Raw genomic sequence first — 72,089 nt, forward strand, 5'->3', positions numbered from 1 at the left:
CCTTTGAGTCACCCACTCTTCCACAACCGAGTTGGGATGGCTGGCTGATTGAGACTCGGCAAATTTGACTTTCCTTAGCTCACGCTCGGCCTTCTCCGCGCGAGCTTCTAACTTCCGAATGCATTCATCTCTCTGCTCTATATCGCGCCGAGCGGCGCGAAGACGCACGCCGATTTCATAAGCAGTGTACAGCCCCTTCACCGCCCCGTGAACGCCTTCATGAAACACTTCGAAATCCTGCCGACCTATTATCGACTGTTGGACTTTGGGTAGAAAAATCTGTCGAGCGAACTCGACTACCACATTTGGATCTCGAACGATCGAATCCGCCTCTGTCATTGGTCTATTCTCCACGAAGACCGCAAAACTCAATGGGCGCGGAATCACGTCGGATTCCCTTCCAGAACGAGGTTGAGGAGATATGCCTTGTGGCTGCTTGTCCCTCCTAGGCGACCTACTTCGATGACGAGGAGATTGGTGTCTCTCCCGATCCCTCGAAGTCCTACTTCCCGTGCGCGAAGGTTTACCACTTCGACTCATATCTCCTCCCAGCTCAGCTAGCGTCCTCGCTTCCCCTCTACTGTTGAAGAAATTCTAGTTGACATTCACACTTGTTTAACCTTCCTCAAAGAGCTGGATTGAGTAGCTGACTGAGCATATAAATAGGACCTTCGCTCACGAAGTACACGCCTATTTATTCCCTACGAGGGTAGCACCTCCGAGGCAATCTCATTAATATTGAAGCCTCAACAGTCCGGTGCCGATTGAGTCATATGCCCCAATCGCCCCATCAACCTCTGTTATTCGGCGTTCTATGTTCATGAACCAGCTGGGGCAAGGGTAGATTCATCAATCTAGTCGGCTTGAGTGCCCCAGCTGCTCCGTGAATCGATTTATCAGTACAGTACCCATGAACTAGTCCTATTCGGCTTTCAGAGTTCATACATTGGCTGGGGCAGGGGTAGATTTATTAATCTGATCGGCCAAATACCTAAGCGCAATGCTGATCGAGTTGTGCCGCAGCCACTCCATGAACTAGTCCTATTCGGCTTTCAGAGTTCATACATTGGCTGGGGCAGGGACATATTTATTAATTTAATTGGCCAAATACCTAAGCGCAATGCCGATCGAGTTGTGCCGCAGCCATTCCATGAACTAGTCCTATTCGGCTTTTGGAGTTCATACATTGGCTGGGGCAAGAGCATATGACGGGTCCTGAGTCGATTTACTTGTTCGGTTAAATTAAGGTTAAATTAATTGCCAAGTTACACTGTTATTTAATTGGCAGCTATGCAGTGGGATATTTAATCTACTCATCTCATGATCCTACTTTCTATCGGATCGATAGTTAGCATGCACAACAGACAGTAATCATTTTATCCAAAGTAGTGAGAAGCAAAACTCTTCATTAATATCAAAAATTGCGTACAACTAATAGTGAAATGAAAAGAAATTTTTCATTAATAAATTGAGCGCAGATAGTAACTAATTTATACATGAAAATTACCTTGAACTAACAGAAACTTACTAAACAAAAACATACATTGAAATTGAAAATACCTAACAAAACTAAAATGTCTCCCAAATCAAGCCTCGGGATCAGACTTAAGCGGCTCAACGTCCACTTGCTCGTATGGAATTGGCATGGCCAATGTAACTCTAACGACAACAAGGGTTTTGAGCTACCCGTGTTTGAATCCCCAATTCTCGAATTTGGGGACTTCTTCTACGTAGTTTTCAAGGGAGAAGCCTTAGAGTTGGCTTTTTCCTTGGCCTTCTTCAACTTTTCTAACTCGGCCTCCACCTTGGCAAGTGCCTCCTTGGCTAACTTGAGTGATTCCTCGCTCGCGTTTGCCCTCTTCTCGTCGTCGAATTTGAGTTGGTCAGCAGTCCGAGCCTCTCTTTCTCAGCTTCGGCTCGAGCACTTTCCATTGTGGTTCTCACCGCCTCGAACTCGGCCCTGCTCTTCTCACCTTTGGCTTCCGACTTCAAGCGGCCAATTCTTTCAATGGCATCGTGCTGGCAGTGGCCTAGTTCGGCTATCCTTCCAACCATCTGCAAAACAAGGAGTTGGGATTGTCACATACCAAGAAATATCGTATGCAAACCAAACCAAACAAGGAATTAAGATAGTCACATACCAAAAGGGCCGACTGGGCAGCTAATGCTATTGCTACCAAATCCGGCTCGGCACGAAAGGTTGCCTTGTCAGCCGGCAAGGAGACCGAGGCAGCCAAGCTCAGTGCCACAGCTAGATCTTTCAAAGCCGACGCTTCAGAGGAGATCGACATGTTTTTTATCTTTGGCTTAACAACAAAAGGAGCAACCACACCCGACTCCTCTAAGCGTGGCCGTTTATCAATAGGGCCCTCCTCGGACCCGGCCTCGCCCTCAGGGGTACGTTTTTCTCCTCGATCTTCTGTAATTGGACACTCGGCATCCTTCTCTGTCTCGGCCGCATGAACTTGAGCCGTTTCTTCTACAATAATGGGTTCAGAAGATTCAGTCGGGGCAGGTCCAGAACGGGTGGCCTCGGCTTTCCGTCGGGCGGCCATGCGTTCGGCATTTCTCTTTCACGCCAACTGCGTGAGACTTTCCCCAACCATACCCTCAGAATAATCGCCAGGAAGGTCTACTAAATTTGTAAAAATATCTTCGAAGGCTTCCCCTCAGCCTGATGTGGACGGAGGATCAGACGAGTTCAGTCCGACTTCCTCAAAGGCCGAGTTAGTAGCTTCGTCAACCTCCGCTGCCAACTGATCCGGGTCCTCGGCGATTGGTTCGGCCGCTTGTTTTTCTAAATGTTCAAAATCGGATGTTTCTAAACCGGTCTGTCTCAAGTTTTTGAAGCTAGGAAAGATGAGGGCTGTAAGATGGTTGTCGCCTCACGAGATCGGAATGTTGTCTACCGCCGAGATTGTCGTATAAGTCGGTTCGTATCGCAGGAGAATGTAGGCCGCCCTCCCTTATTATTGAAGGTTTAGACGGCTGACGAACTGTAGCGCGGTCTTAATTTCTGCAAGCACAATGTCGTCGTCCGAAACTGACACTCTCTTCAAGTCCCTGTCTGCATAAACAAAACGATTAGATGTGTATAGTGCTGAACATAGATATGGAGATAACAGAAACAAGTGATCTAATCGGCCACCTGGTTCGCCTTTTCACCTTGGCACAGAGTCTAAATGATCTTCACCTTCGCCGAATTCCCAATTGCCGCGGACGACAACCATCACGTCATCAACTCGCTTGCCAGAGCTGGCAAGCATCGTCACTAAGTGATGATCAATATCCTTGGCTCTAAGAAAGTAGCGTCCTAGCCGGCCAGTAGATTTGGCTAGGACATAACAGTGCCGAATGGCGGGTATACCTAAATTAATCCTAAGACGTCGATTTAGCTCTACAATTCCCATTACGATATGAAAGAAATTCACGTTTGGCTGGGAAGGGATTAGACCCCAGTATTGTAGAACAGCCCTAAAAAATGGATGAAGGGGAAAGCGGACTCCGCCCTCAACAATTGACATGAGAGGAAAAACGATTGTACTCTCGTCATCCCTCACCATATCAGTGGTGCTGTTTGCCAAGAGTGACAGATGGACGTCATCGGGGATGGAAAAATGGCGACGAAAGCCGGAGATTCAGTCTGCTGAAAGAAGCTCCTTTAGATGTTTTGCCCTCTTGGCCAGTCCAAGGATTATGGAAAACTAAAAGCAAACAAGGAAGCGAGATCGAAAGTGAAGGAGAAGAAAACTTACAAGGGGCTAAGGGAAAAACGAGAAACAAGGAGTTGCAGAAGCCGCAAAATGAAAGAGTTGCACTAGAAGGCGAACCAGATATCTTTGAGTATTCAGAACATACATTCAAAGAGACAATTTCAAATCACATTAAATGGAGACAGTGTACGAAGGGGCGGGAAAGCGTTTCAATGACCAAAAAGTGTGTATGCGTTCTGACACGCATTGAGAAGAGGGTTAACCGCCGAATTTTTGACTTCCCAGGCTAGAAGCCAAACACGCCGACTAACTGATGCTAGTAGGGTGTTTGGGGGGCAATTGTGGGAGTCGAATTTATCTGGATTTATAGGGACGAATGGACCCGTCCAGTCCGGAACGTAACCTCTATTCAGCTTTGATCCTAGTCAATCGAAGAGTCGAATAAAATAACCGGCACTCCAACCAGTAGAACAAAGGCCGAGTAGAAGTACATGTAAAGGATCAAGGATGGGCTTGGCCCTAAGGCCTAAAGAGAACACTATAAATACGGGATCATCAGTCAGAGAAAGGTATGTGAGAACCATTATACTTAGCTTAGAATACAAGTAATCTAGAGTGTAGAGACTGACTTGCTCGTCGGAGTGCTAATTCCGGCATCCCGGACCAGAGTGCTAATTCTGGCACCCCGGACCAGAGTGTTTATTCCTTTTCAGGTGACTAGCTGAGGATTACGAGCATCTTCCAGGATCAGAAGAGTATTTCCAAACCACTTCCCCACACATTGAAACATAAAAAATGAATGGAATAGACCATTAAAATTGAATCTTTGGTGAGTTTCACATCTCATACTGAACTGTTCTATCCACCTAGAGAGAAATGATTCTTCTTCTCAGGTTACATTTGGCAAAAACAATTCTTTTTCTGTTTGTTTGAATTTTTTTTTTTTTTTTTTTTTTTTTTTTGTGGAAATTTTATAAAGTCACTTAAAAATTAGGGCAAATTACATATACCCCCTCGAGGTATGGTTAAATTACAGATACCTCCCTGAGGTTTCGGAAATTACATCCCGCCCCCTGAGGTTTGTATTTTCATAACAATTTGCCCCCTGAGGTTTATATTTCATAACAAATTACCTCCTAATTTCTTATGCAAATATAGCATTCAGGGGGGAATTCGTAATTTCTCAAACCTCAGGGGGGTATCTGTAATTTAGCCAAACCTCGAGGGGTGTATATGTAATTTGCCCTAAAAATTAAAGTAAAATTGAACGAAATTTTTTTATAAAAAAATGATTAAACAAAGTTGCCACTTGGTTTTCAAAAAAAATTGATGTGTAAACCCAATCAATCATACTATAGAATTAAGCACCAAAATTGCAAAAGATTGGCACATTGTGGTACTACTTCACTTCTCAAATTTTTTTTTTCTTTTCTTTTCATTTTTAACAAAACACAAATACTAATAAATAAAAGTTCATTTTGGAAAATCAATAAAAAAATCACTTAGGCCTCGTTTGGGATAGCCCCGTTTAGTCAAAAAGCCAATAACCTATACCAAAAAGTAAAAAATTCTCTTTTCTCTCTACTTTTTGCACATCTTTCTATAAAAAGTCAAAAAGTTATCCTGAACATACTAATTTTTTTTAACTCATATTTTAATCAAATAACTAAAAAATTACTAAATTAACATGTTTCCAATCGAGGCCTTAATGTCTAGTTCTAGTGACAAGTCATTGGTTCAAATTATCTGAGCTCACGTATTATGAATTATCGTATGGAATTATAGATTAATGTAGTTCAGGATAGGGAAACTAGATGATAAGCAAATAAAAAGGTGAAAAATTATAAACAATTAATCCAATTAAAGTTTGTTGACCAAGTAGGCCAACTGACCTAGAAATATATAGGAAGACATACCTAAGTGCATAAACCATTAAAGAAGGGGATTTGGTCATAACCCCCTCACTATCTAATTTCTCTTTCAAAAGGATAAGAATTATATAAGTACTTTTAAAACTCCTTGATATTTTAAAACTTGTTTCTTTTACTATATTACCCTCATATCTATCAGCTCTCATATTAAGACATTTTCACTATGTATTTCAGAGTAAAATTTTACTCTGTATAAAAGTAAAATTTTATTATGAATGAGAGTAAAATTTTACACTCTGAAACTAAAAGTAAAATTTTAATATGAATGAGAGTAAAATTTTACACTCTGAAACTAAAAGTAAAATTTTACTCTGTATAAAAGTAAAATTTTACTCTGAAAAATAAGTAAACTGTAAGACTCTGAACCTAAAAGTAAAATTTTACTCTGTATAAAAGTAAAATTTTACTCTGGTTCTGTCAAATGAAAAAAACAGAGCAATAGAACCAGAGTAAAATTTTACTCTGGTTCTATCAAATGAAATTTGATGTTTACTTTAAAAAATCGATGGAACTTTGAGTTTTGAGTTTTGAATCAGGCCTATAATCCTTGAATCAATCGATGTTTACTTTGAAAAATATTGAATCATGCCTATAATCCTTGAATCATGCCTATAATCTGAAAATTTAGAGAAATCTCAATTTTTCATACCCCGGTTCTTCAGATTTTTCAGATTTTTAAAATTTTGAGCTTTCAAAAATCTATATATTCGAATTCAAATCTCAAAACACACAAACACACACATATATATAGATATATATATATATATTCGAATTCAAATATCAAAACACACAAACACACACATATATATAGATATATATATATTTATATATATGTATCAGCGCGATTTGCAAGTTCTCCACAGCTCCGGCCATGGAAGAAGCTAGGATTATAAGAGAGAGACAAGATAGAAGATGAACAGTTGAAGGAGAGTTGAAGGAGGAGAGTTGAGAAGATGCAGAGAGAGATCGTCGGAGCTTAGGAATGACACAGCTCCGGCCATGGAGGAAGCTAGGGTTAGAAGTGTGAGACGAGAGAGAAGATACATTTTGTATCTGAATTGTGTATATGTGATGGTATAATAGTCTGATAAAATATTTAAATAATAAATTTTATCCTTTATGCAAGATTTTATAATTATGAGGGGGTTTAGAAAGTATAATTTTTTTCTTAGTCCTTCTAATAATGAAAAGAAGATAAAGAGAGTTTATAGCCAAATTTCTCATTAAAGAATAGAGTATAAGGAAACGAATTAGGTTTGGGCAATAAGTTTTCGGATGATGGTCTGAGAAATCATCATGGAAAGTGATTTTTTAGTGACTGATTTTTCATACCGTTGCCAAAAATTGTCATTAAAAGTATATCTTCTTGTAAGGAATGAGGATCAATAAAGAATAACGATGATTAGATCATTTATAAATTATAGATATGACAGATCAAGGAATAAAAGAAAAAGAAAAGAAAAACAAATGACAATGTGACATTACGATTCGAAAACAAGAGATGAAAATAAATATCCTTCCAAGTGCCCCAACCAGTGGCGTAACTCGGGCAGATTTGATCAAGTTGAGAGGTTATTCAAACCTAGTTTAAATTGTACTGGGATCTGTTTAGACCCGTCTAAGTCCGAATTATAACCCGAGGTTGTCTGTCCATGTCTGACCCGAGTTAAACCCGAGTTAAATCCGAATTGTAAAATTTGATTCTATTTATATTTTTTATATATATAGAAAATCATTAATACCATCAAAACAAATAATTTATATAATATAAGAGAGATGCCGCTATAGTAGTCTTTACAATTTATGAGTGGAAAAAAAAAAGTAAGATTTTATATTATTTGTGTATATAATATATATTCAATATGATTTAATAATCTAAATTGCTTTAATATCATGTAATGACTAATAATTTATATATATATATATATATTTAATATTTTTATATATCTATATACGTATAATTCGGGTTTCGGATTACTCGGGTTGTTTGATGTCTTTGTCCAAGCCCGTCCAAATTTAATTCGGGATTCTAAATTTTTGTCCAAACCTATACCGAATTTAAAAATATTTTACCTAAATCCTAAAAAATTCAGACTAAGTTCGGATTGTTAGGTTGAGTCCGCCCACATTACACCCCTAGGCCTAACTACAAAATTAACCATATAAAGTAATTGTGGTTATACACATTGGACTATAAAGCTGACAACTAAGGAGGTTATTATTTCATTTACGTTACACCAACTGTTTTTTTTTTTTATTGATTATTTTATATCTTTAGAATTATTGAACCACAAATCTTTAGTTGATAGTTTTGAAGTGTTAGAAATGGCTTTGAAGTTTTGAAAAAATTTGATTTTTTCTTAATTTTGGTCTATTTTTTAGGTGGGATCCTTGCGTTGAATTTTACAGGTCAAGGTGGTAACGCGTTCTATGCCGCGTTGTGATTCACGTGGTATATTTGGTTGCTCAAAACAATTATCGGATGATTGGAAAATTGAAACCAAAGTGTGCTCCATGAAAATAGAGTTTTAGTAGAAAATGTTGAATACAAGCTTGTCCCACATTGGTTTGGTGAGAAAAATTTTATGGGTTTATAAAGCTTGGAATTATAACTTGGGGAGGGCCCCAAGGGACACCTCAAGTTTGTAGAAGGGAGATGTTATAGGCAAATTGGGCTAGACCCATTAGACTCAAAAATAATCACGCGCACCGTCGTCCATCCGAGCTAGGCTTGGGCGCGAGTGCGTGATGTGAAGTTGGGCTTGTCCAGCCCAATTCCTATCTTTTTGGGCAAAAAATATTTGAATTTAATTTTATTTTTTGGTAAAATAAAATTTCTACTTCTGTCCAGAATTCAAATTAATTTCGGAAAAAATCTGTCCGTTTTTTCCCTCTACCAAAATTCTGCCCGGTTTTTATCTGCTTGAATTTAAACCGGAACAGTTTCAGTATCTGTTCAAATTCAAACCTAAATAGTGTCATATATGTTCAATTCAAACTGAACAGGTTTTCACCTGTTTAATTCAAACCAAACAGCCTATTTTCTCCTATAAATAGACAGACCCTCTATTGATTTTTCATTCACAATTTTCGTACTTCTCCTTTGCAATAATTCTTTGCATTTTGTTGTATTAAATTTTTGTAAGAAAGAGTGTAAACACTTAGTATGTTCGTTGTGCAAACAATTTGTAGTATAGCTATTGTTTGCTATTGATCATTTTATCCTGAGAGATAGACGTCTACATTCTGAAAGCACCATAGAGATGACGAATCTGTCTTAAAGATACAATGTTAAACACTGGACTTGATCAGAAAATTTGTTCAAGAAATTAATTTGGTAAGTAATTAATTTATTTTCTATTTTATTATTCTTCTATTTCATATTTTCATTTTGTTTTAGTAACAAAATAAAAATCTGTTTTATTTATTTTATTTTATTTTTTGGTTTGATTTTTGTAATCAAACAAATTCTTTCATTTTTTTTATTTATTCTGTATTTCATTTATTGTTAAGTATATAAATAAAATTTATTTTTCAAATACAATGAAAATTGTCCAACAAATAGTCCCTAGACAAATTGGAACATAGAACATGTTGGTAAGTTTTTTTTTTTTTTTTAAAGATAGGAATCATGTTGGTAAGTTAAAATTTCAAAACCATAAAAATTGTCCTTCGACGTTGATCCATATGAATTATAAGCCAAAGCAATCAGCTTTTTTTTTAAAAAAAATGTGACCAAAGCTAACCAACTTGGGAGAAGAGGAAGGGGTCCAGATTGCATAATGACAAAATGAGTTGGGGGAGGAAAAACAGAAAAAATAAAAAAAATAAGGAAAAGTAGAAGTAGAAAGCGACAAAAAGAGAGGAAAAGAGAGATATGTGAAATCGTCCTTTCAATGCTTTTGTAACCGTTGCAGTGACAGCTGTATTGCACGGACCACTTCTGTCTATCCCTCATCAAATTCAAATTAAAAGAAAATAAAAATTAAATTGATTTTTTTTAAAAAAAAAATTAAAATAGGGGGGTTTTATCTTGAACCGTTAAGACATGTGGTGATGATGGGTGGGATTGTCACGTGCTTTGGCTACGGGTGAAAGGAGACACACGTGCGCCTTGCATCCTCTGTAGCGGCAGCGGAATCAATCAATCCATCATATCCCACGGAAATTAACAAATTTTATGAGGGACTTGCACTACGCGGCTTATCCGTATCCGTATGGATAGTTTTGAAATCTGAGGGTATTAAAGTAATTTAATATCTGCACACTGTCGGGGAATAACTTCCAACTCACGTGACAGTGATTGCTCCACAAGGTTTCTTCTTTCTACACCCTATAGAAAAAGAGAAATGTTTGGAAATTTCTAGAGGCAGGATTCTGAAGACAGTTTTAGGAGTGGGTATTGATTTTTTATTTTGTGTTTTTTTTTTTTCTCTTTGTCATATATGATTAATTTGAGAAGATGATTATAATTAATTTTTTAATTAAAAACAAATTATAAACCGATTATAATTAATTTTTTATAATAAAAAGAAGTGGATTATAATCTTATAAACCACCTCTCAAAAGACCCATAATTAGAATTGGTTTCAGAGGTCTAACTCTAACTCTATCACTATTGACGAAAAATTTTTTAATTGGTACAAAGCATTACCTAATAGTATTTCTCATCAATCATACATTATTATATTTTTTAATATTTTCTACTCACCTATTTTAAAATTGTACATCACACCTCTTTTATTAATTACAATATTAATACTGTTGGATATCACCCAATAGCCAGGACCAACTAATAATTTCTCTTGCATATATATAGGTGTGGTTAATCTTATTATTGTCGACCTAAAAATTTGTTTGAGACCTCCTAAATAAATATAATTATTTAAATCACACTATCTTTCTATTTTTTTAAATATTTTTTTAAAATATATATATATATATATTTAAATCATTTTAAACAATTATTATATTACGTGATAATATTAAAAAATATACATATTTGAAATCCCTAACATAACTCATAGAAAAATTATTAATTGGTCCAAAATATTACATGATAATATTTTTCATCAATCATCAATTATTATATATTTTTATATTTTTTAATCACTTATTTTAAAATTATAAATGCCATCTCTTTTATTAATTATAACACTGTTAGCCACAAAAAGATAAAATAAGTTTTTTAGCCTAATAAGACAAAACATCACATTCAATCTATAATTATTATATTCTTTCTCTCACAAAAAGTCAAAAAAGTTAAAAAATTCTTCCCAAACGAGGCTTTTTAACCCCAGGCTAAAATAACAAAAAAAATTAAAAAGTCAAAAAGCTAACCCACGTCCCAAACGAATCCTTAAGAGTTTGTTTGGTACCTCCTAAATAAATATACCTATTTGAATTACGTTGTCCTTTTATTTTTTTTAAATATCTTTTAAAAAAATTAAAAAAATATACATATTTAAATCATTCTAAACAATTTCTCATAGGGTTTATTTGGAAATTGAGTTGGTTTTTTGACTTTTTAACTATTAGCCTGGGGTGGGCAGAGTTTTTTGATTTTTTTGACCTTTTGTGAGAAAAAAAATATAAGAATTATGCGTTAAATGTGATATTTTATTTTATTAGACTAAAAAATTTATTATTATTATTATTATTATTTTTGACTATTTTAATTAAAAAAGCCCCAACCTCTAACTTCCTAAACAAGGCATAGTGACTGTTGTCTGGCTGGAGAACTATTGAGACAGCCACTATTGCTCTAGCAACAATAAATTCGCACTATTTTACCAGCATATTTTTGACATATTATGATTGCGGTGAATTGTTTTTTATTAAAATAGTAAAAAAATAAAATATTTAATTATATTATTTTTTTTTATTTTTTACACATTTTTTTATAAAAATTTAAAAAATTAATTAAAATATTGATTTTTTTTTATTTTAAAAGGACAATCACATGTCAGTGGTAAGACACAAAAAAATTACAAAAGTATAAAAAAATATTAATTTCAATTATTAAAATTGATAAGTTTTATTATTAATTTGAAATTTGTTTTGAAAACAGATACTGAAGTGTAATTTCTCCTACTTAAAAAAAGTGTTTTATCTCTCTTTTTTTTTTTTTACAAGTATTTTATCCAAAAATATGGCAGCGCTACAATTATACGCTAGAGGGGCTCCATGCCAATGCCTTTTGTATAACTGATTTCTTTCTAATGCACCTTATTTATTATAAAAAATAAAAAAATAAAAGATAGAGAATTGTTGGATCATTGCTTGTGGAGAGTATTGTAGTAATTTACTGTGTTTTTTTATGGTAATACAGCTCCATTCATTACAAATACATAATAATATTTATATTTTTTTATTATATAGCGCTATCATCTCAAGTGTCAATATTGCATTAATAATTATCACCACTCATGCTTATTCAATATAATATTAATACATAGATAATCAAATAATACACTGACCACTCATTACAATTACAGGTTTACTATATCTACTCCAAATTTCAAAAAATGTTGATGTAATTTATCCTCGTATAATCCTGTTGACCAAGTCCACGTTCCTCCGTACGACGTCGCTTTGTCACCTGAAAACACAAACGTGAGCTAGCCGGCGGGTGTGTGCCGGAAACCTCTCCGATGCCTAAGTCAGAAAACTTGACAAATAGACAAAGCTCTAAGTTCTCAGAAAGGTTGTGTTCAATTACCTCCTCCAAGGTGATGCTTGTGAGCTTTTATAAGTTTCCCGTGGCACAATCCTAGTAGGACTTGTATTTCTCCATACAGAGTCCTCCTAGGATTCAATCTCTTAAGGATAATGCTTATCCTTTTACACCCTCCCCCACTGCTTAAACCAAGTGGGATGGTTTTCTTTACGGCCGAACTTCCTTTTGACCGAAGTAAACTTGGCTATACCGAACCACAGAAGGCCGAACTATCCTTAGTTCGGTCTTCTCCTCCAACTCTTTACTTCGGCTGCCCTGTTCGACCTTGATGCGCTTAGATCAAACTTCCAAGTAACAAGTTCTGACCGACCTAACCATTGTAAGTCACGATCGGACTAACTCTTAGATCGGCCTAACTGTGAGTTGCCTCCAGACCGGAGTAGTTTTACTCTTTCTTGGGCCGAAGTAACTTTGTCTTCCCAAGGCCGGAGTAGCTTTACATCCATGAGCCGAAGTAACATTTACTTCTCCCAGCCGGAGTAACATTGCTCTCTGGGCCGGAGTATCCTTTACGGCCTTCTTACTTAGTCCTTCGCGTTTTGGGCCTCAAAGCCCAACTTGCAGCTCGGCCCAATTTTTCCCAAAAATTACCCTCTCACATAATAATATTTATATTTTTTTATTATATAGCGCTATCATCTCAAGTGTCAATATTGCATTAATAATTATCACCACTCATGCTTATTCAATATAATATTAATACATAGATAATCAAATAATACACTGACCACTCATTACAATTACAGGTTTACTATATCTACTCCAAATTTCAAAAAATGTTGATGTAATTTATCCAAAATAAATTAATAGGGACATTTTTTATGATTTCAACATACTTTCACTAATTTTTTTATTATAATAGTTTCATATATTTCTAAAATATTATTTACTTAAATTTTCAATACTACACAATCCTATAGTGGGAGGCACTGAGTAGCATTGACTAAAGGAGAAAGAGCAATTGAAAAAAAAAAAACACAGCAATACTCACTAGTGTTAACATGAAAACTGCAATGCCCCAGTTAGGCTTTTGGGTGCAAAATTTGAGACCATAGTGACCATGTTAATCATTGATATGGTGGGTCCATTTTATTTTATTTTATTTGTTTCTTGTTGTCCTCTTTTGTATAAATTGTTTATTAGCACTAGTACTACCATTTTCGTAATGCAAGTGGTGTATAACGAGAAAGAGTGGGGGAAGAAACAGAAACAGACGTATGCTTACAAGGATTTAGGACACCGTCAATTGTCACATTTTGGTTGGACCACCAATTTTGCATCAGCCTCTTTACAAATTTTCCCATTTGATATAATTTTTGATAGCTGTCAACTGCTTCAACCAGCTATATACAACCTATGCATCATCTTATTCTTCTTCTTCTTCTCCTTTTTTATTTTTTTATTTTTTTATTTCAAATAAATTATATAGTTTTGATTTAGTTTGTTATTAGGTTCAAGTTGTCATATATTTGTTTCACTATTGGGCAGTGGCGGAGATAGGATTTTAGTTCAAAGAGGACAATAATAAAATGTTATGTCTATAATAGTGTTCTCACCCTGTCTTACTCCAATCCTAACAAACGTAACCCCCATTTTTAACCAAGACATCGACTGATCATCTCCAGAAAGGGAAAAAAAAAAAAGAGCAAATATTTTATTAAGAAATAAAAATTTCATCAAACAAGAAGTAATCTTTTACATATTTGTACATATATATTCATCTCAGAAGAAGAAAAAAAAAATACCAATAATAATAAATTAACAAATATTATAAAAAGAAGAGAAAATAAACATTTAATGGTAGACTTTATAAAAGTGATTTTGTCATAAAATAAACATTTGAATAGTACAAATTATAGAACTATTTAAAATATAAAGAAAAAAACATGCGAATATATATTCAAATTTGAAAGGGGTAAAGTGAGAAATAATTTATTAACCTATACTAAAACATAAATTTTAGAAAGTTGGGGAGGGGTATGTGCCCGCCACTGCTACTGGGGTATATAATTATCACTCAATTCATAGTATATATTCTTATTTTCAATGAGAACCTGTTCAAAAGTAGAGCACTTTAACTCGATATTGATTTTTTAAATAAATTTTGAACCTCGCTAACAAATGTATTGGCCATAAGAAAAATGATAATATATATGGAGAATTCAAAACATTTTTTACTAATTTTAAATAATTTTCATTAAATTTATTTTTAAAAAAAAATTTCACCTTTTTTATAACTCGTTTTGCACAAATTAAATTAATACGTACCATAATTTTTTTCTAACTTGATAATAAAAAATAAAGATAGAAATTTACTAACTTTTTGGTATAAAATATATCATTAATTACACTTTAACCAATGTCCTGCTAGCATTTGCCAATTATATATGTGTAAAAAAATGCTTAAAATTCTAAAATATCATTCTTAAACAATGTCATGGACGGTGACATATTATTTGTTTAATAATTAACCAACTATGACCCAAATCTAACCACATAAAAAGACTCTAAGTGATATCTAAGCACTCGTTATTATAGATGATATAGAAGCATTTATAGAGAAGATAATGGGTGAACTAAGTTACAATGATGCAGTAACTACTAGTATTATTGACAATGTCTTTTTCTCATTCACTTTTGCACAAGCACTATCAGTTCCCAATAATTTAAAGATGACATAGATTTTTTATTTTATTTTTTGATAAGCCATTGCTCAACTCATTACTTCAAAACGAAATAAAGAGTCCGAGTCAAAGAAAAATTAACAACCTACATTTATTTCACCACAAAGACAAAACAAAAAATCGTAAAAAAAGCTGACAAGAGAGTAAGCTCTTGGATTTGAAAATTATTCAAGCACAAAATTTGACTATAGGTTTTGAAATTTAAAATTTTTTGATAATATCAATAATCACAACATGCTTCAAAGAGTTAAAGTGGCCATGAAATAGCAACTAACCCACACCATAATTTAGGTTTTTTATCACATGAATTGCGCAAATGGTAAATGCACTCAAATCATATTAGAAAAAAGTGGAGTAGTCTTTTCAAGACCAACAGTAATAAGGTTTTTTTTTTTTTTTTTTTTTTTTTTTTTTTTTTTAAACAAGGTGATTAAGTGGATATAATAAGTGTAAGCAAATGTTTTTTAACAATAATAACCTCAAGAAATTATTTGATAAATTTATTTGTAAAACCTATATAATGTGGCCCCTAATCGTATAGAGTAATATCATCAAACTAATAATGGCTCTGTTTGGGAGGTGTAGCATTTTTTTAAAGTTAAAAATCACAAGAAGTAGTTAAAATAGGTTAAAATAATTAATAAGACAAAATATCACATTAAATTTATAATCATTTAATTTATTTTATAAACATTACATCAAATTATAAAAAATTAATTATCTTTCTAAATATAAAAATTTTAACATGTTAAAATAATCAGCTTCCGAGATAAATGATGTGGGGATACCTTCTATTATTGGACCCAAAGCTTCTAGATAAACATGTCCCATGAATTATTGAGAAACCATTTATGGCACGTGGAAAATAAGCGCATAGTAACAAAAACCGCGTGGTGTCTAAGTGGGACGGCGACGGCTGTTTACTGTTCAAAGCGGTGGACGCCAAACACATGGTCGATTCTAGAGCTGCCACGTGGAACTAATGTCACCTTCAACCTCAGACAAACGCGTCCAAAACTAGTTATGTCCTGCTCTTCTGTCCCTATTAACCGCCACATCAGCAGGTCTATTGGGTAGGCCCCACCCACTATTTTGTCGTCTTCTGGATGACGTGTCAACCGTACATTTTAAATTATTATTTTTTAAACGGTGATTGGGATATACCACAAAATAAACCGCTTAAACTACCGCTACTCACATCACCATATACATGGGGCCCACTGCTGGCGTGGGATCCACCAATAATGTGAGTAAACGGACATTATTGTACACACACCTTAACCAACCAACGTTGGATGGACGGTATTCACCTCCTTAAAAAAAAAAAAAAAAAAAAATTGGATGGACGGTTAAGATGATTCTTTTTAAAATTACTAACCAGACATCATTTTTATATTTTAAATTTTTTATTATTATTAATAAGATTGTGACCTCTCTATGATTATAAATTATACTCCCTTCGTCTTATTTTATTAATTTTTTTAAAAAAATAAAAAATTTAGATAATTTTTTTTTCAAAATTACTCCTTATAAAACAATTATAAATATATTTAAAAATAAAAATAGAAGGGTGTTTTTAGAATTAACATTTTAAAATTTAAATTCAATTTTAAAAAGATTGAAATTTTCAAAAGAATTATTAATTTGGGACAGAGAGACTTTTAATATGAACATAAATTTTTAGATAAATTATTTTAGAGTTAATTACTTAAAAGTTCTATTTACAAATGTTATGGTAACTTAGGTTCTATTTAAGATTTTTTTGAACCAATAAGTCCTATTTAGTAAAACTGAAAATATTATCAGTTTTTTTTTTCCATTTTTAAAACTAAGAACATTATCAATTTTGTATAGTAGTATTCTAGATAATTGTTTCACCAACTGATAAAAAAAAACAGAATATGAGATTAAACATTTTTGTCCTTCTACTTATTAGTTTGATTTAATTAGCAAATAAAATCGAGAATATTATCAATTTTTTTCATTTTAAACTTTGCACATCAATGTTTCATCGTCATGATCCTTCATGAACTTTGCACAAAAAAAAATCAATTTTTTCATTAAAAGTTTTTTTTTTGCACGTAATTTTTTTAAAGTTTTTTCAATTTAAAATTTGATATTTTAAAGTTTTGAAAATCAAAATAAATGTCAAATTATCATGTTCTTTTATAGATAATCATAAATGATGAACAATCATTGTATGAAGGGTAATTTCGACTATTAAAAATTTAATGGGACTTGAAAGTCTGAAAAATCTTAGTTAGGATTTAATGAGGTATAAGTTCATAAATTAAGATTTGTGTGTAAATGTCTAATTATTGGGAAAATTGGTCTAGGGTCCCTCTCCTACTTTTCATAATGGAAGAGATCCACAAAATTATTTTTTGATGTCTAAGGTCCCTAAACATATATCAGAGAAATTTCAATCCTTTATACTATCTTCAATTTGTCTTCCAACTATATCACTGGAAGATTCCCAGCTGAGTTTGAAAATACTTTTTTCAATGCCAGCTTCTTGAACAACACCGATCTTTGTGCAAGTAATCCATCACTCGGCCTTGAGATCTTCTCTTCTAGATTTGAAAACTCGAGACTTCTCGCTATAATCATAGTTATAGCAACAGTCTTATTTGCATCACCTACACTACTCACATTCTTCCTAATTAAAACTTGCAGGAAAAAAGGCCGTGAATCGGATTGAATTTGAGTTTCAAAGAGTCAGACATTTTGTCAGATTTGACTGAAAATAAAGTGATCGGAAGTGGTGGGTTGGGAAAAGTATATCGTGTTGAGTTGAACTGTCATCTTCCAACACTTCCCAAAGCTTTACCCAGTGGAGATTTCCACTCCCAAACTCACCGATCTCACACCACTCTCACCCATCACTACCACCACCGCTGGAATCTGACCCATCACCACCCCAAACCCACCGCCATTCTTACCCACAACCACCGCCTCCAAAACTCTTCCATCTCGCCGAGCTACAACTCATTTCAGACTCCGATTCTAACCGACTCAACGCCCTCCACATGCTTGAACGCTGGCTCGCTCCGAATCCCCCCACAGCTGCCGTTTAAATTTCTCTGGATTCAACCCAGAGAAATTTAAATTTTCTCTGAATTCAACCTAGAGAAAATTCAAATTTCTCTAGGTTCATGATAACGGATACGATAGATGAACTACATAAATTTGTTCCATTATCACTGCTTCGTATTCATGGCCTGGACCAAACACCTCTCTGCATCTGTTTTTTGGAGGCTCCTCGGTTAGAGAAGTTGCCTTTCTTCCTCACCTTTGAGAAGCAAGGAAGTGAGTTAAGGTAGGGGAATTCTTATGTTCAAAAAAAAAAAAAAAGGGCAGAGAAATTTCTCTGGACTAATTTTCTCTGACTTGAATTTTCTCTGGACCAATTTTCTCTGGATTGATGTTGAGGGACCTTAGATATCATCAAAATATTTGACGTCCTTTATAATATAAAATTATAATATCAGGGACCTTAAAAAAAATACCCCCTCATTATTTTATTATTTTTATAGTCTTGTTAATGACAACTTAATGGCTTTGTTTTTTCATATATGAATGATAGAATTAGATTACTATTGAGTTGAGACCTATAAAAATCATGTTTATTTTTAAAAAGTGTCATGGGATAAATAGATTCATGGGATTATGAAACATTTTTAAGGTGAGAATTAGCAATTTCATGGGAGATGTAATATTGAAATCTAATCTTATGAGATTGAAGGTAGAATTTTTTTTTTCTTTATAAAATTAACAAAATCACATTCTATATAATGAGAATTTTTACGTAATTTTATAAAATTTAATTTCAATCATCTAATATAATACAGTAATATATAAACAAATATAATTTCAATGAGCGTCCGTTAAGAACAAAATAGTCCCGTATTAATAATCTCACCGCATTAATAATCCCATTTAACTTAACCCAACAAACAAAGAGGGCAAATGGGCGGTTGTTAAGAACAAAATAATATAAAATTTTAAAATTTCAATGCATATTTTATGTATATTTATATTTTTTGTACACTTTTTACATATTAATGTTTTTTTACATATTAAAATTAAGGGCCGTGCTACATCCCCTAATTTGGAGAGCCCTAATCCTCCGAAAATTGAGACCAAGGCCAAAAAAAAAAAAAAAAAAAAAATTCCCCAAAACGACATCGTTTTGGAGATTAGAAAGATTAGGGAGGGCTTTCTTAAGGCACCAAACCATTTCCCTAAAATTAATCATCTTGCATTGAATATAGTTAGGGATTAGAAAGATTAGGGAGGGCTTTCTTAAGGCACCAAACCATTTCCCTAAAATTAATCATCTTGCATTGAATATAGTTAATGATAGAACATATATAGGGTCCCGGGTTACAAGATACAAACAAAAAATTAAAAAATATAACACCCTTTTTACTTGTATAAAACATTTTTTTTTTTATTTTTTTCATCAATCTCAAAACACATTTTATTCTAATCTGGATATTAGTGTCTCAATACATTAGCCCTTGGAGTATAAAAAAGTGGTGGACATTTGCTTTAAAATTTGACTATTTTTTTTTATAAATATTATAAGTGGGTGATTATTTAATATTTTCAGAATATATACACGTGGTATTTTATAAATTTTTCATTAGTGAGAAGGAGTAAGAGTTCATGATTTATGTTGAGAATGAAAAAATAACATAAAATTAAGTAATTAATAATTGATGTGAAATATAACCACATAATACTCCGAAATTATTGAGGCCTAGTTTGGGAATACTAAATAAGTGCACTTTTTGACTTTTTATGAAATATGAGTTGCGTTTGGGTTGGGTTTGGAGTGATGTATTAGAGAAGTGATGTGACTTAAATAAGATGATATGACTTAGGGTTAGTTTGGCATGTACTAAATAAGTCAAAAAGTCAAAAAGTCACTATCTTATTTAAGTCACATCATCTTATTTAAATCACATCACCTCTCTAACACATCACATCAAACACAACCCAAACCCACCAATAAGTCAAAAAGTATACTTTTTTAGGGCATCCCAAACCAACCCTTAAATAAGATAATGACTTTTTAACTTTTTATCTTTTTTCAATCATGTCAAACTTGACCTGAATAACTTTTTTTTTTTTTTTTTTTTTTTTATAAGTAATTGTTACCCACGTTCTTGGGCGGTTGTTAACGGTTTTTTTTTTAATAATAAATATAATAATTTAGAGTCAGTCTTGGTTTGTTATAGCTGTCTCCATTTGAACGGTTAATAAAAATAAAAATATAAAATAAATAAATAAAATAGAGAGAGGAGATGGGGATGGCGACGTCATGAGTTTGGGGAGTTGGAATGGGTGGGGTTTGTGTTTGGCTTTACCTTTTGCCAGCTATAACGCATTCACACTCCCACCACAAAATAATATTTATTAATATTAATAATATATTATTATTTTTTATTATTGTTAATGGTGAGTTATTTATCAATAATGTTAAAATACATTTTTTTTAATTTTTTTTATCACAATTTGTCTGTTATTTTATATGTTGATTTGATATTATATTGATTTAAAGCTTGTTTGGGGATTTGAATTTTTAGTTAAAAAAATCAAAAAGTCACAATAAATTATATCATTTTCTTTAATGTTTTTATGTTTTTTTTGTAAAAATAAAAAAATCAAATTTTAAACACCTTTTTTAATATCATCACCTGGCAACAATACCAAGTTGACATAGGATTGGTTTGGGAAGTGGATTGGCTTATCAGCTTCTTGGTTTTTTTGACTATTTTAGTCTGGACTAAAAAGTTTAGTTTGATAAGGACTTTTTGATTTTTTGACTTTTTTGATTTTTTTTGTGAGAGAAAAGTGTAATGATTATGGGTTAGATGTGATATTTTATTTTTTGTAGCTAAAATAGCCAAAAAAAACCTACTTTACCTCTTTCCAAACGGTGCCATAATAAATGATAAATAAAATATAATAAATTACACTGACAACTACCAAAGTTTAGAAAAAATACAATAAATTTTATAATTTTGATATAATTATATTGAATTTTTTAAAATTTGTAATTCTCATAATTCATTTTTTGATCTATAATTTGTCAGACATGAATAAAAAATGGCAATCATCTTTGTTACACTGAAAATATATTTTTTTATTTTATCTTTGTATCTTTACATCAACTCCACTAGTTTCAAGCTTCTAGAGTTACTTAAAAAAAATTAGTGTAATTATATCAAAACCACATGATTTATTTTATTTTTTAATAAATTTTAGGTAATGTGAACGTAATTTATTGTAAAAGAAAATTAGCATTAGATACATATATACACTAATAATTTTTTATTTGGAGCTGATATTTTATAAGTATTTTTATTTTATTTTATGACAAAGGTTAACAAGTGTCTTCACATTTTTAATATTAAAAATGTATAAAAATATCTTTAAAATATTAAAAAAATTAAAAAATATATTAATTTTAATAAAAACATATATTATATTTTTTAATTTTTTACTTATATTCTAAAAACACTTGTTAATAAAACCTTTATTTTATTTTTTTGGATCCCCCAAAAAGACAGCATCTTCATTCTCCATGCATAGTGCCTGGAAACCCGCGCACATCCCATGATTCCCACTATCGTAAGCCGTATGCATCCATCGTACTGTTTCGTCCCCTCGTGCACCTCTCAATAAAATAAACGGAAGGCAAGCACAGTCCCCATTCGTGTCTTGTTCAAAACGAAAAAAAAGAGAGTCCCCATTCGTGTCTACTCCTGGCGCACGATAGCTTCTGAGGGTCCTAGGCTTGGCTTGGTTTCTCTCTTCCCTAGTGGGAACACTGCTTAGCGTCACGTTTAATTCACGGAAAATTGTTTGTTGGAGATTATTTTGTATGTGTGAAATTGTTTTATCTTAAGAGAAATGATGGAATAATTTATTTTGACCTAACACTATTGTCGTAAAATTTTAAAAATATTATCATTGAGATTGTAGTTTTGATATATACTCAAGACGCTTGATATTATTTGCAAATCAAACATGTAGGGGTGAAATTAGGTGGAGATTATGGGGTTATATCCTTATGTTTCTTTGAAAATTATTATTTGTTATAGAATTTTAAATATATATATATATATATATATATTATTTTATATATAAAATGACCCCATTATAGCAAATAGAGTAAATTATGTAAATAGTCCTTGTAGTTTACATGATATGTCAATTTGGTCTGTATTGTTTCAATTTGTTCGATTTTGTCCCTTAATTTAAGAGATTGTGTCATTTTAGTCTAATAAATAACGGTTGTTAAGTTTGGTGGACGGAAAATCAAACTATGTGTCAACTTGGTTTCTGTCAAAATTGAGCAAATTCAAATAATAAGGACCAAATTGACACATTGTGTAAATTACAAGAACCAAATTGACACGTTGTGTAGACTTTTCATCCACTAAATTTAACAACCGTTATTTTATTGGACTAAAATAACACAATCTGTTAAATTAAGGGGCAAAATCGAGCAAATTGAAACAACAGTGATCAAATTGACACATCGTGTAAATTACAAATATACATCTTATTCTTCTCTTTCTATTTTGCACAAAAAAAACTTATTCATCCTATTAGAAATTGCTTCTATTGTATTTAATTTTTTTTTATGTATATATATATATAATTTACATATCATATTGTACATACATGTGTGTATATGATTAATAATTTATTTTTCTTTTGGCCCCTCTGGTAATGAAATTATGGTTCTATCCCTACAAATATGGAATACTTTTTTGCTATTATATAAATAAGGGGATTAAATTAACAATAATGTTAGGCTTTATGAAAAAAAAAAAAAAAAAAAAAAATCATGAAATGCTTTATGAAATTTTTTTATTATTTAATTAGTGTGTGGTGTTTTATTGTATGTGTGATCTAAATATAAAAATCTTCATAAAACTTTCATCGTACTTAACATCACTCTTAAATTAATTATTTGTGTAATCCAATTATTATTTGATTGGATTTGATTGTATAATTTAATGAAAAGATAGTGTGCAAGATAAAGATACTACTGCTCGGTCTGCTACAATTTAAATGAGTTGATTATAATTTATTTTAATTTTAGAATTTGTATTAAGCTATTTGATTCAGCTCTTCCAACTTATTAAACAGAATTAGCTTAAATAAGTTGAAAAAATTTATTATATGTATTGGCGGTATATTTTGTACAGACCAATCACAGCCTGACACGTGGTCTATAAGGGGTAATTTGGAAAATCAGTGAAGGTCTCCAGTCATCAACAGATACGTGGCAACTTGTATCAATGGTTATGGATCTGCGAGGCATGGGAACAGTCAATATACACAAGGTGACGTGGCTAAACGGTTTCTTTTAGATTTAATTCAAATTTAAGAAGGATGCCTAACCGCAAGAGTAGTATAGTGAAAGCAAACTGTTCAAAGCCATGACCAGTGATCATGGAGATTATTTCGATAGTTATCATCTATTTCGACGGTTATCAGCTACTTCGACGGCTATTATCAGAGCCTATAAATAGAGGAGAATGCTGATAATAAGGACCAGGGACCAAGAACCAGATCCAGAAGCCAGTTTATTTTGCTATATATTTTCTTGTCCTTCATATTTCCAGTCATTTATTTTCCTATTCTGCACTTCTAATTCCTAGGAGTAGTTTTAAGATAGTTTGTTGTTGTAATTCTCTTCAAAACTGTGAAAGTGCGAAGGTACAAATTGTAAACTCTTGGTTATTTAATGAAATTTGATTTCTGGAATTGTTTCTTCCTCTTTCTTTTATTTTTGTGATCAGTCTTCTGAATTCTCTCCTAAAAATAAGCCACCAGTAAAAGTCTTCTTCATTGAGGTTAAAAGAACTTCGAAGCAATCAACTAGTTAATTGGTTGGCATTTATTAATTTTTGTGGGGACTTATTAATCTTTGCTGGCACGTTCGAATTACATTTCTAACCTTCAAAAGTCAAAAAAAGCCAATATATAATTTTGGCACGCCCAGTGAGACTATCATTATAATGGCTAGACGAATACGAGGAGGAGAAAATAAGCGCCTTGAAGAAGGCATAGAAGAAGTAATGACAAACGAATTGAATTTTGCCATTCAGATTTATCAATATGAAATATATTGGCGTGAAAGAAAAAATTTGGATCTTCAAGAAAATATCCATTTTCTTGATGAATTTTTTTTTCAAGTTGTTACGTCATTATCATATTATTTGGTAGATGAAAAAATACATTATTGTCACGACCCAAACCCATCCCTATGGGTTTAGCACCGTAACCGGCCAGTAATCCGAGATTACCGAAGGCCTGCTTAACAGTAATACAGTAGAACAGAGTACAGGGGCCTGGCGGAAGCCAATACAGTAAATAAACAATGTCCAATGAGCTGTGACAATCTGTATGCCAAAAAGACTTTTCATGCGTACATATATATATACACACAGTACAGAACAATATGTACAACATTTATAATCATTCAGATTAGGGACCTAATCCCTATTAAACAGCACAGTAACAGTCTATACAGTTAACAAAACAGTTATAGAGACAGACGGGGGAAATTAAAGCACCCCCACCATAGCTTGACAGGCTCGGAATCTTGCAGTGAAGCACAGTGGTTGGCTTGACAAAACTGGAGCTTACCCCGACGCTACTAGCCGCAGTCTGGTGCCTGTACACCTACATATATATATGAGCAGTGAGCTAAAGCCCATCCGTACCTGAATGTAGGGTAAGAATTGGTGCAGTTACAAGTCGAGTTTTCAACTCTTGGAATGCTGATTCCCTTTGGTCAGTCCAGTCAAATGATATCCCCTTCTGAGTTAACTGAGTCAACGGTAAGGCAATTTTGGAGAAATCTTTGACAAATCTTCTGTAATATCCAGCCAAACCCAAAAAGCTTCGGACTTCTATCACATTTGTTGGTCTAGGCCAGTTTACTACCGCTTCAACTTTCTGTGGATCAACTGAAATTCCATCTTTGTTAACAACATGCCCCAAAAACATAACATGATCAAGCCAAAATTCACATTTAGACAGTTTAGCATAAAGTTTCTATTCTCTTAGGGTCTGTAGGGCAAGTCTCAAATGATGTTCATGTTCTTCTGTACTTTTAGAGTAAATCAGTATGTCATCAATGAATACAACAATAAAGTCATCAAGGTACGGTTTAAAGATTCTGTTCATGAGGTCCATAAATGCAGCAGGTGCATTGGTAACTCCGAAAGGCATAACTGAAAATTCGTAATGTCCATACCTCGTTCGAAAAACAGTTTTGTCAATGTCTTCTGGTTTAACTTTCAACTGATGGTATCCTGATCTGAGGTCGATCTTAGAGAACACTTGAGCACCCTATAACTGATCAAATAAGTCATCAATACGTGGCAATGTGTATTTATTTTTCACAGTTACCTTGTTCACTTCACGGTAGTGAATACACAGTCTCAGTGAGCCGTCTTTCTTTTTCACAAACAAAACAGGTGCGCCCCACGGTGAAGTACTGGGCCTGATGAACTCCTTATCTAACAGTTCTTGCAGTTGCACTTTCAATTCAGTCGGAGCCATTCGGTAAGGAGCTTTAGATACTGGCTGGGTACCCGGAATCACACCAACGGTGAATTCAATCTCCTTGTCAATCAAATCCCCTGGCAGATTATCTGAAAAAACATCTGGGAATTCTCTGACTATGGGAATACTGTTCACATTAGCATTATCATCAGTAGATACAGTCAATACAAAACACAGATATCCTTTACACCCCTTCTTAATCAATTTACAAGCTTTCATGGATGAAATCAGATACGGGAGAGGTACTACTCCAACCCCATTAAACACAAATTCGGGTAAACCAGGTGGACGGAAAATCACTTGTTTAGTTACACAGTCAATAGTAGCATGATATTTTTGTAACCAGTCCTTCCCCAATATTACATCAAAATGGTCAATGTTCAGTGGCAGTAAATCAATATACAGATGTGCATCTCCAACAATAATTTCACAAGCAGGGTACATATGTGCACAAGTCATGGATCCCCCAACAGGTGATGATACAGCTAACAGATAATTCATGGGTTCTAATGGTCTATTCAGTTTTCGCGAAAAAGCATGCGGCACATATGAATGCGTAGACCCCGAATCAATCAGTACATAAGCATTTTGAGTACAAATAGAGAGAATACCTGACACAACGGTCTCGGTATTCTGCACATCTCCCGGTACTAGGGCGAACATTCGGCCCTGCCTTATGGGCTCTTTCCCGGTAGCTTTGGGGTTCAGTTTTGGTGCAACAGTTGATGCTGCCACGCTTGGTGCAGCTTTACTATTGGCTTGTGGAGCAGAGGGGTAGTCTTTAACCATGTGGCCCACCTTGCCACACCTGTAACAGGCTCCAGATATTTTGTAACAGACCCCTTTGTGCTTCTTGTCACACTCAGAACAGGGTGGTATGAAACCACTCCCTTGGATGGGGCTAGTTGTTGTCCCCGTATTCTGTTTCTTGTTCAATGGGTTATGCTTGCCTTTCTTGAATTTAAAACCCTGCCTTTTACCACGCCATTCAGACGCTGGTGTTTCAGTTTTCAGTGCCTCGATGTTCGATTCAGCCATCAAGGCTCGGTCAAGAACATTTACATAATTCGGTAGCTTCAAAACATTAATTCTGTCCAATATTGCAACATTAAGGCCGCTTTCAAACTTTTTGGCCTTCTTATAATCAGTGTCCACCATGTGTGGTGCATATTTAGCAAGCTCGGTGAACTTTGTTTCATATTCAGCAACAGACATTGTGCCCTGTCTCAGCTTTTCAAATTCAGTTACTTTTCTGTTCTTGACACACTGAGGGAAGTACTTTTTAAAGAAGGCTCCTTTGAATTGAGCCTAAGTCGTTACAGTGTTGTCATCGCGGATGAGCATCCACCACCTTCTGGCCTCTTCTTGCAAGGTAAAGGTAGCTAACAGTACTTTATGTGCTTTAGAGAACGGAAACACTTCAAATAACTTTTATGTCTCAAGGACCCATGCTTCAGCTTTTAACGGTTCTAGGCCTCCCTGAAAGGATGACGGTTTCATCTTGCTGAACTTATGTGTCAGTGCAATTATGTCATCATTAATAGGTGGCTCTGGCTGTACTAGAGGAGGTGGGGGCTATGGGTTCTGTTGCTGCCCTAATCTCTCAGTTATGAGTTCCATCTTTCTCTCCAGTCTTGCCATTCTTGCCTCAGAGGATGAGGATTCAGATTCATTTGCAGTTCTTCTATTATCCATTTCACTATAAGCAGTTATAGCAATTATAAACATAAGCAGTTGCATACTTAAACAGTTTATCACATTAGCATATATTCAGTCATGTCATAGTCACACATACTTTAACAAGTTCATGCAATGCCCTAATCGCTTTTCTAGACATCTTATAGCTCATTTGGACATGTGTGTGCGGTATAACTCGTGGTAAGTATCGCTCTGATACCACTCTGTCATAAGCCAAACCCGTCCTTATGGGTTTAGCACCATAACTGGCCAGTAATCCGAGATTACCGAAGGCCTGCTTAACAGTAATACAGTAGAACAGAGTATAGGGGCCTGGCGGAAGCCAATACAGTAAATAAATAATGTCCAATGAGCTGTGACAGTCTGTATGCCAAAAAGACTTTTCATGCATACATATATATATATACACACAGTGCAGAACAGTATGTACAACATTTATAATCATTCAGATCAGGGACCTAATCCCTATTAAACAGCACAGTAACAGTCTATACAGTCTATATAGTTAACAAAACAGTTACAGAGACAGACGGGGTAAATTAAAGCACCCCTAAGCCATAGCCTGACAAGCTCAGAACCTCGCAGTGAGACACAGTGGTTGGCTTGACAAAACTGCAGCTTACCCCGACGCTACTAGCCGTGGTCTGGTGCCTGTACACCTACATATATATATATGAGCAGTGAGCTAAAGCCCAGTGAATAACACAATGCGTAAAGAGGTTTAGAATGAATGTCCTTACAGTAATGAAAACAGTTCATTAAATCAGTATTTCAGTCGTTCAGTCAGTACAGTCATATGTGGTACATCCATTACCATAACAATACAGTAAACAGTAGGTCTTGAAAGACTGAACAGTCAACGATGGCCATCAATCAGTAAATAGTAGTGGTTTCAACAAGGGAGCCGACAGAGATCTCTGTAACAGTAACAATCAGTAACAGTAGTTGCTAAGGATGCCACAATACAGTTCAGAATACAGGACATACATTCATTCTATTAACAGTATCAATTCAGAAACAGTATAGTTCAATTGTTCAAAAGATAATCATTTTTGAACATATCTTTACACAGTTGTTACTCACAGAGTTCTGGGCTACAGTTAGGCTAAAGCGCGTCCCCAGTCGCCAACCCTACACAGTTTACAGATTGAACACACACTAAGCTACACAGTTGGAAAAGATAATAACTTAATCCCTATCTTGACTCGGTGTGGTTCTACATCTATATCCTCATTAAGATGCCTTAAACTAGGCCTAAGAATGCCTAGGATGAAATGAGGATGCAAAAATGCACTTTAAAAGCATTTTCAGAATTTTTAGAAAATAGGGTTCCGGCTCAAGCGTCGATTACTCCGCTCGAGCGGAAATGCAGACAAAGGTTTCCGCTCGAGCGCAGACTTAAACGCTCGAGCGTACTGCAAAACAGTCAAAAGTGCTGGATATGTGAAAATCACGCTCGATTGGGTGCTCGACATCCGCTCGAGTGTAAGACACAAGATCACACTCGAGTGTCAATTACCCCGCTCGAGCAGACACCAAAGCAGTGCAAAATACTGGGAGCACGAATTTCACGCTCGAGCGCCAATCACCCTGCTCGAGCGTGAGTTCAAAATCTGGAATTCCCAGATTTGAACCTCAAGCTCAAATTCAACTTTCAAAGCATTAAATTCAATCCTCTTGGGCTCATTTCCTAGAAAACATTTGCAAATACATAGTATAACATGGTTCAAAGCTCAATTTGTAAAATCAAAGCCCAAGGGAAGATCAATTCAACTCAAATTCAAACCAATTTTCATGAACTTAACTTCAATGCAACATGCATGAATTTAAACCACTTTCAAGCTTTAAACACTTGCTCTAATGAGCCAATTGTTCCAAAAACAAGATGAAAACATGGTCCATTGTAAATATATGAACGTGCATGCAAGATTTCCATGAAATCAAACCTCACAATGCAAGGATAAACACATGCATGCATGAATTCTAACTCAAACCAACATATGAAGCTATTTCAAGACTCAATCCACTAACTTCGACATGAATCATGTAAGAACAAGCTCAATTCATAAACAAGAGGGTAATCACACTACCTTAGGTCTTGTAGTTCAAGAATGGAAGCACAATTTTGAAATCAACCTTCAAATTCTTTAGGTTCTCAAAGCAATCACAAGAAGGAACTCAATTTCTCTCCCTCTCTCTCTTAGTCGGCAAGAACAAGGAGTTTGGCTGATGAAAAGTTTTGTTTAAATGTATAATAAGGTTCACATATGTTCAATGTAGTGGGCCACTAAGTGGTACCAATGTAATTAAGTCTAATTTATGTAATTTAGCTTTATTTCAACTAATTTAATCATACCAAAACACATTTCAGATAAATATGCCATAAAATCATATAAATTCCAAAGATCGTAAAACATTAATCAATTTCTGGTTCGGCCGCCGACAAGGCCTTCAATTTGGCAATTTAAACATAAAACATGAACAGATAATCAAACAGTCAAACAGATAGATAATGCATTTAAACAGATACAGTCAATCAAGCAGTTTCAGATTTCAGTCAGTCAGTTCAGTATTTCAATCAGTTCAATTACTTTTCATAATCAGTCTCAGTTTAGCAGTAATCGGTAGTTTATCGGTAGACAGTGGTGAGGGTTGTTATAATTATTTAATTAGAGTAATTCATCAACTTGATATAGAAATTTGCCAATTGAGACATGAGGTATCAATCCTTCTTATCAAGTCTTGAATGACTGAATTTTGTGGGGTTTTACAAAATGTTTTCAAGTCTTTTATGACTGAAATTGGTAAGAAAATAACTTCATTAATGGCTCGGGGAGTTCAAGAGGCTATTTTTAAAAAGCCAAATTATGATGTTAACATAATGAAAAAGCATGTTCTTAAGTCAAACATGGCCAAGAATGATGTTCCATATATGGCTCGGGGGGTTCATACAACTATTTGTAGAAAGTCAAGTCATGAAAAGCTTGTTAGGAAGCATATTTTTAAACCAAATATGGTTTAAAATAATGAGCAACCCACAGTTAGTGCATTTAAAATTTTTTATGATGTGGAAAATCTCAAAATATTTGAATTTCCAAAACCGCCATATACCATTATATTCGTTGTTCAAAATCCATTTTGGATTTGTCGTATACATCAAAATTTAATTTTGATGAAATGGTTAGCATAATATCGAAGTCTAGAAAATATATTTGTTGAGTTTTTTCCTAAATTTTCACAATGGAAAGCATGGAAATAACCAATAATAATGGTTCTGACTATTTTCATAGTTATATGTGAAATAGTGGCCAATACAAATTCACAGTTGGCTAAGGAAGAAGAAGCTCTGTAGAAAACACGATGAGTTCACATGTTTGTTATTTTCTACCATGCAATGTGAAAATCATCATTCTTGACCAAAAACTAGTTTTTGCTATGTATTAGACATGATGTTTTTATACTCTAGATTGTCTTCGAAATAGATATGTAAACAATTATCATTTTGACTTTGTTGTTGGTCAACGTGTGTGCTTCGAAAGCCCTTTTTGCCATAATTTTTTAGCTTCGAAGCACACCATCTTGCATCAATAACAGCTTCGAAGAAATAATAATAGTGGTTGTGAACCTTCGAAGCTTTGCCGAGTATTTTCAATGATGTAATTAGTCCTTTGTTGGAACCTTCAACCTTCGAATGATGATTTTGGTCCTCTAGTAATACCTTTAGAGGATGGCTTTCATTGTTTGAATTACAATTCTTTAACAATTTGAGACGTCTCATAATTTTTTTTCTACGATATTGGCTACTGTCAAGTGAGACATTTGCAACTTTTTCATGGCAGTAAACTTCAAATCATTTCGGAGTGGCTTCTAAGCATTTTGAATTAGCTTCAAAGTTGCTCCAAGGAGGCTTTAATATGTCCTTCTTTATAATAAATCTTCTAGTAAGCTTCGAAGGGTGCTAGAGAAGCTTTGAAGGATTTCGAAAAAGCTTCGAAGAGGTTTTTTTATAATGAACATAGCAGTGTTGCCATGTTATTGAAGTATTAGCCATGATTTTTGGACACAATACACTGTGAGTGCATGCATTCATTGATCACAAATTGATGTCTCATGTTGAAATTTTGAACTTGCCACCTAAAAAAAGTACGAAGCTTGTACTCATGACTCATACCAAACATGATTGGTATGTATCGTGTCCAAATCAAATTGGTGCTTCTTGATTCGAATTGATCACTTTGAAGCACTTATATTGAATTCGAAACATATGCCTTTAGTGTAGTGCCCTTTCGAAGCACTTCGTTTGTGCTATTATGGTATTCAAAGCACTTTATTACTCATATCAATTCTGTGATTGATACGGCTCTTCAAAAATTCAAATAAACATTATTTTTAAAGAGTCGCGGGGGGTGATATTGACACCATAAATAGTAATATATTTTTATTGTAGGACACGTGACACTTTCTTGATCAATCAGGAGTTAAGAAAAGTTACAAAGTTAGTGGTCTTACATGGTGGAACATGGAAGACAAGGTGGAAGAAGTTAAAGCACATGTGAAGAATATGATGGACAAAGTGACTTAGTGGAAGACATGGAGGGATATGTGGCATTGTGGGTGAGAGGGTGATTTATGCTCCGGTGTTGGGCCGAGGTATAGACCGAACAAGTTGAGGGCCAGCAGAGCATTGGGCCGAGATGATCGACTGTTCACCCGGAGATGGGCTACCAGAACTTGGGCCGGGCAGAGTTTGGACTGTGTGCTGCCCCGGACCGTGCAGAAGCTGCTCGGCCAGGAAGTGACCGGTCAGACCAGGATGCTCGGTCCGAGGATTGCCGAGACCAGACAGACCGAGAGGCCGGCGCTCGGAAAGGCGCGGTCAGCCGAGGTAGTTGACTGACCGGCGAGAAGGCCGACCAAAGGAGGAGCCCGGGCTAAGCTTTGCCGAGATGCCGCCTAGCCCGGTCCTTCATTTGGTTATCCGGTTAGGCGCTTAAGGTATGAAGCATGGTATGACCGAGGTAGGGCAGCTCGGCTGCCGAGCTCCAGCTATGCTGACAGGCAGTTGAGAGCAGGTGATGAACGGCATGGTTTATGCTGACAGATGGGATAGCAGAGCCACGTGTCAGGAGATGACAGGGAGTGGATATGGGGCTCAAAAGGTATATAAGCATGTCTGCGCCCCCCATACGCGACACACGAACATCTCTGTAAGAAAATCCTTACACTCAAACACTCTCTCCCTTCTCTCTATTCCCTCTAAGGTGTGTGCTAATTTGACCGTCGGAGGGTGTTTCCGGCCACACACCGCCGGGAAGCTCACCATTATTTGCTCGCAGGTGATCGGATATCGACGGAACTCGGAAGAAAGGAATACGGGCACGCCGGAATATTTGCTCCCCGTACAGTGGGAATGAAGGCGGAAGTGTGAGTAGTTTTAGGTGGTTACACTACAACAAAATTGAGTTTTTACGGCTCCACATTAACGGCATACAGTAAATGCAAGCCGTGGTTGCTTATTTTTACGACATGTTTTTTTTGCATGTCGTAAATAATTTCCCAATCACGGCCTGTCTATTGCGTAGGCCGTGAATGCTAATAATGATGATTTTTTTACGACTTGCAATGTTAGCTGTAAATAATAAAACTTTCTACGATGTGCATTTGACATGCCGATAATATATCAACTATACACGACACGTGTACATTAGCCGTTAAAAATATTGAACATTTCACGGCGCACAAAAAGTCAGCCGTTAAAAATATTATACTTTTACGGCGCACAAAAAAGCAGCCGTTAAGAGGTACACTTTCCATGACGCATATATGCTAGCTGTTAAAAATATTTTATTTTTCATGACACACAATTCTTGTCGTGAATAATATGCTCATAAAAATAGGCGCCAAAATAAAATACTCTAGCGTGAAAATGGAAAAAATGAAATACCCTTCGAATTGGGCATCTCTCTCTCTCTCTCTCTCTCTCTCTTTCTCTACAAATGCTATCTCAATCTGTTCGTCTCCCTCTCTCTCTCATGGCGATTTCAATGTCCCGAACCAAAACCCTAAAAGTTTTCCCCCTTTTTTTCTAGATTGGAACTTGGAAGATCTTCACCATTCTTAGAAAAAGTTGGAACTTTGTTTTTTTTGTTCTTCTTAGCTGACTGTTTCCCTCTCTCTCTCTCTCTCTCTCTCTCGACAAATCATTAAGGAAAAAGAAGACATGACTGTAGTGAGTGTAGCCACCAGACAGTGCAAGAAAGCAATGAAATTGGGAATCTCTCTCTTCTACAGAGGCTTCAACTCCTCTAGATGGTTTGTCTTCTCTAATTTCTTGCTTCGATTTTTTGTAATACCCTAAAATTTGACAAACAGTGGGTGTGTGTATGTATATTGAATTTGATGATTGTAAAAACAGAAAGACAATGACAAAGAGGCTAGGATAAAGTTGTTGAGGAACAAGAGAGAGACGGTGATGAAGCAGATGAGGCATGACATCGCTATGCTTCTTCTATCTGGTTAAGATGCTATTGCTCGCATTCGGGTATTTCTTCTTTAATTTTCTTTCTTTCATTTCATCTCACTTTTATTGTTTTGTAATTAATCTGCGTGGAGCTAGTTATCCCTAAATTTGGTTTTGGGTTTTTTTTGCCTTTTGAAATGGAAACTACATATTAGAGCATCTTCAACCCTTTACCATATTTTTTTTCCATCTAATTTGATTCAAAGTTTGAGTAAAAAAAACTTGATTTGAGGTTGAAGTTTTTTAGGTGGGAAGGTGTTGGTGAAGATGGTTTTGATGGTTTGATGGTTTCACTGGAAATTATTTCAACATAAAAACATCCATATTCACCAATTTTGTTGATAGAACTATAAAATTTTCTTTTTGTAAATAATTTTTCTAGGCAGAATTTTCATTATATCTATAGGTGTCTGTAGACACCCCATTTTTGACCGACCTTAAGACTCAGACGTCACCGATTAAGCGCTTGGTGATGTTGCATAATGTGCTTGTTCAGAAGTTTCAGAGTCGTGGCTGTGAGCCCTGCCTCCGGACTTCCAAACCCTTTTCTGTGCCTTGTCTCGGTTTGCGAGCCAGACTCGGTTTTCTCCGTTTCTTTTCCTGAGGGGAGGGAGAGGTCCCGTAGACCATCTCTCAATGTCCGTAGGCTACATTTGGTGGCCGTAGGCCATTTTGCCCATTTCGGAGTCCGGTTTCCGGTTTTCGGAGCCGTCAGGCCGTGTGCCTCGGTTCGGGACCGCTTAACCATCTCCTATTGCTCTGATTTTTGGCATACATCCTATTTCATCCATTTTGAGGGACACTGAGGGCTGAGAAACCCACTTCGAGGTCGAATACAATTTTCGGTGCTTAACAGCCCATTTCCGGGACCCCGAACTGCGTGTTTTGGCTCCGGAATATTCGTTTTGCAACGGTTTTCGCTCATTTTTGGCAGGTACCTCTGTTTTATCACAGGGAAGGTCACTGAAGGGTGGGAGGCCAGCAATTGTTGCAGCAACCAGTTATCTCTCCTCCCGGGCCTCCCGGCGCCCGTTTTTCGCACTTCCGGGCTAATGTTGAATACCTTAGAGCTAGCGTTGCCAACTTTCAACCACATATCTGTGATCTACACATCTGAGAGGCCCCTAAAAGTTCATGGCCGGCCATTAAGGTCACCTGACCCTTTTGACCCCTTTCTTCCGGGCTAATGTTGAACCCCTTGGACCCTTTTTCTCGAACTTTGAACCACATATCTGTGATCTACACATCTGAGAGGCCCCTAAAAGTTCATGGCCGGCCATTAAGGTCACTTGACCCTTTTGACCCCCTCTTTCCGAGCCACTGTTGAACCCCTTGGGCCCACTTTCTTGGAATTTCAATTACATGGTTGTGTTGTACACACATAGGCCTACCTCCCCAATACCTGGCCGGCCAGAAAAGATGGTTGACCCTTTTGACCCCTAGCCGGCCGGCTAGGGGGTGTGGCCGGCCGGCCACCTCTGGCCAAAGTGAGCGGCCGGCCGTGCTCTCCTCACTGTGCCCCTTCCAGCTGTGAGGCAATATCCCCCAGATATTTTCTGTATCCGGGGGATATTTTGGGAGAGAGTTTTCCTCTCCATTTGACCCCCCTTTTACACCCCCTTTCTTGACCTTATAACCAGCTGAGGACCTTCTTCTAGGGGGTTAGAAAAATTGATCTTAAGAACTCCATAGCCAACTCCATCTTCATCTTCTTCAATTCTTCAAAAACCCTAAGTCCATTAACCTCCATTCCTTCTATACCACCAAACTCTACCACCACTATCTCATTTCCAGCAGCTAGGAAGGGTTCTTGAAGGCCAAAGGAGCAGCAAATCCATCCAAGAAGCAACCAAAGTCTAGATCTTCAAGGGTAAGTTCCACTTTGATCCTTTTGACCCTTTCCTTTGATCTATTTCTAAGCCTCATTTCTTTTTGGTTTCAAGCTTCGGTCCTAACTGAAAAGGACCATATTTTGAGCTCATCATCACTTCTCATTAAGGGCTCAACCTTGTTTGAGCTCTCCATAATATACTTGCTTCATTGACCATGTTGTATGTCATGATTTTGTATGCCTTTTTTGACCTATGAGCAATTTATTTTCGAGCATGTTATAAACTGATATGAGGCATATTTTGAGCCCCTCTTCAACATTGGAGAAGGGCTCAACATTGTTTGGTATTTCCATATGTCACTTGTAGTTATATCCCCTATTTAGCCCCATTTTTGCATAAATTAATAGCTCTCTTTGCTTCTGTTTTTGGACCTTGGTCCGAACTGAAAGAGGTCTTATTTTGGCCTATACTTCATGTTTCATTCACACTTTTTTTCTGTTTGGTGATTATTTTATACACTTCATGTTTTAGCACCTTTTGAGCCTTATTTTGCATCATATTTTTAGCATGTTTGTATACTGATTTTGAGGCTGCCATATACTGTAAATGTTCATATTTTTGGTCCATCTTCAATGTTGTAGAAGGAAATTTTTCAGTTTGAGTTTTGCTTATACCACTTGCTTCTTTACCCCTCTTTTGGCCCCCATTCTTGCATGCTATGCTTCCCTTACCTATGCTTGCTGTTTGGCCATGTTCATAACTGCGAAAGTGCATCTTTTGGGACTGTCTAGCTTCTGTCTTTGCATTGCATGTCCATGTTGTGCATATTTAGTATGGCTATAGGCCATTTCGGATGCCTAATGTTGCATTTCGGGTCATTTCCTTACATTTCATGTCATTTCACTTCATTTCGGGACTGTTTTCCCCCATATTTTGTTGCTGAAATTCCATTAGCATGCTTACATATCATTTTCCATGTCATTCGCATCATTTTATCATTGCCTCGGTTTGCGTGCCCGTGTGCACGCATTTCGAGGCACTTCATTTTCTGCCATCGGCATCTTATGTGAGTGTGGCTGAGGCTCTCTCATGTTAGTATAAGTCCATTTGTCATTTTCCATGTCATTTGCATTGTGTATGCACCGCCTCGGTTTGCGTGCCCGTGTGCACGCATTTCGAGGCACTTCATTTTCTGCCATCGGCATCCGATGTGAGTGTGGCTGAGGCCCACTTCATGTTGGTATAAGCCCACTTGTCATTTCCATGCCATTTCATTGCATTTATCATCGCCTCGGTTTGCGTGCCCGTGCGCACGCACTTCGAGGCACGTCATTTTCATTGCATTTTATCATCGCCTCGGTTTGCGTGCCCGTGCGCACGTACTTCGAGGCACCTCATTTTCATTGCATTTATCATTGCCTCGGTTTGCGTGCCCGTGTGCACGTACTTCGAGGCATCTCATTTTCATTGTATCTGCTATCGCCTCGGTCTGCGTGCCCGTGCGCACGCACTTCGAGGCACCTCATTTTCATTGCATTTTATCATCGCCTCGGTTTGCGTGCCCGTGTGCACGTACTTCGAGACACCTCATTTTCATTGCATCTGTCATTGACTCGGTTTGCGTACCCGTGTGCACGCAATTCGAGGCACCTCATTTTCATATCATTGTGCATACTAGGTAGTATCTTAGATTGCATCTTGTCATTTCCATGTCATTCCGTAGCATTCTGTGTATGTTAGGATTGTATCTTAGTTGCATTTCATGCATATCACGCATATTGCATCATGTCCGGAATAGGAGTTAGCCCGGGCACGGGAAACGAGGTACATTTCGTACTCCGAGTGACGGAATGTGTCTCAATTCCCCAGTCACCGACACTCCGGATTATCCGTGATGGAGTTAGGTTTTAGCTATAGTTTCATGTGCATTCATCCTATATTGAGTTGTGCATTTCGACTCCTCGGCCATCATGCCTCGGTATGCGTGATTGGTGGCACGAGGATCGAGACATGCATATATCTGTGCAAATACATTGCTGTGCCCCTTTCCTGCTCTCTGTTGCAGCAAAATCAGGAATCAGCAATTTTTCGGGATTCGGCACGCATTTCGAGGATAACTGCTAAACAGAGGCTAATTGGGGCATTCCGGTGGATTTCCGCGCAAGACGATACGGACATGCATCATCCATCAGAAGCAAGACAGTCCCTGGCTTGCACGCCAGTTTTTATTTGCTTTCTTAGTCAATTCATTAATTAATTAGAAATCTGTAATATTCTTTTATTCGGGACTGTAATATTTGGACTGTATTATTTATTTGGACCCTCCGAGTGAGGGCATAACTGTAATAAGTGTGCGTGAGTGTGATGTATGTCTTCCAACCCCACGTCTTTCTCCCTTTTATTTATCCGCTTATGATGGTTAGATTAGGGCATATTTAAATTAGCATACAGTATGACAGCATGTTTGCATCATCCATCTGTATTGCATGCACCGGGCTCGGCACATCATACTAACTGCATTGTACTCTCAATTCTAAATTGAATACATGATAGTTGTAGCATTTCATATACCATCTTAGAATAGCCGAGCCTGCTATAGTTGCATTTTGCATGTGTTGCATTAGGCATTTTTGTATACTTAGGATCATGCATAATTTCTAATTAACTTCCTTTTTTTTGGCTTGGAGTACTCGGTAAGTTTTATGCTTTAGCATCCTTGCATGCGTGTGAGTGACTGCCATGAATAGCATGCTTACCATGAGGCTAATTGCTAATGTGATATAACTGCCTGAATGCCTGTGGGTGAAGGTTGGGTTATTTGAATTGGAATAATTCATCAAATGTGTATTTTAAGCCCACTAGATAGTGGCAAAATCATGTTTTCTAAGCCCACCCGAGGGTGGCAAATCCACGTCTTAGCCTACTTGCGGGTAGCACCATCAAACCATTTTCAAATAAACAAGCATGAAATGTTTTGTTCCAATTCGGACGACCCAGTCTATATTTATATGCTGCGAGCATCACATAGTAACCTAGGCTAATAACCGGAATAAGAACATACAATGTTTTCAAAAATTGATATCATGGTTAGTAGAGGCCGGTCTATGACCGGGCGAGCGGGGGTGCTCACGAAGTGACCTTCCCCAATCGTACCCAAGTTCCCGAACCGAGGCAACTTTGGTGATGACGGACACGTGGCCTTTTGGCACCGAGTCAGGGTTTCCTAAATTTCCCAAAATAAAATATTTAGGTGGCGACTCTGTATCTGGCAAAGCAGTCCATGTTTGGCACTTCTTTCAAAAATCTGTTTTTTTCTCAAAACGATTTGCCGGATTTGGACTCTTTGGTTCAGACTTAGAACCGTGACTACGAAAAGTCGAGTCCGAGCTGTAGCGAGGTCCCCCCGCGGGCTTGTTACAGTTTCTGGCGACTCTGCTGGGGATTTAGAGAACTTGACTCGAACTCATGATATCTATTTTTGACTACACTTGTGTGTTTCTTTGCATTGCATTTGCATTGGTGCGCCTAGGACACCGTGTTTGCCATCTGCTATTCCTGAACGGTTTGCCGGAGGCTTGTCTTGTCAAGGCATGACCATAAGGCTGACCGGTTGTGGGCTCTGCCAGTATGGGAACACAAACCCCGGTTTTACCGGGGCACCCTTTTTGACCATTCGACCTAGTGCATATTCGGATCCATAGTGACCTTTCCAAATTAGGACAGGTTGCTTACCCGTTTATAGGTTGTTTTGAAACCGCTATGTGCATAGTGAAACCCTAGCTCCTGACAAAATAGAACAGGGAAACCTTACCCCAACATAGGGGTGTTTTGGCTCTCACTTATCTGTTATGTGCTTTAGAGTGCGTCTCTACAGGAATGCATGTATCGGTATATGAGTTTGGGCATCAGGCCTGCGGGCTTCAGTTCAAGTATCGGCAGTATCAGGCCTGCGGGCATCAGATCAGTATATGAGTTTGAGTATCGAGCCTGCGGGCATCAGTTCAGTATTGACAGTATCAGGCCTACGGGCATCAGTTCAGCATTGTCAACATCAGGCCTGCGGGCATCAGTTTTCTATTACGGGTATCAGGCCTGCGGGCGTCAGCCAGTATTTGAGGAATATTTATCTGCGGATATCAGATTCTGTTTTAGGGAACAATGATACAGGGATGATAATCAGTGTTTGAGGACAGTGTATACTTCAGCTTGTTGACTGTGTGTTGATTATGCCCGACTATGTGTCTTGCATTTTATTTTAAGCTGTTATGCTGCCCGTTTATCTGTTTATTTATTTCCTTTTCGCTTTATTTATCTTTTGCTAGGTCAGTTTTAGCACGATTGCTTCCGACCCAACAGGCATTCCCCAAGCACCTTGGACGCGAGGTCGTCGACTCCACCGATCTGAGGATCTAATCGACGGACAGCCAGTGTTCCATTCTTTACCCCCTGTTACAAGAAGGAAACAAAGGAAGCGCAGTACATCTGAATTGAGAGCACCAGAACAGTGGTATCCCCCACCAGTGGACAGTTGGACTGAGATCCCCCTTGAGACAAATCTGTCAGTAGTTCAGACAAATCAAGACAGTATGACGGCACCAACAGGAATTGAGGAGATGATGCGCCAAATGCAAGAAACTATGCAGGCCATGCAGCAAGATGCCGTTCGCCGGGATGAACTCGCTAAGCAACAGTCTGAAATTATGACCCATCAGGCTGAGCTGATTACCAGACTGCAACAGCAGAATGAGGCATCTGCTTCGCAACAAGTCCCTCCCCCGGCAAGGGCCCCATTACCTGAGAAGGCTCCTGCCGTTCATGACGTTCCTCCGAACACCCAGAATACCGTACCAACCATCCAAACTCTGCAAGAGGACACAAGTCTTCCAACGGGGCCAACTCCGCCCCCGATTCCACCACAACTGTCCAAGGTCCATACACCCAATCACCCGGACTCTCCATCCGAGCTCGAGGTTGATCAAACAGCTCTGAAATTGAGCAAACTGGAGAAGCTTTTCAAAAAATCCCAAGGGGCTAAGGCTATGCCGGATATCGGAGATGGATATACCGAGGAGGCCGTGACGCTCCCCGATAGATTCAAAATGCCACAAATAGACCGTTTTGACGGGACTGGTGACCCCATGGTTCATATCCGACTGTTTGCGGATGTCTTGCGGCCAATGGGCCTCACACGACAACAGAAGCTCTCATTATTCGGCCGAACCCTGTCGGGTGTGGCCTCCCATTGGTACGCAAGATTATCGGATGAGGTAAAGAAGAACTGGGATGAGATGGCCGAGGCCTTTGTCACACAATATTCCTATAATACTCAGATCGAGATCACAACTCGTGATCTTGAAACGACGAGGCAAGAGCCTAAGGAATCTTTCTCGGACTTTGTGGTCCGATGGAGGGCGAAGGCGTCAACGATGACTCTAAGACCCACAGACAGAGATCAAATCCGGATGATTGTGCGCAATCTCCACCCGAAGCTGATGCAAAGAATGATCGTAGTCCCCTTTCCTACTTTTGCAGATTTGCATGATATGGGGGTCCAAATTGAAGACGCTATGAGACAAGGTCTGTTTGACCAGGACAGAGAACAACCGAGGAGGACGTTCAATCGTGGCAACAATGCGGGCCCGAGTGGCGCTGCTAATACAAGAGCCTCGGAAGTTGGCATGGTCACCACCACTCCCCCTCCCCCTCCAAGGCCCATGACTGCCACACCATTCTCCGGCGCGTCCGGAAGTAACTCACAAAACAACCGATTCCAACCCCGGGGCCAAAGAACCTTCACCCAACTATACATGCCCCTGTCCAAGGTTCTGGGAATACTGATCAGGAAAAATCATTTAAAACCCCTGGAACCAAAACCATTACCAAATCCACTTCCCCCCTCATATGACCCGTCAAAATACTGTGCATACCACCAACAACACGGTCATGATACCGACCGTTGTTACAGATTACGTCATGAGATCCAGGATCTTATTGACAAACAGGTAATTGCGCCTCCTGATAAACCTAATGTCACAACTAACCCTCTTCCACCACATAACCAACCTCCCCCTCCCAACAGAATTAATTTCATCCAGACTGGGGTCGTGTCTTACGATCCTAGCATCTATATTACCCCCACCCACCTACCCAAGCCGGAGGTGCTCCTCCCCGCTTGCACTGACCTTTTGTGCATGGTGGACGTCTCCAAAACCCAATCGGAGCCGGTGGTGGTGACCATCGAAGACAAGGCAGGGCAGATTTTAGGAAAGAATGAGTCTGTTAAATCTGGGACTGGGCAGAATTTTGCCGAGGGAGCTTATGATCCGAGCAGGCACATCCTATCAACGAGCCGAAGTGGGCTAATTGTAGAATTTCCCGAGACAGGAGAATTGTGCATGATCCGAGAGGATGGATCTAGGCTATGGGCAGATGAGCCGACAACCATAGAAGAGGACTTTGCTAACTTGCAATTTCGCGATGATCAGGAGTTGGAGGACGCGTCCATTAACTGGAATGATTATGAGGGATCAGAGGAGGCCACTGGATGGCTTGAAGATCAACCGGATGCAGTGGGGGAAGCCCAACCAGAACAGAGCCCGGCAGGGGCAGAAACATCATTTGTGGCCGGAACGGCCGAAAATCAAGTTGTACCGCCGGAGAGCGCCGGTGTTAAGAATTCCGCTCAGGACATGGACATTACGGATGTGAGAACTGTTGAACAAACAACTGTACTGATGCAATTGGAACAAGCAAAGTTTGAGGAAGCTGAGAGAGCCAGAAAGGCGAAGGGCCCTGAGGGGACCGGAAGTGCTGTGTGCACAAAGACAGACAACGCTGCGAGCATTTGGACAGAGAGCACTGAAAGTGCGAGTAGACTGGGGCCGGACAGATGTCTGTTGGCTGCCAGCGGAATGTGGTGGGAAGATGACGATTTGTGTCTTGCCCACACCGATGAAGACTGGGGAAATGGCCAACCAGATGATACTTGGTATCTTGACGAAGTGGACCACATGACAAGAAGTGGGCGGTACTTCAAGCCCCCACACTTAGACCAACCCGAAGCATCGGGGAAAGACAGAGAAGCGGAGAGACAGAAGGAGAAGCAGATTGAGGATGAAGCTGTGCTGAAACAGTTAAAGAAAATACAGGCAGACATCTCCATATGGGGACTGCTAATGGCATCACGAGTGCACAGAGAAGCTGTCCTATCTGCCATGGACAAGTCGAAACTTTCCATAGACACCACGCCTGAACAGCTGGTTGGGCTGGTTTTTCCGGGAGGAGGTTTCCCGGCATTAACTTTTTCAGACAAAGAGCTACCGCCTGAGGGCGCAAACCATAACAAGCCCCTCTACATCTCCGTGGAATGTAGAGATAAGTGGATACCGGTGGTACTTGTTGATACCGGGTCTGCGATTAATGTCTGCCCAACCAGAACGGCATATGCAATCGGGTTAAAACCCGCTGACTTCATCCCAACCACCCAAGTGATTAGGGCATATGACAATACCAGCAGAGAAGTGATGGGGACTGTTAAAATTCAAACTAAGGTTGGTCCAGGACAACACAGCATCGAATTTCATATCCTGGACGTTCCCGCAACCTTTAACTTACTATTAGGGCGACCGTGGTTGCACCAGGTCAAAGCAGTCTCTTCCACCCTACATCAAATGCTGAAATACCCTCACGGGAAAGGGGTAGCGGTCGTTTTTGGGAATTCATCAATCCATCCGCCGCCGGAAGTGTCTACACCCGTCTTAGAAATCGAGCACGGCACGGAGGATGTATTTTTGTCGGGGTTCACTTTGGCCGAGGCTCAAGTGGTGCAGAATGTCATGGCTGCAAGTGAGGGCATGTATGTCAGTGCACAATCTATCTACCTCATGAACAAGCTAAAACATACCCCTGGGATGGGATTAGGGAGAAGTGGCCGGAAAGGCGTCTCAGTGTTGGCCGAAGTGCCACACAATCCTCACACCTTTGGACTGGGTTATCTGCCCACCAAAGAGGACTGGTTGAGGAAAGGAAAAGAAATGGCCGGAAGGGCCAGGGCAAAGAAGGCCGGGAAGCCATTTGATTTAATGCACAGGCCCATCTGGGGTACCCTAAACGGACGTTTCGTCCGGGAGGGGGAAGATTTTCCATTCTGCGGCTTCCCGGAACCATGGCTAAACGCGAAGGGGGAGCGCGTGCCTGGTTTTGAAATCTTCTTCGACATACAACTATCTGGGGATGACGTTGCCGAAGCGCAGACAGACCCACCAACTGAGACTGAGCAGTGTGAAGCAGTGGATCCTGAGAGTACAGAGATGGAAATGGGGGTAGCACTGGCGAGTCTACTATCAGATCCTCCGATCGGCCAAGAGTGCTTGGGGGATAACTCTTCGGTTTCTGTGATTGGAGATGAAATAGCTGCGGGCTTTCCAGCGTCGATCTTGGATGCATCTATCGCACCTTCTCTCATCTGGCAATATGAAGAAGGCTTTTTATCTAGCAGTTCCGGGTCAGGTAGTGAGCCGGAATCTGATTCTACCGAATCTTCTGCGTCGGAATCAGATTCCAGCTCGACTGAGTCTGAGTCCGGTATTCCTGGGGGTGATAACCCGGATACCACAGTCCTGTCTAGGTCGTCTTTTTCATTTTCTTTTGAGTCTGTTGTAACAGAGGAATCTGACGGCTTGGAAGTATTTAATGAGAATGATGCGGATGTGGTTTCCGAGTATTTTTCTGTGCCTTTGATTTATTGCTTAAATCAGGATTTTCAAAATTTTGATGAAAATAGTGAGGAAGAAATTCCTCCAGTTTTGCAACGATTAATTGATCAAGAGCAGGAAAGATTTGTTAAACCTTTAATCGATGAAATCACTTCTGTGAATATTGGTACTGAGAAGGACCCGCGGCTGGTCCAGATCGGGTCCACGTTGTCTTCAGAGGAGCGCGAGCGCTTAGTCGCTTTATTAAAAGATTTTAAAGATGTTTTTGCGTGGTCCTATGAAGACATGCCTGGAATCGATCCTGAGATTGTACAGCACCGGATCCCTCTTGATCCAGAGGCCCGCCCTGTCAAACAAAAACTCAGAAGGATTCGCCCGGACTGGGCCCTCAAGATTAAGGAAGAGGTCACCAAACAAATTGACGCAGGGTTCCTGTTGGTGTCTGAATATCCAACTTGGTTGGCCAACATAGTCCCGGTGCCAAAGAAGGACGGCAGAATTCGGGTCTGTGTAGACTTCAGGGATTTGAACAAGGCCAGTCCGAAGGACGACTTCCCCTTGCCGCACATCGATGAATTGGTGGATTTCACGGCAGGACACGCCTTGCTTTCGTTCATGGATGGTTTCTCAGGCTACAATCAGATAGTAATGGCACCCGAAGACCGAGAGAAGACTGCGTTCACTACCCCGTGGGGGACATATTGTTATCGAGTGATGCCATTCGGTTTGAAAAATGCTGGAGCTACGTATCAACGGGCAGCAACTACAATATTACATGATATGATCCATAAGGAGGTCGAAGTGTACGTGGACGACATGATTGTCAAGTCCAAAGATAGAGAGGGCCACTACACCGCCTTACAAAAATTCTTTCAAAGGATCAAAGAGTTTCGGCTGCGACTGAACCCCCAGAAATGCACGTTTGGTGTTACAGCAGGAAAGATGTTAGGGTTTCTGATCACACAAAGGGGCATCGAGGTCGACCCTTCCAAAATCAAGGCCATCTTAGAAATGCCACCACCAAGGACTGAAAAGGAGGTGCGAGGCTTTCTAGGTAAAGTGCAATTCATAAGGCGGTTTATTTCTAAACTAACCTTGACTTGTGAACCACTTTTTGGTCTCCTGAAGAAAGGAAAGAAATTCCAATGGGACGGCCGATGTCAAGCAGCTTTTGAGCAGATCAAAGAGTACCTACAGAACCCACCCGTGTTGTCACCGCCAGAGCCGGGGAGACCGTTGATACTATACCTTTCAGTAACTGAGACCACCATGGGTTGCATGCTCGCGCAGGAGTCAGAAGACAAAGTAGAAAGAGCCATCTACTATCTGAGCAAAAAGATGTTGGATTACGAGACCCGCTATACACCGCTGGAGAAGGCTTGTTTGGCCTTGGTATGGGCAACCAGGAAGCTGCGGCACTACCTGTTAGCCCACTCTGTAATGTTGGTTTCGCGTTTGGATCCCATCAAATATCTTTTCGAGAAACCAGCACTTATAGGTAGGCTAGCTCGTTGGCTGCTGTTGCTCTCCGAATTTGATTTGAAGTATGTGACGCGCAAGTCAGTAAAAGGCAGAGCGGTAGCGGAGTTCCTTGCCGACCACCCGGTTGAGGGGGATGAAGCGGTTGAGTATCTATTCCCAGATGAAGCCATTCTGCACGTCGAAGATGAAACTTGGACAATGTACTTTGACGGAGCGTCAAACCAGTATGGGTATGGGATAGGGGTGTTGCTGATAGCGCCTGATGATTCCCGTATCCCTTTAGCATTCAAGCTCCGGTTCAAGGTCTCCAACAATGAAGCAGAGTATGAGGCATGTATTGCTGGCCTAGAAGTAGCCCTAGAACTAGGGGCGAGACGAGTGGACGTCATTGGGGATTCGAACCTCGTTGTGTCTCAAGCAAAAGGAGATTGGAAGGTCAAAGAGGAAAGGATGATAACCTACCACCAAACCTTGGATTTGTTAATTCCTCGGTTCGAGAAGCTAAATTTCACCCACCTCGTAAGAGAGAACAACAGGTTTGCAGATTCATTAGCAACTCTATCTTCTATGATAGACATCCCGTCCGGAGTTCGGATGCGTCCAGTCATTATTGATCAGAAGTTTGCGCCAGCGTACGAGTCGATTTCCGCCATAGATGAGGTTCAAGACGGCAACCCCTGGTACTACGACATCTGGAACTTCTTGGAAAAGGAGATATATCCACTAGGGGCAAATGCCAAGGATAAGAGGGCTGTCAGAAGAATGGCTGCTCAGTTCGTTATCTGCGGGGGAAAGCTGTACAAAAGGGGTCATCTGGGAATGCATAAGCTCTGCGTAGAAGCTGAAGAGTCAAAACGCCTGATGGAAGCCATCCATGGGGGGGAGTGCGGTGCACACATGAATGGAGTAATGCTGGCCAGAAAGATCCTCAGACAGGGCTACTACTGGTCAACCATGGAGGAGGATTGCATTGGTTTTGTTCGGCGATGCCACAAATGTCAAATTCATGCAAATCGCATGAACATCCCACCGTCGAAACTATACAACATGACTTCGCCGTGGCCTTTTTCAGTCTGGGGAATTGATGTGATCGGAGCTGTTACCCCGAAGGGGTCAAACGGGCATGAGTTTATCCTGGTAGCGATAGATTATTTTACAAAGTGGGTCGAGGCCCAATCATACGCAGTGTTGAAGGCGTCGCATGTCGCGAAGTTCATCAGAAACAACATCATCTGTCGCTACGGGGTGCCAAACGAGATAATTTCAGATAATGGTTCCCACTTCAAGAAAGAAGTGATAGACTTGTTGGAGAAATACAATGTGGCTTTCCATAAGTCCTCTACATACAGGCCGCAGACCAACGGAGCGGTTGAGGCCGCCAACAAGAATATCAAGCATATACTACAGAAGATGGTGGAAACCTATCGAGATTGGCCAGACAAGCTGCCATTTGCTCTGTGGGGCTACAGGACTTCAATCAGAACTTCTACTGGAGCAACTCCATATTCATTGGTCTATGGAATGGAGGCTGTTCTACCCATTGAAATTGAGGTCCCATCATTACGAGTATTGGCTGAATGCCAGATAGCCGAAGCAGATTGGCAGCAAAGCAGATTCGAAGAACTCATGCTTTTTGATGAAAGAAGACTGAAAGCACTGTACCACATCCAAGGCTATCAACGCAGAATTGCTCGGGCTTTCAACAAGAAGGTTAAGTCCAGGAATCTGAAAGAGGGAGATTTGGTGCTCAAGGACAACCGAGCTCCCATCCACGACCCAAGGGGCAAGTTCAAACCTAATTGGACTGGTCCTTACATCATCAAAGCTATCTGGTCAGGTGGGGCTGTCGTTCTGATGGATCTAGATGGCTTGGAGTTCTCACAACCGATCAATATGGACAAGTTGAAGAAATACTATCCTTGAGAGGCTCGCTAGGCCGAAAACCCGAAAGGGCGACCTAGGCAAGATTCAGGGCACAAAAAAATTAGAAAACATAAAAACTGAGCTCGCAAGGTTGAAAACCCGCAAAGGGCGGCCTTGGCAAAAGTTAGAGCGCAAAAGGAGAGTGAAAATACTCGAGCGAACCTAAGCCTGAACTACGTAAGACTTGATTCCCATCTTTGGGATACGTAGGCAGCTTCGTCTTGAAGTTCAGTCATAAACTTTTCCCCGATCAACTTTGTCCAATTCGATCATCTCAGTCATCTTTATCTATCAGCATTTACCGTGATCTCCGGTACAGTGCTTTTCAAACTAGGGGCAACTTTCCGTTGCTTTGGGACTGCCACATTGTCCTTCAGACTAGGGGCAACCTTCCGTTGCTTTGGACTGCCACATTGTCCTTCAGAATAGGGGCAACTTTCCAGTTGCAAAGATCTGGGGTTGTGTATCTCAGTGACAGATTTTCGGCATGTCCATTTCTGATCCACATCGAAAATGGTTTTGAAAAGTTTTAATAAAAGTTGACTTTGTTCAAATCAATCTTTTTACGATTTAGACCATTTTTGGATCAAAAGTGGAAAATTTTCAGTACCATAACTTTCAATTTCATCGATTTCAAAATAGAGTTCTCTTGCTCTTGCATTACAATCGAGGTTGCTTATTTTAGTACAGTCATAAAGAAAACTTGAAAATGCTAAATAAGCAATAAATTTGGGGCATAGTTGAATCAAGTATCTCTGTGTCCCCTTCCAGAATTGGACGGAGCATCTGATGCCAAGCTGGGCCCAACTTGTACCTCCTTTTTTTTGAGCCAATCCACATATTCATCTAACAAAGCGCAACTGAAGGTTGAAACAGGGGCCAGAAACTCTCTAGTCCTCCATGCCGTGGCATATCTCTGGCCGGCCAGCTCCCCGGGATGGCTAGCAATGATGCAGTGTGTCTCCTCGGCCCTGTTTTTACTCTTCAAAGGAGAACTCCAAGCATTTCCATGCAACGGGAAACTCAAAGGCCTTCATCCCGGATGCGTTCCGATGCCCAGATCGTCAGAAGTACACCTTTTGTTTTTGAGCTTTTTGCTTATCGAGTTGTTGTACTTTGTTTATCGAGTTGTTTGTCGAGCGGACGTGTTTTGTGTTTTGAGTCCTTGCTCTCTGTTTAAGCAAATTTTGTTAAAGTCTTGTTTGTTTGCATTGTTGCTTTTTGCTTATCGAGTTGTAAACTTGCTAAAGATTCTGTTATATCTTAGTAAGTTGGGTTGTTTAGTTTGTTGCGTCGGCTCACTACCTGATTTGGTGATTACAATGCGCATTACCATTCAAATTCATTTCTTGTGCAAAACAAATTGATGCGATACGATACTAAAAGTTCAAAATACAAACACCTTTTCAAAAGCTATTTCATTTCATCATGCTTTACAACGAACAAAAGGTACAGGTTTTACAAAAACAAAACTGCCTAACAATGTGCAAAGTGCTACAAACTACTAGTAAAAAGAAAAATAAAGCATGGAAATAACAACATCAAAACCCTCGGGAACGGGAACGAGAAGCCCGCCTGGTCCTCTTTTGTGGAACAACCTCCACACCATCATCAGAGTCGGAGCTGTCGTCCTCAGGATCCTCCTCAGCCTCGCCTCTGTTCCCCGAGCCAAAACCGGAGCCTCCCTCCTCGACAGATGTCTCGAACTGACGGTCGGTAGCCTCCTCCTCCTCCTCCTCATCAGACTCCACCTCCACAACATGAGCCCTGCGTCTGCGGCCAGGCCCCCCTCGAGCTCCTCGAAATGGCCTAGATGGCCCGGCTCCTCGGGAAGGCCGAGATGACCCCTCCCCCTGATAAGGCCCGGATGGCCCAGCTCCCTGATAAGGCCCAGATGGCCCAGCTCCCCAATGAGGCCCAGGTGGCCTGGTCTGTGGCTGACCGGACCATGAAGGCATCTGAAAACAAAGAGTTCAATTCAAATACATCAGTCCGAATATATACATCAGATGCAGATACAAGCAAAAGCTACGTAAAGTGGGTGCATGTAAATACAGTGTACAAGTGAGGTGTGTGTCAGATGTGCTCTACACAAGTAGTCTATCAATGCAGTAGAAATCAGTATGTCATCAGAAGTATGATAAATACCAGGAAAAACTGAAGGGTACCTGAATGCCCGCAACAGACAACTGTGCCTCCCTGCGTAGGACCATGCCCTCGAGTGTGGCCACCAGCTCAACCATCTCCTCCATGTACCCTCGCGATGGCTGCAAAAATGAGTTCATAATCATCAGTAAACAAATGAGTATTTAAACATCTGAAATAATGAATGACGAAAGTGGAGCGTACCGGCGGTGAGTCCGGATCAATGGCATATCGATCACTGGGCATCCGAGGCTCTAGTGGAACTGGAATCGGAGAGCTAGTCCCATACTGCCACGCCATCAACTCAGTAGGCATATCTGGCCATCCCAGATGAGGATGAATCGACGGGTTCGGAGGAAACGGTCTACTCCCACCTCTAGATGCGCCAGCCCTGCTAGAAGAAGGGATGTCTGTAGCCCGAGCCTGAGCCTGATCCGAGGATGACGTACCGGCAGGTCTCATCATCGGAATACGAGCCTCTGTCAATGGAGGCATCAAATATATGTGACGATAGGTGGCGTAGTCCCCCTCCGCAACATATAACAAAGCATCACTGCCCAGCATGGCGCCGACTACCTCTGAGTAAGAGAGCCTGTCAGCGGTCCGCATACTAGCTGGAGGTACCGCGGGAACATCCTGAGAAAGATACCCCCGTACCTGGCACAGAAAGCGCTCCCCCAGGAACCAAACTCTGCCGACTGGCCCTTCGAGCAGGACCCTATACCGGGAGATGCCTGATGCTCCGGTATACTGAAGTAGGAGATCATCACCCAAGGGTGCCCAAGGCTGCCAAGTAATCTGCGGATGATAAATGCATAAACCAATCAGAGAACGAGAATATACAGAGCAAATCAAAGATGAAAATGAAAAGGACTGAAACTTCTGAAGTACCTCTGAGTGTCGCACAGTGTCGAAGTACTGTCGCAGGCGAACCAGGGTCTCTCGAGGCCTCGCCCGGTGCGGGCCCTCAAATATCAATGAATATGGGGTCACGGGAATCCCCACCACCTCCAGCACTGGGGCTAACGATGGGAAGTATACATAAGCCCATAGCTGAGAAGAGCAGTGCAGAATGTAAGTACGAAATGCTGAGAGCAAAATGCAGACTGTAAAAGTACGCTGTGTGTGCAATGTACAAGTAATGAAGAGCAGAAATGTAAATCGAGGGGACAGAAAGTACCTCCCAAGCTCTCCAGTAGCCGCCAAGCAAATCGCCCCGCCCGCGGGAGGTCGCGCTCATGTAAAAGTAGAGGGTAGCCAGGCCAGCGCCACCCCAATCATATCTACTGACCTGTGATAGGTCGACTAGAGCGCTCAGCAGATATAGCCCAATGGTGTTCCCTCTGTCGGCAAACAGGGTAGTCCCGAAGAGGAACATCAGGAAGCCACGAGTATACTGCTCTGTCTCCTCAGGAGTCTCGGGCATCATCTCAGCCCGCCGAAAATGGGAGGAAAACCAAGTATAGCGGACTCTCCCAGAGACCCTGTCAACAGGTGGGCGAGCCCCCAACAAATACATCCAGGCGGCCTCCCACTCGCCCATATCCTCATCGTATGGGATGGCCCAACCTCCAACATCAAGGCCGGTCAATACAGCAAAATCAAAAGGGGTCATAGTCATGTCCCCGGTAGCAGAGAAATGAAAGGAATTAGTGGTGTCCCACCATCTCTCTACCAAAGCTGCCATCAAGGTCCTCCGGGCAGGACAGCGTGACAACCCGGCGCAGAAGGGCCCAAACCCTGCCAAGTCTACCAAACCCCTGACGCCCTCCGGGAGCTCAGCATACCAATCCCGCGCCATGGTAGAACCATATCCTCGCACACTGCGGGAGCCACCCTGCATTCAGAATGAATACATGTGTCAGTATGAAATAAATGGGCTGTGTGCCAATAAGATGAAATGGGCTGTGTGCCGACGAAGTAAAATAAACTACATGCAAATTCTATCTACCTGGGCTGCGTGTTCAGAGAATTTAAATTTTGGGCTGCGTGTTCAACTTTCAGTTAATTGTGGGCTGCGTGTTCACTATCTACCTGGGTTGCGTGTTCAGAGAATTTGAATTTTGGGCTGCGTGTTCAACTTTCAGTTAATTGTGGGCTGCGTGTTCACTATCTACCTGGGCTGCGTGTTCAGAGAATTTGAATTTTGGGCTGCGTGTTCAATTTTCAGTTAATTTGTGGGCTGCGTGTTCACTATCTACCTGGGCTGCGTGTTCAGAGAATTTGAATTTTGGGCTGCGTGTTCAACTTTCAGTTAATTGTGGGCTGCGTGTTCACTATCTACCTGGGCTGCGTGTTCAGAGAATTTGAATTTTGGGCTGCGTGTTCAACTTTCAGTTAATTTGTGGGCTGCGTGTTCACTATCTACCTGGGCTGCGTGTTCAGAGAATTTGAATTTTGGGCTGCGTGTTCAACTTTCAGTTAATTGTGGGCTGCGTGTTCACTATCTACCTGGGCTGCGTGTTCAGAGAATTTGAATTTTGGGCTGCGTGTTCAATTTTCAGTTAATTTGTGGGCTGCGTGTTCACTATCTACCTGGGCTGCGTGTTCAGAGAATTTGAATTTTGGGCTGCGTGTTCAACTTTCAGTTAAATTGTGGGCTGCGTGTTCACTATCTACCTGGGCTGCGTGTTCAGAGAATTTGAATTTTGGGCTGCGTGTTCAATTTTCGGTTTATTTGTGGGCTGCGTGTTCACTATCTACCTGGGCTGCGTGTTCAGAGAATTTGAATTTTGGGCTGCGTGTTCAACTTTCAGTTAAAGTGTGGGCTGTGTGTTCACTTTCGAATTCGGGCTGTGTGTTCGACAAATCAGTGTTTGAGCCGTGTGTTCTAATGTGGGCTGTGTGTTCGCAATTAATTAATGAGCCGAGTGTTCAGAAATTCAAGTGTTGAAACTACGTGTTCAAAGATGTAAGGAAAGTACTATGTCACAAGCTAAATGTTTAAGCATGGCAAGGGTGCGAAATGTAAAAAAAAACAGAAGATGAGGTAAATACCTCTCGGGCCTCGTGAGAGAGATGCTGCTCCGGCTCTCTGAGAAGCAGATCCGCAGGTGCTCTCTCGTCGAAACTGGTAAAATGACGGAAAACGGCACGTGGAAGAACGTGTACTGGTGGACGATACCTCCCGGGAATAAAAGGGCGAGTCCTCGGAGGTAGGGTCATGGGATCGAAGTCATCACCGGCACCTGAAAAGCCTCCACCGTGGGGAGAATTGCCCGCCATGTTCAAGAATCTGCAAAAGGGAAGCAAAAATGAGCAAAATGCGCAAAAATTGGAAAAGTCAACAAAAGTCAACTCTCGAAAAATAAAAAGTCAACAAAAGTCAACTCCCAAGAAAATATTCTAAATATTAAGATGAACTTACCTCAAGTGTTGAAAATGCAAAAAGAAGCTCCGAAGCCGGAATTTTAATCGCTCCAAAGTGTTTAAAACTAAGTGTTTTTACGAAAACAATTTGCGCGAGGCGTTGGAAAACGCGCGTAAAACTCAAAACTGGAGAGAAAAGTGTTGAAAGAGGCAAGGAATGAAATGGGGTTCGGCTGCTATTTATAGGCTTCAAGCCTTGGATGAAATGCATGCAAAAAGGAGGCAAAAAGACGAAAATGCCCCTGGGAAAAGGGCACGGCCGGCCGGCCTCTAAAAATAGCTGGCCAACCATCTGCTTTTTGCAGAAATGGCCGGCCAGCCATTAGCTTTTTTAGAAAACGGTTGGACACCCCCCCTTGGGAAGATAAACGGCCGGCCATACTCCCCACATACTCACCTAGCTCTCTGCAAATTTTGGGGAAGATCGGAGTTCCCGGGACCTGAAAAAGTTCAAGAAACGTACACTTCCGGCCGCGAAATTGCTCCGTCGGGACTTCGGTTTCGAGTGCTGACATGTGTCTCATCATCATTCATCGAAATCAAAGTGTATCCTTTTTGAATGAGCTGTAACCTTTCAAGGAAGTGGATCAGAGGTCGTGATCAAGTTACCTTCGCCGAAACACGCGTTTCCGTACTCGTTGTTTCATGACAAATGAACACCCTGATTCATGCTCGTTTTGTACTATCGTGCACATATCTTGCATTCTCATGGGCATACTCACATTGTCATGTACATTTCTTGATATTTGTATACCTCTGTGTTTGAGCATGCGTTGTCACGCATGTTCCGTTCTTGCATTGCGATGCATTCACTCACCAACACTGCGTGTGTCGAATTTTCGGAATCACATCAAATATGTGTTGTTAGCATATTGTACTTGTTGCAATTTCTCTCTTTTGCAGGCACGATATTGTATGTACGGTTCAATTGAGACTGGTGCGACCAGACGAATCGCGCAGGTATCGTATCTTCTCCGTGTGAGACGTGGCGGGGATTGAATCCTCCGCATCCTTAACTGCATGAAATGTAGTTGTTGCTTTGCATTCTTGCTTAAAACTGTTGCATCTATTTGCGAATACTTGCTTCATTACAGCTTGCTGCATTTGCACGATCATCGGGCTACCTTCGGCTTCTTGTATATCATTTGCATTTTGCCCCCTGCCTGCGGGTATGCCTGCGGGCACATCTTTTTCTATCTTGTATGTTTGTCTGAGTCTTCGGCCTTGTCAAAAATGGGTCGTCTCTAGGCTTTGACATTCACTCCCGTCACTTGTGACTTCCGAGTTCTGTCAAAGAGGGGCAACTGTAGACACCCCATTTTTGACCGACCTTAAGACTCAGACGTCACCGATTAAGCGCTTGGTGATGTTGCATAATGTGCTTGTTCAGAAGTTTCAGAGTCGTGGCTGTGAGCCCTGCCTCCGGACTTCCAAACCCTTTTCTGTGCCTTGTCTCGGTTTGTGAGCCAGACTCGGTTTTCTCCGTTTCTTTTCCTGAGGGGAGGGAGAGGTCCCGTAGACCATCTCTCAATGTCCGTAGGCTACATTTGGTGGCCGTAGGCCATTTTGCCCATTTCGGAGTCCGGTTTCCGGTTTTCGGAGCCGTCAGGCCGTGTGCCTCGGTTCGGGACCGCTTAACCATCTCCTATTGCTCTGATTTTTGGCATACATCCTATTTCATCCATTTTGAGGGACACTGAGGGCTGAGAAACCCACTTCGAGGTCGAATACAATTTTCGGTGCTTAACAGCCCATTTCCGGGACCCCGAACTGCGTGTTTTGGCTCCGGAATATTCGTTTTGCAACGGTTTTCGCTCATTTTTGGCAGGTACCTCTGTTTTATCACAGGGAAGGTCACTGAAGGGTGGGAGGCCAGCAATTGTTGCAGCAACCAGTTATCTCTCCTCCCGGGCCTCCCGGCGCCCGTTTTTCGCACTTCCGGGCTAATGTTGAATACCTTAGAGCTAGCGTTGCCAACTTTCAACCACATATCTGTGATCTACACATCTGAGAGGCCCCTAAAAGTTCATGGCCGGCCATTAAGGTCACCTGACCCTTTTGACCCCTTTCTTCCGGGCTAATGTTGAACCCCTTGGACCCTTTTTCTCGAACTTTGAACCACATATCTGTGATCTACACATCTGAGAGGCCCCTAAAAGTTCATGGCCGGCCATTAAGGTCACTTGACCCTTTTGACCCCCTCTTTCCGAGCCACTGTTGAACCCCTTGGGCCCACTTTCTTGGAATTTCAATTACATGGTTGTGTTGTACACACATAGGCCTACCTCCCCAATACCTGGCCGGCCAGAAAAGATGGTTGACCCTTTTGACCCCTAGCCGGCCGGCTAGGGGGTGTGGCCGGCCGGCCACCTCTGGCCAAAGTGAGCGGCCGGCCGTGCTCTCCTCACTGTGCCCCTTCCAGCTGTGAGGCAATATCCCCCAGATATTTTCTGTATCCGGGGGATATTTTGGGAGAGAGTTTTCCTCTCCATTTGACCCCCCTTTTACACCCCCTTTCTTGACCTTATAACCAGCTGAGGACCTTCTTCTAGGGGGTTAGAAAAATTGATCTTAAGAACTCCATAGCCAACTCCATCTTCATCTTCTTCAATTCTTCAAAAACCCTAAGTCCATTAACCTCCATTCCTTCTATACCACCAAACTCTACCACCACTATCTCATTTCCAGCAGCTAGGAAGGGTTCTTGAAGGCCAAAGGAGCAGCAAATCCATCCAAGAAGCAACCAAAGTCTAGATCTTCAAGGGTAAGTTCCACTTTGATCCTTTTGACCCTTTCCTTTGATCTATTTCTAAGCCTCATTTCTTTTTGGTTTCAAGATTCGGTCCTAACTGAAAAGGACCATATTTTGAGCTCATCATCACTTCTCATTAAGGGCTCAACCTTGTTTGAGCTCTCCATAATATACTTGCTTCATTGACCATGTTGTATGTCATGATTTTGTATGCCTTTTTTGACCTATGAGCAATTTATTTTCGAGCATGTTATAAACTGATATGAGGCATATTTTGAGCCCCTCTTCAACATTGGAGAAGGGCTCAACATTGTTTGGTATTTCCATATGTCACTTGTAGTTATATCCCCTATTTAGCCCCATTTTTGCATAAATTAATAGCTCTCTTTGCTTCTGTTTTTGGACCTTGGTCCGAACTGAAAGAGGTCTTATTTTGGCCTATACTTCATGTTTCATTCACACTTTTTTTCTGTTTGGTGATTATTTTATACACTTCATGTTTTAGCACCTTTTGAGCCTTATTTTGCATCATATTTTTAGCATGTTTGTATACTGATTTTGAGGCTGCCATATACTGTAAATGTTCATATTTTTGGTCCATCTTCAATGTTGTAGAAGGAAATTTTTCAGTTTGAGTTTTGCTTATACCACTTGCTTCTTTACCCCTCTTTTGGCCCCCATTCTTGCATGCTATGCTTCCCTTACCTATGCTTGCTGTTTGGCCATGTTCATAACTGCGAAAGTGCATCTTTTGGGACTGTCTAGCTTCTGTCTTTGCATTGCATGTCCATGTTGTGCATATTTAGTATGGCTATAGGCCATTTCGGATGCCTAATGTTGCATTTCGGGTCATTTCCTTACATTTCATGTCATTTCACTTCATTTCGGGACTGTTTTCCCCCATATTTTGTTGCTGAAATTCCATTAGCATGCTTACATATCATTTTCCATGTCATTCGCATCATTTTATCATTGCCTCGGTTTGCGTGCCCGTGTGCACGCATTTCGAGGCACTTCATTTTCTGCCATCGGCATCTTATGTGAGTGTGGCTGAGGCTCTCTCATGTTAGTATAAGTCCATTTGTCATTTTCCATGTCATTTGCATTGTGTATGCACCGCCTCGGTTTGCGTGCCCGTGTGCACGCATTTCGAGGCACTTCATTTTCTGCCATCGGCATCCGATGTGAGTGTGGCTGAGGCCCACTTCATGTTGGTATAAGCCCACTTGTCATTTCCATGCCATTTCATTGCATTTATCATCGCCTCGGTTTGCGTGCCCGTGCGCACGCACTTCGAGGCACGTCATTTTCATTGCATTTTATCATCGCCTCGGTTTGCGTGCCCGTGCGCACGTACTTCGAGGCACCTCATTTTCATTGCATTTATCATTGCCTCGGTTTGCGTGCCCGTGTGCACGTACTTCGAGGCATCTCATTTTCATTGTATCTGCTATCGCCTCGGTCTGCGTGCCCGTGCGCACGCACTTCGAGGCACCTCATTTTCATTGCATTTTATCATCGCCTCGGTTTGCGTGCCTGTGTGCACGTACTTCGAGACACCTCATTTTCATTGCATCTGTCATTGACTCGGTTTGCGTACCCGTGTGCACGCAATTCGAGGCACCTCATTTTCATATCATTGTGCATACTAGGTAGTATCTTAGATTGCATCTTGTCATTTCCATGTCATTCCGTAGCATTCTGTGTATGTTAGGATTGTATCTTAGTTGCATTTCATGCATATCACGCATATTGCATCATGTCCGGAATAGGAGTTAGCCCGGGCACGGGAAACGAGGTACATTTCGTACTCCGAGTGACGGAATGTGTCTCAATTCCCCAGTCACCGACACTCTGGATTATCCGTGATGGAGTTAGGTTTTAGCTATAGTTTCATGTGCATTCATCCTATATTGAGTTGTGCATTTCGACTCCTCGGCCATCATGCCTCGGTATGCGTGATTGGTGGCACGAGGATCGAGACATGCATATATCTGTGCAAATACATTGCTGTGCCCCTTTCCTGCTCTCTGTTGCAGCAAAATCAGGAATCAGCAATTTTTCGGGATTCGGCACGCATTTCGAGGATAACTGCTAAACAGAGGCTAATTGGGGCATTCCGGTGGATTTCCGCGCAAGACGATACGGACATGCATCATCCATCAGAAGCAAGACAGTCCCTGGCTTGCACGCCAGTTTTTATTTGCTTTCTTAGTCAATTCATTAATTAATTAGAAATCTGTAATATTCTTTTATTCGGGACTGTAATATTTGGACTGTATTATTTATTTGGACCCTCCGAGTGAGGGCATAACTGTAATAAGTGTGCGTGAGTGTGATGTATGTCTTCCAACCCCACGTCTTTCTCCCTTTTATTTATCCGCTTATGATGGTTAGATTAGGGCATATTTAAATTAGCATACAGTATGACAGCATGTTTGCATCATCCATCTGTATTGCATGCACCGGGCTCGGCACATCATACTAACTGCATTGTACTCTCAATTCTAAATTGAATACATGATAGTTGTAGCATTTCATATACCATCTTAGAATAGCCGAGCCTGCTATAGTTGCATTTTGCATGTGTTGCATTAGGCATTTTTGTATACTTAGGATCATGCATAATTTCTAATTAACTTCCTTTTTTTTGGCTTGGAGTACTCGGTAAGTTTTATGCTTTAGCATCCTTGCATGCGTGTGAGTGACTGCCATGAATAGCATGCTTACCATGAGGCTAATTGCTAATGTGATATAACTGCCTGAATGCCTGTGGGTGAAGGTTGGGTTATTTGAATTGGAATAATTCATCAAATGTGTATTTTAAGCCCACTAGATAGTGGCAAAATCATGTTTTCTAAGCCCACCCGAGGGTGGCAAATCCACGTCTTAGCCTACTTGCGGGTAGCACCATCAAACCATTTTCAAATAAACAAGCATGAAATGTTTTGTTCCAATTCGGACGACCCAGTCTATATTTATATGCTGCGAGCATCACATAGTAACCTAGGCTAATAACCGGAATAAGAACATACAATGTTTTCAAAAATTGATATCATGGTTAGTAGAGGCCGGTCTATGACCGGGCGAGCGGGGGTGCTCACGAAGTGACCTTCCCCAATCGTACCCAAGTTCCCGAACCGAGGCAACTTTGGTGATGACGGACACGTGGCCTTTTGGCACCGAGTCAGGGTTTCCTAAATTTCCCAAAATAAAATATTTAGGTGGCGACTCTGTATCTGGCAAAGCAGTCCATGTTTGGCACTTCTTTCAAAAATCTATTTTTTTCTCAAAACGATTTGCCGGATTTGGACTCTTTGGTTCAGACTTAGAACCGTGACTACGAAAAGTCGAGTCCGAGCTGTAGCGAGGTCCCCCCGCGGGCTTGTTACAGTGTCCCATGTGGTATGGTTTCTATAGGACAAAATGATATGTTTATAGAAGTAATTATGCATTGGCTTCTGGATATTATGCCTTACTTTCGCTGTTTCATGGGTATTAAGTGCCATTGTTTGTATTTATTTTGTGGTTCACATGCTTTAATACATTATTTTGTGTTTGAAGAATATAAAGTTCGATTTATTGAGTACAGAGGATGGTTAGTGATTTTTATATATTGCCAGCTAAATCAGTCATTCCTTCAGAGAATGAGTGGTTCTTCTTTTCTTCTCGTGGAAGGAAGTACCCAAATGGCTCACAAAGTAAGAGAGCAACTGAATCTGGCCATTGGAAAGCCACTGGGAAAGAACGAAATGTGAAGTTAGGATCTAATTTGATTGGCACGAAAAGGACACTAGTGTTCCACACAGGTCGTGCACCAAAAGGGGAGAGGAAAGAATATATAATGCATGAGTATTGTATGAATGGAATTCCTCAGGTGATGGTGTTAATACTTTTTGACAATATCTTATATTCTCATAGATGGTTTGGTTATTTCACCTATGTATCTACCTATGTATCTTAGGCATTAATTAGTTGTTACTTTTCATTAGTACATGGGCGAAATTATAATTCTATTAGATGGAGTAAACAACACTAGTCATTATCGTTTTTATTATTATTATTATTATTATTATTATTATTATTATTATTATTATTATTATTATTATTATTATTTATTTGAATAACTAAACTATTTTCAGCAGCGAAGAGTAGACACAAATATTGCAGATGGCTGTGATGCTCTGAATTTGGGTGTGGTTGTTGATAGCCTTTGGTTGTTTTTATTTGTGGTGTTTAGCTTGGGGTTTGATCTTGTTGTAATATGCACCTCTGTATTTTCTTTCTTAATCTATTTGATCTTTTGATTCATAAACGGTGCAAATTTTTATTATACTTTTTATGTCATAAATTCCTCAAAACTCTCGTCAAAATACACCCTTGACATAACTAGAGTATTTTGTGAAATTCATATTTTATTTGTTCATCAATATTTACTCTATAGACACATCCCATTTTATTGGTACTTCACTTTAGCACTTCCCTACTTGTTGCTTGCTGCATGTCCTCGCTAGCTATTTATTTATTTATTTTTTTGTGATTGTTCTTAACCTGAATTTCACTCAATGACTGGTCCATAGGTTGCTTTTAATAGGGAAATTGGCACCCCAAGTGTCACTCTTGAGGGTGATATATTTAGGTATAAATGCATATTGTTTTTTTTCTTTTTTTTCTTTTTTTTCCTGATATAATCAGAGCCACAGATTGCTGTGAATTTTGGGTGTTGGTTCCATTATTGTGTTGGGTGTTGATTCCTTTATTTTCATTTTGAATCACTTGTTTTGAGTTTGTCACACTGTTATCTCCTTCACGGTTGGATTTCTTTTCGTTTTATATTGTATTCAATTGCTCTTGCTTTTGTGAGCCAACATGGTTTGACTTTAGATAGTGTAAGTGACCAAGTTATGGTTTCAAATGTTGTCCTCTGAAGTTTTTTATTTTTATTTTTGTTTCTTGTTTCTTGTTTTTAATTTTTATATAGCTATGTAGGCTAAATTAGAAAGTTTTAATCATTTTCATGTCATCAGTATCTAGTGACAATTTTTTATATATTAAAAGCAAAAAAAGAAAGAAAAAAAGGGACATAAAGTCTGTGTTTCATTGTTTCATGCTAGATGATGGAACAATGCAATTTAGTTTTATGTTATTAAGCTCAAGCATATTATACTCTAATATTGTGAGACTCTTTTTAGGTATGTTCTGTAATATTAACCAACTTATTCTCATTTAATAAAGTTGGCAGGTTATTAGCCCTGTTGAAGCTATTGGTTATGTTGTTGTGGATAAGTTGTTTACTGTTCAGAATAAAATATTATGGACAGCCAACAATTTTGGTGGCAAAATCTGTGAAAGGAGAGGAAAGTTGTTGTGCTGACAAGTACATCAAACTTCTAGTTGCCCTTGTACTATCATCCAGATCTCTGTTAAGAGAAATTCTAAAGTCTATTTGATGACTTAGAATAAGTGAAGGCCAGGTTTAAAATTGGTTTATCAAATTATATGTTTAAACTACATTGTTAGGCATTCTAATAACTCAACCATAGATTCCTTCTAGTTTTTTTGGCAAAAGTTTCAAATTTTGTGTCATATATTATACAAAGAATATGTAGTGCATTAAAGCCATGGAGTGTATCAATTGGTTCCAGATTACGGTGCAGTAGTAAAATATATTATGTTTTGATTCCATGTTCTAATAAATTTTTGTTCCAATTTTTCTATAATAGTACAATTATGGTGGAATCCTAGCTAGAATCAATAGTGAAACATTATAAGGTATTTCTGAACCAGAAAATAGAATTGTGCATGATGAATCTCAAGTGGATATTGTTTTAAGCTGGAATATTGCTAAAAACTTACCCAAGGCAACTCAGGTAGTCACCCATTTATTATTTTTCTATGTTACTAGTACTTTTAAGATATAAGTGATATTGAAACATTACTTTATGCAATTTAATATGACATAGTTAAATTGAATCATTTAGTCACAAGCTTCATCAGCTACAATGTATTATTTTATATGATCTTCTTTCTTCATATTCTGACTGATATCACTGTCTTTTGGGCTGTTATATAGGATCACTTCATTTTGATTGTCTCTCATTTACATAAATACCTAACCCTATTGGGTTATCATATATATAGAAAATAAAAATTCATTCTTTGTTATGTCTAATTATATCTGGTTGTTGACTTTATAAATCACACTTTTATCTGCACATGTAATTAAGTACTTAATTAACTTCGTTTATACAGGTGGGTTAACAACTTTGGTTGACATGTCTCTTAACAGTTTTCCATCTACAGTTTTTGAAGAAACTTTCATGTTCTTTGCTTTCTATTATTACAGGGTTCTCTATACTACTTCCTATTGGTAGTGTGGATATTGATAAGTATTGAACAACTAACCACTCCACTGCAAGGTATTTTGGTATCTCTACACTTGTGACCCTAATTCTTTTCAAAGGTTTGTCCATTTTGCATTAATGGCTAGTAGGTGATCACCATGAGAAACATCTATTTCGGCATTAGTAGGTTGCAAATGCTAATGTCTTTGGGGTTCCAAGTTATTTCCAAGGCTTTCTCTAGATGCTTGAACTAATTAATTATTTTTTACCAGTTTTGACATTGCAGTCGAATAATGCCATTGTTGTTACGTGCTTCAGCTTTTGAATGACATATCGGCCCCATTTGGTAGAGCTGTGGGAAAGTGATTATAACTTATAGTTTAACAGCTTATAACTTATAACTGTGAACATAAGCTGATTTTTGACTTATAAATTAAGTTTCTCCTCCCCCACTCAAAGAATAAGTTGATTTTTGACATACAAAAAGCTATAAGCTGTATTGTTAAGCTGAACTAAATACATCAAAATAGCTTAAATTAAGCTAAAAGCTGAAATAAGCTGGAAATAAGTCCTACCAAACAGGGCCATCATACATTAATAACTTATTTTCCATTATTCTCCAAATACGTTATTGTCTTTCCAGTTCTTGAATCCTGGGTGCTTAAATATTGTCCATGATTTAATGCAGATCAAGCACAAATTGACTTGGATGCAAAGAAACTACAAAGTTATGTAAAGGAGAAGTCCTTCTTGATTTCAGAAAAAGGTGTTCTTGCTGACAAGATCAGTCCGGGTGTTCTCAGATCTCTTGTGTCCCTAATAGACAAACCAAAGTAGGTTATGCGTGCCGATGCAATAGTCAGACTCTTCACTTGTTATTGAAAATTGAATTAATCCTTTAGTAGGCATTTTCTTTCTCTGCATATAATTGATAAAATTAGGTTATGCGTGCAGAAACGTGAGTCCCTTCCACGATTCCTGCTACTAAGATTTCTGTTGCTATTAATTTGATGCATAGATAAATTGATAAAATTTATTTGTCAATATATATTGAAGGTAGATGTCACCCTCACACCTGGTCATGATGCAATGCTGGAACAGTTTTCCTGTTCTGCTTCTTCCTTACCGGACAACTAAATCACTAAAGGTTGTTCATCCATTTTTAAACTTTATTATTGAAAACATCATCTTTTTCAAGGTTGCCCATGTCCACTCCAATAGAATTGCAGATACTCTTGTTTGACCTACCTCATCAGAGTTGTTTGGCCAAGCTTGAACTCAATTCAGTTTGAGCACATTTTCTTACATTGTCTCGATAATACTGATGTGTCTATTTCAAGTTGACTCGTACTAATACAAGTCTGATGCCAAAATTAGTGTTGGCAACAGTGGTCTTTATTTAGGATTGAATAATATATAGTTTTGCTGCTGAACTTTGGTAAATATTGACTATTAGGGGTTTTATGTGATAATAGAAGGGTAGAGTTTTGAGGGATTAATGAAACAAAGGATAGATGAAGTTTAGGGGTTGTCCAATGGTTGTGAACAGTAGTACCATGAGAGTAGTAACAGTGTTCATTTATGTTCTTTTAGACCCTAGGGTTGAGTAATTGTGGTAGGTAAGAGATTGGGGTTGTGCTATATAGGAATTTTAGGGCTGGGGAAATAAGCTTGACATGGATATGGTTTTGAATTTTAAAGGTTAAAAGTGTAGAATGTTAAGAAAAGGAATATTCTAGGAATCAACCTAAGGTTATAGTTGCATTGCACAATTTCAAGAGAGTTTTAAAAATCATAAATTTTCTAACGAGTTTCTCCGTTGAATTGGAAGAGTAAAGCTCATAGGCTTTAAGACTTATTGAGTTATCAGACTAATCTAAAACTCACTAAACATATAGTAAGATCCTAAAATAACTACAAACTAGACTATGTGAAGCTCCAAGTTGGTTTTAACTTGAGACAATTGATTTGCAATTATTGCCACTTCTTTAAATTTATGCTTTGTTGAGGTGTTTTTTTTTTTATAATTTTTTTTATGGCCTCAGCTCTGTTTTTATCAACACCAATTGATGAGTTTGAATCTACCTTTGCTGAGCAAAGCCTGAACTATTTCATGAATAGTATAGTTCATGTGCAGCCATAGTTTATTAATTTGTACAGCTCTACATGTTCCTTATTTGACAGTGTCTAATTTATTGTTAATGCTATTATATTTCTGTTAAACATAAAATCCAGTCACTCATGGTTTCTATGTTTTTAAGTAGAGGTTGACATGAAGCGTGAAATGGAGAGGAAGGAGCAAGAAAAGAAGAAGAATCAAAATGTTGAATTTGTTACAGGAGGAACACAACATGGAGTGGTTGCACAGGCACCAAAAATTAATATTCCAATTCTAGGTCTGGAAATCACATATAACTTGATTTTTTCTGTTTTTTCATTTATGGTTGGTGGTCTACATAGCATGTCATTACAACCTGATTTTTTTGGTGGATTGTTATTGTTTGTAGGTGCATCAACTGTGGCTGTTGGTGGGTTACATCCAGTTCCTGATGCAGTTGATTCTGTGGCTCGGGATGGCAGACAAAATTATAAGTCAAAGTGGGATAAGGTTGTGATCTTCACATATAGTAAACTTGGCTCAATCAGCCTGCTTTTATGAGCGCTATATTTTTTTGTTGTTGTAAAGATACAAGTAATGATCAGTAATTTTCAGGTAGATGGTGATCGAATAAATCTGCTATCTCCTGGAGGGCAGGATTCTGTATCTGCAGCTGGTGCGCATTGTAGACACCCCATTTTTGACCGACCTTAAGACTCAGATGTCACCAATTGAGCGCTCGGTGATGTTGCATATTATGCTCGTTCTGAGGTTGCGGAGTCTCGGCTGCGAGCCTTGCCTCTGGACTTCGGGGCTCTTTTGTGCTTTGCCTCGGTTTGCGAACTGGGTCTTATTTTCTCTGTTTTCTCTTTCCGAAGGGAGGGAGGGGTCTCGTAGACCATCTCTCAGTGGCCGTAGGCTACGCTTCGTGGTCGTAGGCCATTTTTCCCGTTTGGAGCCCAGTTTCCGGTTTTCGGAGCCGTCGGCCGTGTGCCTTGGTTCGGGACCGCTTAACTACCTCCGTTTGCTTCAGTTTTTGGCACACACCTTGTTTCCTCTCTTTTGAGGGACACTGTGGCCCGAGAGACCACCTTCGTGGTCATACGTCACTTCCGGTGCCTAACAGCCTATTTTTGGGGCCCCGGACCGCGCGTTTTGGTTCCAAACGTTCGTTTTGCATCCGTCTTGACCCATTTTTGGTAGGACCCTATTTTCATTACTAGGGAGGTGGTAGTATGGTGGGAGGCCACCTTTTCTCCTTGGAAACCAGTTTTCTCTTTTTCTCTCTCCTAAAGTCGATTTTTCTGACAGAAAGCTGATTTTTCTCACTTTTGAGCCACAATTTCTGGCTTTTCATACCACCATTGTGTTGTGTTCATCTGGAAGGCCACCAATATGGGTAGGCCGACCAGTAATTCTTCTTGACCCTTTTGAACCTTGCTAAAAAGCTGATTTTTCTCTCTCCTAGGTCATATTCTATGGTTTTCCACCATACAGTTGTGTTGCACTCATCTGGGAGGCCACCTTTCTGGGGTGGCCGGCCAGAAATTATTCTTGAACCTTTTGACCCCTGGTCGGCCGACCAGGGGGAGTGGCCGGCCGACCACCTTAACTGGTCGGCCTGCTTCCTGCTTTTTGGTCTTTTTGAGTGTAAGCCAGCTGTGCCAGCTGGAAGCCTCAGAAGTGATCCTCCATACACGTGTATGGAGGATCTTTGAGCTTGGTTTTTAGCTTCCTTAAGAAGCTTTAGAGCCTCTCCTCTATAAAGGAGGGGCTGAGCTTCCATTGCAAGGGTTGAACCTTTTGGTTAGAGCTTATACACCTCTCTCTCTATATCTCTACACTTGAGCTTCCAAACCCTAGTTTTCTTGGACTATTTGCACTACAACCCTTAGCACCACACCTCCTCCATCCATTCCAGCACTTTAGGACTGATTTGAAAGGGTTGAAGGTTCACCAACTTGGTCCAAAAGCTCCAACTTTGCTGCTCTTCAAGGGTAAGCACCTATTTCCCTTAAACTTGCATCTTTTTGCTCCATTGATTAGCCTTACTTGCAAGTATTTCTGGACTTTTTCATAAACTAAAAAGTGTCATATTTTGAGCTCCTCTTGAATATTGATTAAGGACACTTTTCTGTTTGAGGTCTCCTACATCCTTGTATGCTTTATCCCTCTTTGTAGGCCTATTTTGCATCATATCTTAGTCCTACTTGTGAGCATTTTTGAGATTTTTCATAAACTAGAAAAAGTTTCCTTTTGAGCTTATAAACATGTTTACTTAAGATACTTTCTCTGTTTGGGGTCATCTCCCCCCTTTCATGCTTTATTTCTTCATGTATTGAGCTATGCATGTAAGTATTTGCATTGGCCTTGATTTGGCCTTTTAGCCACTAAAATTCAGTGGATTTTCAGTGGCTTTGATGTGCCTTTGAGCTTCAAAATCATAAAGGGGTGACCCTCTCACCCCTCATTCTCTTTACTAGCTTTGTTGGCCTCCCAAAGGGACCCTCACTTGCATGTTGTGAAGTCACTTTTTGGGCTCAATTTGGTGAGTTTCAAGGCCTGCCTTAGCTCTGTCCGGAGCCTCTTTGGTCTTATTCTGTCTCCGTAATGCATGTGCAGAGCAATTCCATTCAAGGCCTTTTGAGGGGGCCTTTCATTGTATGCCTCATTGACCCATTTCAGGGCCAATTTGATGAGTTTTAGGCTTGTCATATTTGATTTCTAGAGTTGGTTTTTCCATGATAAGTGTCCTTGTTGTATGTGTTGAGTAACCCCTTGCATGGCCCTCCAAAGAAGCTCATCATTTTTGCATGCATTGGATGCATTTCAGTGGTTATTTGGGGTTTATTTGGCATGAAATACTTCTATTTTTGGCTGGTTGGGTGAGCCCTCATATGCTTCATATAGCTGTAGAACAACTCATGGTTCATTAGCCTATGTTGCATGTTGTTTTGACCCTTTATGTTGGCACCTTTTGGCCATGCCTTGAACTGATAATGTGCTCATTTTGGACTACCCTATCTCTATTTTTGGGTCTTGTGGTTGAATGATGTTAGTTTTGCATGCTTGTAGTTCAATGCACTTGCCTATCTTCGAGTTTTGAGGTTCGTTGCATGCATGTACTGAGATATTTCCATGTTTTGAGCCTATCATTCATCACATTTCAGAGCTTGTTTGAATGCCATGTTGCCATGTTTTCATCTCTTTAAATGCGTTTGAGAGTCGGGCTTGTATGCCCCATTTACCGACCATTGAATGAGCTCTATTTCGTCGCATTCCGAGCCATCATTTTAGGTCAGTTTCCCACCATTTCAGACCTGCTTAGGGTCTGTTTGGGGTTGGTTTTTCTTTTGGTGCATTGCTTCGGGTACCTCTAGTGTAATGCACTTCACTAATTTCGGTACCCGGGCCCCCTAGCTTGCATTGTGTGCCATATTTGCATGTTTCGGGACCATATTTCATGCTGTTTTAGAGCTGTAATTTATGCTATTCCATGTCATGTTTCATCCTTGCCATGCTTTGGTAGAGTGGCATTCCATGCCTTAGGTTTGGTCCTTGGCATTCGTGCATGTGTGCATGCATTTCGGTTCTCTCATTTCCATCACATGGCCACTGATGTGAGTGTGGCTGAGGTCCACTCATGTTGGTGTATGTCCATCGTGCATTGTGTATGCCATTTCGGTCCATAGCATTGTGTATGTTAGATTGCATGTTAGAGCATTGTGTATGCCATGTTACATCGAGCATTGTGTATGCCATTTCATAGCATTGCGTATGCTAGGTTGTATGTTAGTCGCATTGTGTATGCTATCTCATTTGCATTGTGTTTGGGATAGGAGTTAGCCCAAGCACGGAAACGAGGGGCGTTTCGTACTCCGAGTGACGGAACGTGTCTCAATTCCCGGTCGCCGACACTCCGGATTACCCATGATGGAGTTTAGGTCTTGTTGTGTTTTCATGTGCATTCATATCATATCGAGTCATGCAATTCGACTCCTCGGCCATCATGCATCGAGATGCGTGATTGGTGGCACGAGAATCGAGGACTACACTCCTTGAAGAGTAGTCCTGCATACATATGTAAAAATATTTTGCTATGCCCCTTTCTTGCTCTCTGTTGCATCAAATCAGAAATCAACAGCCTTCCAGAGCCTGGCATAGCATTCCGGGATTAATTGCAAACAGAGGCGAATCGGGGCATCGCAATGGATTTCCGCGCCAGGCAACTCAAGCATGCATCTTTCATCATTCGGAACAGAGTTGAGGCGGTCCATAAGCTTGCATGCTAATTTACTTGCTTTCCTAGTTAAATTGTTAATTAATTAGGATTTTTCAGACTATAATTATTATTCGGACTGTACTATTTATTTGGACCCTCCGAGCGAGGGCACAATTGTAAGAAGTGTGCGTGTGTGATATGTATGTCTTCCAACCCCACGTCTTTTTCCTTTTTATTTACCAGCTTATGATGGTTAGTTTAGGGCATGTTTCAATTAGCATACTTATGCTCGCATGTTTGCATCCATTCATCCGTATTGCATGCATCGGGCTCGGCGCATCATACTAACTGCATTTGTATTTCAATTCCGAGTTGAATACGTGTTAGCTATAACATCATCACATGTCATTTTAGAATAGCCGAGCCTATTGTAGTTGCATTTTTGCATGTGTTGCATTAGGCATTTCTGTATAGTTAAGATCATGCATGGATTTCTAACCTAGTTTCTGTTTTGGCTCGGAGTACTAGGTAAGTTTTTACGCTTTAGCATCTTGCATGCGTGTGAACGTTGCCATGATAGCATGTTTACCATGAGGCTATATGCTTATATGATATAACTGCCTGAATGCCTATGGGTGAAGGTTGGATTATCTGAATTGGAATAATGCATTGACTATGAGTTTTAAGCCCATTAGATAGTGGCAAAACCATGTTTTCTAAGCCCACCAGAGGGTGGCAAAATCTGCATTTTTAGCCTACTTGCGAGTAGCAAACCGCTTTCAAAAACAAACATGAAACGTTTTGTTCCAATTCAGGCGATCCAGTCTATACTTGTAGGCTGTGCGCATCACATAGTAAATCTAGGCTAATAACCGGAATAAGAACGCATAATGTTTTCAAAACTAGATATCATGGTTAGTAGAGGCCGATCTTTGATCAGGCGAGCGAGGGTGCTCACAAAGTGACCTTCCCCAATCGTACCCAAGTTCCCGAGTCGAGGCAACTTTGGTGATGACGGACACGTGGCCTTAGGCAACGAGTCAGGGTTTCCTAAATTTCCCAAAATAAAATATTTAGGTGGCGACTCTGTATCTGGCAAAGCAGTCCATGTTTGGCACTTCTTTCAAAAAAATCTGTTTTCAAAAACGCTTTGCCGGATTTGGACTCTTTGATGATTTATCGGTCTTGCATTGCACCCTGCGAGATTAGATACAGGACCATGACTTTGAGTCCTGAACTATAGTGAGCCCAATGAACAAAACGGGGATTCCCTCCCGGGACGTTCGGGGACGTCTACACGCATTCAGCATTTTTAAGTGCTGCTAATGCTGGTACTGGATACACTACTTTCGCGTAATTTCTATGTTAATACCTAAATGTTTATCTTTGCTTACCCTTGTTTTGAGGTTTAAAGTATGGTATTTTTAGAGAAATGTGGTCAATGCTGTGCCAGAAACCTCACAAGTATGGGTTATGGAAATAATAGACATTTGTAAATAATATAGGAGCAAGTATTGTTAGGCTTTCTACTAGTCCCCATAACCTTGCAATAACTAGTTTTGTATCAGTCATCCCATAAAATGTTAGATGGGAGTAGCAACCTGCCAATCAGGCTATGAAATAAATATGAATTCAAGATACAGGGAGGCATACTTGCTGGGCTTCCTCCCTTGTAGGTTCTACGTAGGTAAAGTTCGCTATTTTGAAACAAAAGTTAGTGGATAATCTTTGCCACTTTTTTTCCTACATTGCATGGTGTCAGAACAAAAAGAAGATTTTGTTAATACTTGCCAGAATAAGTATTAATTTGTTTTTTTAAAAAAATATATTCTAGGTCAATTAATTATTTATTTATTTCTATATATGTATTTTAGTAAGACACACAACATATGTCCAATCAGGAGTTGAACCTTGACCCCCAGATTTAGAGATGATGATATTCATACTACTCAGCCTAAGAGCTAGTGGTAAATTACAATCTAAGTCGTTATCATGTGGAATGGTTTGTTATACTTTTGTAATCGCTTATATAAGCTCGTACCAAACAGCCTCATAGGGAGCATATAATGTCTTGTGAAATTTCTGTTTAGCAAGTTTGGACTCTTAAAACGGATTAATTTTCAATTTACATGCATCTTGGGATTATTAATGATAATGCAAAAGCTAGGAAACATGTATTCTTTTTTCTTTTCTTTTTTTTTTTTTGCCTTTCCTTTGTTCTTTCTGTTCTTCTTCTTTTCTCTCTCTCACTCTCATTGTTGAAATTTTTTCTTTGGACTTTACTGCCGAGCAGTGATTTGCATGTTGTATCCTTTTTACATTAAATGTGAAGAAGAATGTGTGCCTTTTACGAAATTCATAAATTCAGAGATTTTGATAGCCCCTGTGATTACACATGACGCTTATCCAAACACATGTTTGATGTTATACTCATAGAACCCTGCCCTACGTGTCGTTTCTGTGTATGACACTTTGTTTGTGGGCACATATGATAACAATTTGCCTGTTTCTTCTCCTCTAATGTCCTAAGTTTTCTTCTTTCTTGCATTTCATGGGCCATGTTAGTTTCAGACTTCCTTTATAAAGTCTGGAGTTTAGCAGTGAACTGTTCAAATGGTTGATAATATACGCAATGCCTTTGTCCTGTTGTTTCCTTCTTGTCCCTTCTGTGAATGTTCAAATCATCAAGAATTGTTTTTTTATTTCAAAAGGGCCTTTTGAGCCTGTTAGTTTGTATAGCACTACTGAATTCAATGTTAAGTGATGCACTAACCATGTAATGTTTTTTGATGAATCGTCTAATCATAAAGGCTCCATTCAGTTGTTAGGAAAAGAAAGCAAACTACAAGAAAAATCAACTTTCCCATAACTTTTTCCATGTTCATTTGGTTAGAAAGTTGTGGGACTCATAATTTAAACACTTCCCACTAGGATATGTTTTCCCAAAAAAAAATGTTTTGGGAACTTTTAATTTTCAAGGCTATAATATATTTATGTTTTGGGAACTTACGACATTTGCAGGTTAGCTTTGTCACTTGATGGAAATTTCTTTACATGATTTGTGTTTGGACATGTACTTATCAAATCATTGAAACAAGGCTTCGGGTGTTATCTAATCACATGATTTTATTTTTGTGTAATTATTCATAGATCTAAATTTGTTCTGGAAATTGAGTTTGATTTTGATCCCTAAAGTTCTCACCTTTTTTTGCTATTCTTCCAAGCACTTTAATGAACTAAAGACTTTAATAGAAACTATTCAAAGCATCTATGTGGCAAAATCAACAGTTGCTAGTTGAACAAGTAGGTTTCAGTAATCTA

General features: G+C 39.4%; 1 protein-coding gene across 1 annotated transcript; it reads right to left on the reverse strand.

Annotated features, from left to right (window-relative positions):
* Nucleotides 1-4,422: 4,422 nt before the first annotated feature.
* LOC145822498 (uncharacterized) lies at nt 4,423-50,417 on the reverse strand. The gene is made up of 4 exons (XM_082919627.1): nt 50,188-50,417; nt 50,007-50,105; nt 49,560-49,796; nt 4,423-4,482 (listed from the first exon to the last, which is right to left on the reverse strand). The coding sequence occupies exons 1-4, from the start codon at nt 50,296-50,298 to the stop codon at nt 4,423-4,425; spliced, it is 507 nt and encodes a 168-aa protein (XP_082775753.1). The 5' UTR covers nt 50,299-50,417.
* Nucleotides 50,418-72,089: the final 21,672 nt, after the last annotated feature.

This window comes from Camellia sinensis, chromosome 1 (genome assembly GCF_055761805.1).
Source record: "Camellia sinensis isolate YWXY chromosome 1, ASM5576180v1, whole genome shotgun sequence".
Classification (NCBI taxonomy): Eukaryota; Viridiplantae; Streptophyta; class Magnoliopsida; order Ericales; family Theaceae; genus Camellia; species Camellia sinensis.

Bases quoted from the DNA above. Each gene is read 5' to 3' on its own strand.
- LOC145822498 (XM_082919627.1), bottom strand. From the start codon at position 50,298: ATGCCTACTGAGTTGATGGCGTGGCAGTATGGGACTAGCTCTCCGATT. The intron at 49,797-50,006 runs GTACCCTTCAGT...CTTTGTTTTCAG, and splicing joins TGTCTGTTGCGGGCATTCAG to ATGCCTTCATGGTCCGGTCA. The intron at 4,483-49,559 runs GCTACCGACCGT...TGTGTGGGGAAG, and splicing joins ATGAGGAGGAGGAGGAGGAG to TGGTTTGGAAATACTCTTCT.